This window comes from Salmo salar, chromosome 16 (assembly GCF_965601325.2).
Source record: "Salmo salar chromosome 16, fSalSal1, whole genome shotgun sequence".
NCBI classification, from domain to species: Eukaryota; Metazoa; Chordata; class Actinopteri; order Salmoniformes; family Salmonidae; genus Salmo; species Salmo salar.
This window is the reverse complement of record NC_138306.1, coordinates 38,544,506-38,616,594: the sequence shown is the minus strand read 5'-3', so window position 1 is coordinate 38,616,594 and position 72,089 is coordinate 38,544,506. Positions and strand designations below refer to the sequence as shown.

At 41.3% G+C, this 72,089-nt stretch overlaps 1 protein-coding gene across 3 annotated transcripts; it reads right to left on the bottom strand.

The window, feature by feature from the left end:
- Positions 1-24,578: 24,578 nt before the first annotated feature.
- Positions 24,579-70,311, bottom strand: LOC106573622 (synaptic vesicle glycoprotein 2B). 3 transcript variants are annotated; one of them, XM_014148838.3, is made up of 13 exons: positions 70,185-70,311; positions 45,938-46,686; positions 37,961-38,141; positions 37,007-37,158; positions 36,551-36,684; positions 34,606-34,695; positions 34,372-34,485; positions 34,174-34,262; positions 28,800-28,964; positions 28,392-28,525; positions 27,872-28,072; positions 27,415-27,574; positions 24,579-26,966 (listed from the first exon to the last, which is right to left on the bottom strand). In XM_014148838.3, the coding sequence occupies exons 2-13, from the start codon at positions 46,398-46,400 to the stop codon at positions 26,783-26,785; spliced, it is 2,067 nt and encodes a 688-aa protein (XP_014004313.1). In that variant the 5' UTR covers positions 46,401-46,686; positions 70,185-70,311; the 3' UTR covers positions 24,579-26,782. The 3 variants fall into 3 exon arrangements, with proteins under 3 accessions (XP_014004313.1, XP_014004312.1, XP_014004314.1); XM_014148837.3 differs by lacking the exon at positions 70,185-70,311 and adding an exon at positions 64,332-64,568; XM_014148839.3 differs by lacking the exons at positions 45,938-46,686; positions 70,185-70,311 and adding an exon at positions 64,332-64,568.
- Between the last annotated feature and the right edge of the window lie 1,778 nt (positions 70,312-72,089).

The following is a 72,089-nucleotide window of genomic DNA, read 5'->3' as shown; positions in this document are numbered from 1 at the left end:
CACAAGATAGAATGAATGCACGGGTCAGCCATCGAGAATTGAACCTCAGCAATTCTTGAGCTTGGACGCTGCCATCTGATGTGACGCAACGCGAGCAGTAGAGCAGTTTTCATTGATTTCAAAGGAAGCATTCACTAAATGGCGGATGGCTGATTGCAATGCCGCACACCAGATGGCTGTAGTGATGCAGGGGCTCGTTATTAGGCCTACCATGTTGTATGCAAGCACACTAAAACGTTTTGAGGGGAGTGATAAAATAAGATATCAATTTGAACTTTTCTATATATTTAGATTACAGTTGTTGATGTCATGTGATACTCTCTGCAACTCCACTTGCCGATTAAACTCAAATCAACAATTTACGTTGGATTTGAGCGGTGACTAGTGTGGACGGACTGGAGCTCTGAAGTATTTTTTTTTAAACTACTGATTTCAACACTACAAAAATTGCCCGCAATTACACACCACATTGTTCATTTTATGTGATGTCAGAGCTCCAATCCACCCACATTAGTCACCGCCCAACTCCATCGTAAATTGTGGAGTTGAGTTTAGTAGGTGTCAAGTGTCAGTGTGCAGCGGTTAGGACGGAGTTAGGCGCAGGACACAGAACTGAGTAAAAGACGTACTTTACTCGAAAAGAAACAACAATAATTACCACGCAGGGAAACACACCAGCTCACAGAAGTCTTGAACACTAAACAAAGAACAAACACGCACAAAACCATGTGGGAACCAGAGGGTTAAATAGGGAATAAATTATAACTTAATGGGAACCAGGTGTGTACAATCAAGACAAAACAAATGGAAAAAGAAACGTAGATCGGTGGCAGCTAGAAAGCCGGTGACGTCGACCGAACGCCGCCCGAACAAGGAGAGGCACCAACTTCGGCGGAAGTCGTGACAGTAGGCTACACCTCCACTTGTATTTCTAGCGGCACATCCACTTCCGACCCTCAATGCTGCCTGAGGAATAGCCTACCTGTTCGATCGAAACACACTACAGTATTATTATTACAGCAACCTGCTGTAATAATAATATGCTGATCTGCTCCAGTATACATTTTTGTAAATGTCTTTGTCAGTAGTTCACTGAAGTTTATCTGCATCATACTGGTTGTATTTTTGTATTTTTGTGGACCCATAGGCTAGGCCTATGCTACTATATAAAATGTCTACTCACAGTCAGTAGGCTTCAGCGTAGTTGGTGGTCATCTCTTCTCTGTTTTGCAGTGAAAATAATTTTATGCGGTCTAAATAATCCTATCTACTGACAAGTTTTGACGTTAGGTCACAAGTTTTGATGTTAGGTCACAAGTTTTGATGTTAGGCCTACTGCATGGCTACAGTAATAATTTGTCAAATCTGAAACAACTCTTGAGAATGTTTTTGTTTTTTGTGATTGGGCAGACCCGAGGTGAACTGGGCACTAATCTGTTTGCCGGCGATGGAGGATATCAACACTGACAGCAGTCAATAACAGCAGGAAAATGGTAAAGACGGCTACAATAGAGCTCGCCAGTTTATAGTCCTTAAAAACGGAACTGCGTTACCTCTGGTTCATTCAGCCATTCCTATGGGGAAAATGAATGGGGAAAGAATAGGGTTTGGGGATAAACTTAAAAAATAAGGCCTGAGGATAACACAGGTTTAGGAGATCTTATATGTTTTGTTCTGAGATAATATCAGTCAGTTAACATGACCTTTATGAGATATGAAGCCTTTATTTGCTTTTATGTTTTTTTTATTACATAAATTCTTCACAATTCACAAAAAGTAATGTTAACTGATTAATATTATCTCATAGAACAAAACGTATAAGATCTCCTAAGCCTGTCTTTACCCCAGAACTTATTTTTGGCATTTATCCAAAACCCCTACAAAACCTCCATTCATTTCCCCATAGGCTTTGTTCAATGAACCATGGCGGAGTTCAGTGCCTATAAAAAGACACATTACAGAATGTCACCTTTTATTTGAGGGCATTTTCATATCTGTTTTAATGTTTAGAAATGTAAAGCACTTTATGTATCTAGTCCCCCCATTTGAAGGTGTCATAAATATTTGGACAACTTCTCTTATAGTCTATTACATTTAGTCAAAAGTTTAGTATTTGGTCCGTGTTCCTAGCAGGCATTTACAGTTTGTTTTGGTTGTATTTTGTTTTTTTCTTTTGCCCAATAGAAATGAATGGTAGATTGTCACTTTTATTGTAAATAAAACACTTCTACATTAATCTGGATGGTAATACCATAATTACGGATAATCATGAATGAATTGTGAATAATGAAAAAAGTTAGAAAGTTAGAGGCATAAATATCATACTCCACAAAAATGCTACCTCCCCTGTTATTAGTAATGGTGAGAGGTTAGCGTGTTTTGGAGGAATGATCTTTGGCAATCTATAACTTTCTCACTCATCATTATTTACAATGCATTCATGATTCTCAGTAATCATTGTAGCATCAACATTAATATAGAAGTGTTCAGAAAGATATTCTATTGTTATTTACAATAAAAGTGACTCCAAAATGACACAATACATGATTTACCATTCATTTATTTTGGGCACTACATTATCCAAAAGAGTTACAGGCTTGATGTAGTCATTGGGTGCTAAGTATATGGGACCAAATACTAAACTTTTGACTAAATGTTATACACTATAAGTTAATTTGTCCAAATACTTATGACACCTTAACATTTTGGGACTAGATACTGTACATAAAATACATTCATTTCTAATATGTAAAACAGATATGTATGAAAGTATCCTCAAATAAAATGTGACATTCTGTACTGTCGCCTCATATTTAACATTTGATCTCAAATACAAAATGCTGGAGTATAGAGCCAAATAAATACATAGGCAAGTATATATTATCCTACTGTGTAATATGTGTGCAATTAATGTAGGATTATGTGAGATCGGTGGCCTAATGTGTGACATAGTTACAACATTGTCAAATGTTTATCCTCATCAGTTTCATAAAGGTTCAGTAGTTTACAAGTGGTAAAAAAATAACGCTTTCTGGGTTATGAATATATCCTTAGCTCGTCTGGCTAACACCTAACTTGAAGTCCTCCTGTCACAGCTCTCCCTGCAATATGAGTCACGTGAGCTGCGTCAGCCAGGCTAATCCTTAGTTATGATAAATGTAAAACAGTCAGTTGTAGGCTACTAATCTCATTAAGGTAGCCTATTTTAAGTCATACTCTACAAAATCAAAGGATATATTTCACAAATTACCAAAAACATGATAGGTAATTGATTAATTAAATTAATTAAATACACAAAGCAATATTACTCTCAATATTAGTTTTATTAAAAACATAATCCAAGACATAAATACAATTTAGGAAAAATATAATCTGATAAATAGCTACATACAAATCATCTCTCTTCGAAACAATCAGAATTGTGTCACAGTTTAGATATTTAGGGGATCTTTTGTCCAATGTCTCTGATTTGATCTTCTGGTGCATTCACCCAACAACCACTTAAATCAGCATTGGAAATAGGCAAAATAAACTAGCTTGTCACTGGAAAACTTGGTTGTGATATAAGGACATGTCCTGATAGGAGACATCTGGCATTAGGTAGTCTGTTTCCATGTGTGGCTCTGTGTTGTTGGTATATGATGTGGCCAGTGGCAGACAGTATTGATTATTGCTCTGGATGTTGCCCTGCAGTATCTCTTGACACCACTGTCCAGACATGGAGCTGCCCTGGGGGCACTGTGGCATATCTTGTGAGTACTGGCATGGTGTGAAATCCATTTTTCTTTTCAGACATGGGGTATCCTCACTGAGTCCCAGCTGGGCAGACAGGTGGGAGATGTAGCTGATGGTGAGGCGCAGCGTCTCGATCTTGGTCAGAGTCTGTTCAGGCGGAGCCACAGAGGGGGGCAGGTAGGTCCTGAGGTGGTGGAGGGCTTTGGTCAGGTCTCTCATCCTCAGCTTCTCCCTCTCGCTGGCGCTCTCCCGCTTCTTCCCAGGGAACTTTGACCTAGACCGTCTCTTCTCCTGAGCTGGGAGTTCTTCTATCCCCTGTCTTTTGGCAGCTTGGATGATGCAGCTTGAAGGGTTCGCAGCCTCCTTCTCCTGACCAACTCCCCACTGGAAACAAGGGGGAGAGAAGCAGCAGGAGTCAATGGAGGAGGCAGGCGATAGGCTACTACAGGCACTGTAGTAACCAGGGTCTAAGATGGGACAACCAGGCTCCAGCAAGGCATCACCGTCCAGCAGATGATCTCCAGCCTGAAGAAGCAAGAGTTTGGAGAAGGCAGCGGTGTCCATGACTGCAGTGTTTTTGAGCAGCAGGGATCTTCAGTTCAGTCAGTCCTTGAAGAAGTTGTGAGGAGTACTGGGGCACCTCAGAGCTGCTTCCCAATTTATCCTGCAGACAGAGGTGTGATGTGTCACCTTCAATGGTCCCTTCAGGATGCCTGGTCTTCAAAGTGCCCGAGGAGAGATCACACTAGAGGCAGGGGGACCCTGGGAAACACATCTTCCTAGAGCCAGGTGTGAGGTAGCTGGCAGATTAGAATTAAGTCTGTATCAAGTTCAATAATTCATAGTGGGAGCGATTGTTGTATTGAACAATTCACTAAGTTTGACAGTAATGGATAGGATTGTATTGATTTATTTTTGAATATGGGTAATATTTTGCAAATAAAATATTCATATTTTATATTGCAAATAGAATAAACTCAATAATTCTAAACACCCAAAGCCTATCCAATTCTATTTCTACATAACTCAATACAATGCCTGCCTTTAGCAGAATCTCATCATTCTCCATGACCAATAGTCCTAGGGTTCTCAGCAGCCCTCAGTAGTAAAAGAAGTGTGCCAGCTGTAATGTGTGAAGAGGTCACACCTCGCCTCTGTTTAGACAAGCTCCTACACTGCCTTGAGAAATAGACGTAGAGCTGTTTTGTCTATTATTTACTATTAATATTGAAAGAAAAAAATCTCCCTTCATGCATACTAGGCCTACATTTAATGTCATATCCCAAATTATGGTGAGACGTTGTTATTCTGACAAGATCAAGGCGATGACCTTCTATGCGAGTGAATTAGTCACCGGATGCAAAAAGAAGCCCAATTGTCTGGGATATATCAATGTGATATCACACGTGGATGAAAACTACTCTGTAGTAATTGTTTTGTATACAAAACTGAAACTAGGCTCTAGTAAAAACTTTAGATTTTGAAAGAGTAATTGTATTGTAAACCATCTCTAACACCTTTTTCATATTAATAAACCCTGTGAACAGAAATAACGTTGCGTTTTTGTGGTTTTAGCTGTTCTTCTGGCCCTGAGGTGTTATGTGACACCTCAACCATTCTCAGCCCTGGCCGTGTGGATTGCAGTGGTTGTGGAACTGGTCATAAGAGAATGTTCCCACAGAAAAGAGTGTCACATTTAACCACTTCCTTCATAGGTGTAGAGCTGTGATGATGAGACTCAGAACATGGCCAGAACACACACACACACTTTTAAAAGGTGTCTCACAGCAACACAACCAATGGTTATAATTAATTTCTATAGTGACTAAAAATACACTGAGTATATCAAACATTAGGAACACCTTCCTCATATTGAGTTGCACCAAGTAGCGGTGTGTGGGTAAAATCACTTGGGAAAGCAAGACAGGGGAAAAAAATGTGCATTGGTTGCTCTATAACCTGTTACTTCATACTGTATGCCTTGTCACTGGGATATTTAGTCCAATCAGTAAGCTAAATATGATGTGTCTGTCCATGGTACTGATTTCTCTGTGTGTGTGTGTGTGTGTGTGTGTGTGTGTGTGTGTGTGTGTGTGTGTGTGTGTGTGTGTGTGTGTGTGTGTGTGTGTGTGTGTGTGTGTGTGTGTGTGTGTGTGTGTGTGTGTGTGTGTGTGTGTGTGTGTGCGTGTGTGTGTGCGTGCGTGCATGCAAATAGAAAAAACATGTTGACTCACACTAATTGTAGAGAAATTAGTTGTGTGAGTCTTTCATGTTGCTAAATGGTCTATGACTCTGTAATACAGTTAGTGGCGAATGTAGCATGTAAATCTTGGTGGGGCAAAACTAAACAATACATTAATTGCACTATAACAGTGACAAACGGTGCCTACAAACATAAAGCTGTCCCAACAGCAGTCCCAATATCTTACCACTGCTACACCTGGCTATCAACGGAGCCTTGTCTGGCAGTGAAACAGTTAATTTAGCCTAATTTACTGCCTTTTTAAAAAACATAGCTGATATGGCTGACTTGTTTAAACAAATGTGGTTTCTAATGCCAATTGAGATAGTATACAAACTATGGCATAAGGGGTAGACAAGCGATAAGAGGCAATCCGTAATTTCGATTAAGATATTAATGAGCGAGCTTGGACGGACGTAGTCAATATAACTATTTGTTTAGCACTTTTGAAATATACAGTTAAAGAATTCAGAACATGGGCCGTTCTTACAGTGTTCTCCCTGCACACCAAGTCAGAACCGTATGATAAATAAAGGGGGCATTAAATCAGACAATGAAAGCTCTTACAATATTACATTTCTCTAAAACAGGTTATAAGCTACATGTGCACCACCAAGTCAGAACAGTAGGCAAAATTAAGAGGGGTAAATAGACCAAATTATTAGGGTGAGGCACATGGGCTACTAACATCTTACTACACAACATACACATAGTATTACTTTCTTAGCTACAGTATACATATCTCCCTGGCATATTAGATCATTTATGCAGCAGCATACAATGTATTTTTGAACTCACCTTGTTGTGCTGTGCTCACTTGAACAGGAAGGTGGCGCGGCGGTCCTTCGTGGGCAAATTTTGTCATCAAAGTCTGGCATTCTCTGGATTTATGGTGCTTTCAAAACAACTGGGAACTCTGAAAAAAACAAGATTGAATCATGATGAAGTCATTGATCTTCAGGTTGTAGCTCTAGAAAGAAGCTGGATTTACATATCCGAGTTGGATGACTGTTCAAAACCTATTTTCCCAGTCGGAGCTGGTTTATTCCCGACTTCCCAGTTGTCTTGAACTCAATGAAGTCAAGTTTTCGCAGTTTCGAGTTAACAGTTGTTTTGAGCACGGCACAAATCATACTTCATTGACAGCATGGCCAATGTTGAATGCTTATCATTTTGACTTGGAAAATAGCCCCTTAATCCCAGATTTGGGACCACACAGCCACTAAACTGAATAGCAGGCTAGTGATTGCTTATGGAGTTAGCCATTGTCACTAATTCCTTCCAAACCACTCATTGTTGAATTTGATGTGTTTAATCTAAAATTTCTCTTCATCATTTCTCTTCATATAACAAGGATTAAAAAGAATTTGCCAGTAGATTGTCAACTTGATTCATGATGATGACTGCTATTTGAGATTTTGAAAGTATGATGTTGACATGAACAGTCCAATCAAAGCTACTGTACATAAAACGTGATTTGATGTCATTTTATCTGTGGCCAATGACCTTGAGCCTTCTTGGATCGGCACTTCTAATGTAACTCTATGGCAGCACACAAGGGTATAGAATTTTCTAGCTTTCCCCTTAGACTTGGTGGTGACGTAGTGTTCCCATGAGTGACAGAACACTGAGCCAATCATGGCGCAACGCTTCGTATTTTCTGCTGGCTTGCCCTACCACCACAGAAAGCACTGAGCTAAGCTGAAACACCTGCATTTTTGAGCTGGCTTTATTAACTCAATGATATATATATTTGTTTTTACATTGTTTGTAAACTGACATATTGATGTCAAAATAACATGCAAAACAGGCAAGCCCCCCCCCCAAAAAAAACTAAAAGTGTGACGGGTTGCCACTGCACACATAACTCGCTTTTAGTTTTTGTTGTCCTAAGCTACCTGGCTAAAATGCTTGCTCGCTAGCCTAACTTCCTTTCATGGGCAACGATGCACCAGGCCAGCTAGTTAACATTAGCCTACTACATCTAGCTACATGTTGAACTTCCATCCTCTCAGTCCAGGGGCACAATGTATGAATTTATGATTGGATCAGAATCGCCATTATAATCATTGGCCAGTATGGAGAATTAAGTAAAACCACAAGTCCAAATCCCTATCTCCATCCATGGCTAATTTAGGAAAGGGATGATTTTTTGCTAGCTAGCCATCAGAGGACAACAACACAATGAGATGAAACAATTCTAGTTTTTATCTGTCAATGACATTTGGCTTCTGATGTGATTTGATTGGTGTGAAGCCAAATCCAAACTGGCTTCCCTTGACACTTTTTTTTTTGATGCGCCAGGACCATTCACAGCTGAGCTCACTCAGTTCAGATCAACGCTGACTGGCTCTTATTATTATTATTATTATTTTTATCAAGGGAGGCCAAAGGCTCTCTGGTTTCCCTTGCATTCAATGCTACAGGCGACAACAATGTCATACTCTTTTTGACCAGACAGCATCAGATAGATGCTTTCTCTGGTGAGATACAATGAAGGACATTAAACACAGAGAGACGAAAGACACACTATTTTGTGGAAGCCTGGCTTCCCTTGGTATCCGCTGGTTGCACCCCCCCCCCAACTTTTGCCCTCAAAACTGTCTGAATTCATCGGAGCATGGACTCTACAAGGTGTCAAAATCTTTCCACAGGGATGCTGGTCCATGTTGACTCCAATGCTTCCCAAGTTGTGTCAAATTGAATGGATGCCCTTTGGGTGGTCAACCATACTTGACACGCACAGAAAACTGTTGAGTATGGAAAAACCCAGCAGTGTTGCAGTTCTTGAGGCAAAGGCACTTAAATCTTTTGTCTTGCCCATTCACCCTCTGAATGGCACACATACACATTCCATGTCTCAATTGCCTCAAGGCTTAATAATTATTCTTTATCCTGTCTCCTCCCCTTCATCTACATTGATTGAAGTGCATTTAACAGGTGACGTCAATAAGGGATCATAGCTTTCACCTGGATTCACCTGGTCAGTCTATGTTATGGACAGAGCAGGTGTTCTTAATGTAGAGTCACATTTGTTGAAAGTAAGGAGTATGGGTAGAATTAATTAGTTGTGTCTACTAACTGATTTTTCTCTGGGTTTTCTTAAAGAGACGTGGTGTGTGTGGAGACATTGCTGTGGCACTGACAGAACTGACATATGCAGGGATGGACAGGTCAGAAGGTAACATTTCCATGTCTTCTCCTAAACTCAGCCTAACCTCTGAATCTGATCCCTCTGAATGTATTCAAAAATTATTATTATCTGTGTTTAGCTACTGGGTAGTTCATTGATGTTAATGAACACAAAATATGAGCCATAATCCTTTGTCATGACTTTGTATCATGTAGTATTTTGTTGGTTACTATGTCTAACTGTGTCATAACTATTGCTTTGTATATTCTACTCTTCTCAACTCTAAAGGAGATTTGTAACATATGTGATTAATGTCCCTTAAACCAGAATAAGGGATAAGGATAAGGAAATATTACAGTCTTTAGGATCAAAGGTTGATTAACAAATGAATATGAACTAGTTTCATTCCCAGCCTGCATGCTGGATTGTTTATTTACAACTTAAGTCTAAATCTTTGCTTTTGCCTGTGTGTATTGGTGTATTGAGCTGCCATTAACACATTAAATGCCCTTGGTAAGCTGATGAAACGGGCGCTTCTTTTTAATTCCCCAGATATCCAACACCTCACCTCCCCAGTGACACGCATATCCTAATTCATCCTCTCTCACATTAGGAGATAGTTAAGGTTGGGAAAAACCAGGGATCATACCTTCTCTCCAGACTGAGAGGTGCCAACACAGAGGATCAGTAATGACCTGGATCTGTTTATCTCTCTGGGGCTTGATACACAGTTGATACACAGTTGATACATAGTAGATACATAGCTGATAGATAGTTGATAGCTAGTTGATAGATAGTTGATACATAGCTTTTTATTTTTTATTTAACCTTTATTTAACTAGGCAAGTCAGTTAAGAACAAATTCTTATTCATAGCTGATATATAGTTGATACATAGCTGATATATAGTTGATACATAACTGATAGATAGTTGATACATAGCTGATAGTTTATACATAGCTGATAGATAGTTTATATATAGCTGATAGTTTATACATAGCTGATAGATAGTTTATACATAGCTGATAGATAGTTTATACATAGCTGATAGATAGTTGATACATAGCTGATAGATAGTTGATACATAGCTGATATATAGTTGATACATAACTGATAGATAGTTGATACATAGCTGATAGATAGTTGATACATAGCTGATAGATAGTTGATACATAGCTGATAGTTAGTTTATACATAGCTGATAGATAGTTGATACATAGCTGATATATAGTTGATACATAGTTGATACACAGTTGATACACATTTGATACATAGCTGATATATAGTTGATACATAGTTGATACACAGTTGATACACAGTTGATACATAGCTGATATATAGTTGATACATAGCTGATATATAGTTCATACACAGTTGATACACAGTTGATACACAGTTGATACATAGTTGATACATAGTAGATACATAGCTGATAGATAGTTGATAGATAATTGATAGATAGTTGATACATAGCTTTTAATTTTTTATTTAACATTTATTTAACTAGGCAAGTCAGTTAAGAACAAATTCTTAATCATAGCTGATAGATAGTTTATACATAGCTGATAGATAGTTGATACATTGCTGATAGATAGTTTATACATAGCTGATAGATAGTTTATACATAGCTGATAGATAGTTTATACATAGCTGATAGATAGTTTATACATAGCTGATAGATAGTTTATACATAGCTGATAGATAGTTGATACATAGCTGATAGATAGTTGATACATAGCTGATAGATAGTTGATACATAGTTGATAGATAGTTTATACATAGCTGATAGATAGTTTATACATAGCTGATAGATAGTTTATACATAGCTGATAGATAGTTGATACATAGCTGATAGATAGTTTATACATAGCTGATAGATAGTTGATACATAGCTGATAGATAGTTGATACATAGCTGATAGATAGTTGATACATAGCTGATAGATAGTTGATACAAAGCTGATAGATAGTTTATACATAGTTGATATATAGTTTATACATAGCTGATAGATAGTTGATACATAGCTGATAGATAGTTTATACATAGCTGATAGATAGTTGATACATAGCTGATAGATAGTTGATACATAGCTGATAGATAGTTTATACATAGCTGATAGATAGTTTATACATAGCTGATAGATAGTTGATACACAGTTGAGACACAGTTGATACATAGCTGATATATAGTTGATACATAGCTGATATATAGTTGATACACAGTTGATACACAGTTGATACATAGTTGATACATAGTAGATATATAGTTGATACATAGCTGATAGATAGTTGATAGATAATTGATTAACTAGGCAAGTCAGTTAAGAACAAATTCTTATTCATAGCTGATATATAGTTGATACATAACTGATAGATAGTTGATACATAGCTGATATATAGTTGATACATAACTGATAGATAGTTGATACATAGCTGATAGATAGTTTATACATAGCTGATAGATAGTTTATACATAGCTGATAGTTTATACATAGCTGATAGATAGTTTATACATAGCTGATAGATAGTTTATACATAGCTGATATATAGTTGATACATAACTGATAGATAGTTGATACATAGCTGATAGATAGTTTATACATTGCTGATAGATAGTTGATACATAGCTGATAGATAGTTTATACATAGCTGATAGTTTATACATAGCTGATAGATAGTTTATACATAGCTGATAGATAGTTTATACATAGCTGATATATAGTTGATACATAGCTGATAGATAGTTGATACATAGCTGATAGATAGTTTATACATTGCTGATAGATAGTTGATACATAGCTGATAGATAGTTTATACATAGCTGATAGATAGTTGATACATAGCTGATATATAGTTGATACATAGTTGATACACAGTTGATACACAGTTGATACATAGCTGATATATAGTTGATACATAGTTGATACACAGTTGATACACAGTTGATACATAGCTGATATATAGTTGATACATAGCTGATATATAGTTGATACACAGTTGATACACAGTTGATACATAGTTGATACATAGTAGATACATAGCTGATAGATAGTTGATAGATAGTTGATAGATAATTGATAGATAGTTGATACATAGCTTTTTATTTTTTATTTAACCTTTATTTAACTAGGCAAGTCAGTTAAGAACAAATTCTTATTCATAGCTGATAGATAGTTTATACATAGCTGATATATAGTTGATACATAGCTGATAGATAGTTGATACATAGTTGATAGATAGTTGATACATAGCTGATAGATAGTTGATACATAGTTGATAGATAGTTTATACATAGCTGATAGATAGTTTATACATAGCTGATAGATAGTTTATACATAGCTGATAGATAGTTGATACATAGCTGATAGATAGTTGATACATAGCTGATAGATAGTTGATACATAGCTGATAGATAGTTGATACATAGCTGATAGATAGTTTATACATAGTTGATAGATAGTTTATACATAGCTGATAGATAGTTGATACATAGCTGATAGATAGTTGATACATAGCTGATAGATAGTTGATACATAGCTGATAGATAGTTGATACATAGCTGATAGATAGTTTATACATAGCTGATAGATAGTTTATACATAGCTGATATATAGTTGATACACAGTTGAGACACAGTTGATACATAGCTGATATATAGTTGATACATAGCTGATATATAGTTGATACACAGTTAATACACAGTTGATACATAGTTGATACATAGTAGATATATAGTTGATACATAGCTGATAGATAGTTGATAGATAATTGATACATAGTTGATACATAGCTGATAGATAGTTTATACATAGCTGATCGATAGTTGATACATAGCTGATAGATAGTTGATACATAGCTGATAGATAGTTTATACATAGTTGATAGATAGTTTATACATAGCTGATAGATAGTTGATACATAGCTGATAGATAGTTTATACATAGCTGATAGATAGTTGATACATAGCTGATAGATAGTTGATACATAGCTGATAGATAGTTTATACATAGCTGATAGATAGTTTATACATAGCTGATATATAGTTGATACACAGTTGAGACACAGTTGATACATAGCTGATATATAGTTGATACATAGCTGATATATAGTTGATACACAGTTGATACACAGTTGATACATAGTTGATACATAGTAGATATATAGTTGATACATAGCTGATAGATAGTTGATAGATAATTGATGATACATAGTTGATACATAGTAGATATATAGTTGATACATAGCTGATAGATAGTTGATAGATAATTGATACATAGTTGATACATAGCTGATAGATAGTTTATACATAGCTGATTGATAGTTGATAGATAGTTGATAGATAATTGATACATAGTTGATACATAGCTGATAGATAGTTTATACATAGCTGATAGATAGTTGATACATAGCTGATAGATAGTTGATACATAGCTGATAGATAGTTTATACATAGCTGATAGATAGTTGATACATAGCTGATAGATAGTTGATACATAGCTGATAGATAGTTGATACATAGCTGATAGATAGTTGATACATATCTGATATATAGTTGATACATAGCTGATAGATAGTTGATACATAGGCTGACACTGCAGTGTGTGTGTTTAGTTTAGTTTATTAAGATCCCCATTAGCTACTAATCTTCCTGGGGTCCACATAACAAATACAAATACATGATAAAGTACAGAACAGACAAGAACAACATAAGATATTACATTCAATTTAATATAAATGTGTGTGTGTGTCTTTGAGTCTCTGTGTGTCTGTGTGTGGATCTGAAGGGCAGCCACTGCCAGCCTCTGCCACACCGTGGCATACTGATCACGATAGAGGACTATATCTAACTTTCTCTTTAGTTCTCCAATATTATAATCAGTTATTTTAACAGGTTGCCAGCAGCTATGGTTTCAGTCAAAGTTAAGGTTTCACCTTGAACTCATTATTCTCCATGAGTGTGATTTATGTTCCATGTAAAATAAAAGCTTGTTTTTTCTGTCCCTCACCAGGGCTCTAATCAGGGTTGTCTCATTCTCATATTAGCATGGGAGTGCTAAACTCTTTATCAGGACTAGGATAAGAGGGGTCATTAGAATGTTAATGTCAGAGAGGAGTGTGGAGTCTGGCGTATTGCTTCTCTGTGAAAACGTAACTGGGCTCTAAAGTTAAGAAGATTTCGTGGTTATGTACAATAGACATGTTTGTGCTCTGGTTCATGCCCTGTGTTTCATAGTCATGCTAAGTTGTGTGTGAATCTTTTTTCTATGTGTTTACTGATACGGCTGACCGTAGGCTTCCTGTATTTCATATAATACTCGTTTTAATATTGTCCAACAGAGGGTTCTCTTTTATTGAATTGATCTTGCTTTGGAAATGTTGGCTGGCAGCCTGACTGTGTTCGCGTTTATTCTTATAATGGACTTATAATACTGCCATGCTCAAGAATGACTGTGTTTCATAATCACAAAAAGCATATGGGCGGTGTGAACTGACTTACATGATAGATGTAAAATTGTCTAGACAGAATAGTACAGTATATATCATTAACATTTCAATACTGTTACTTAGTACTTTACTTGCAAACAATACTACTTTACTTTAAAAAAAAACTTTACTTTCAAATACAGGTCAGGAACAACCAAAGACACAGTTAAGTAGTTAGTTAATATTTTATTATAAATATTAGAATATGTTTTGTATTTACAATGATCGTTGTATGAAATATAGACTTTGAAAGTAAAATAAATGAGTTATATTAACATATAATGACTCTGTAAATCGAAGTAAAAGTTAATTGACAGGACAGTAGATTCTCTTGATGAGGACATCTGTTAAATCCAGAAGTCTTGAGCAATGTTTTGATAATGGTCATCTTTGTGGAAGACCTATAGAAAAAAATGTGTAATTAGTTGACTGGTACAAATAGGATGTCTAATTCCACTGAATATGGGACATCATCAAACTGGAACACTGCAGTGAATAATCACTTGTAGCACAGAGACAAAATCCACTGTATCACTCACCATATAAATTCACGATTATGTAAACACCTAGTTGTAACTTACAAGTACATTGAATCTGTGCTTTATTGAAATGTGTAGTGGATGGATAATCAGTGTACATACCTGACTTGACTGTGCAGTCTCTGCATACACCGGCGATTCCAACAGAGAATCCATACTTGAGTTGATAACGTCGCCGTAAGCACACATCTCACTGCTGGTCGGGTGTCTCTCCATCCCAGTCGTATTGTGGAGTGGGTACGTGGACGTGGCTGTGTGGTGGAGGGTCTGGTGCTGCCCTGCACATCTCCCTATCTCTGCCTCCTCTCCCCAACAGTTCCCTGAGGAGGAGGGGTTGAACTGGCACACCTCTTGTTGAGGTGATATGTGGTGTCCTGATGCGTTGAGGTTTAGCTCCTTCCTCTGGCACAGAGCCTCCTCGCTGAGTCCCAGCTGGGCAGACAGGTGGGAGATGTAGCTGATGGTGAGGCGCAGCGTCTCGATCTTGGTCAGAGTCTGTTCAGGCGGGGCCACAGAGGGGGGCAGGTAGGTCCTGAGGTGGTGGAGGGCTTTGGTCAGGTCTCGCATCCTCAGCTTCTCTTTCTCGCTGGCACTCTGTCTCTGCTTGCTGGGGTTCTTGGAGCAGTTCTTTCTAATCCTCCCTCCAGAGAGTCTTCCTTCGTCACTGGAGGATGGGGAAGCGGATGCCTTGGCTCCCCCAGAGTATGTTGACCTGTGAGGTCCTGTGGCGGTCCCCCGAGGTAGCCAGGAGAGAGAGAAGTCCATGCAGGAGGTCGGGGAGATGATACAAGTCTCTGGAGAAGAGAGGTTATAGAACTCAGAGTCTGAACTGGGATAACTCCAGTGGTACTGCACACCAACACTATAGTTGCTGAGTAGAGGAGCAGAGATATCCATGCTGTGTCCTGTATGTTGAGCAGTAGGACTGAACTGAAGAGCTTGGCCTGTGGGCTGGTCATTCGGAGAGCCTTGGTTTTATGCAGAAGTCTGAGGTGTGAAGTGACACCTCTACAGACCCTCTCAGACCATCATCATGGCCTCCCAGAGCTCCTGGACAGAGAGAGTAGCCACCAAGCAGTCCTCTGCTGGGAAAAAATACAACTACTGCTGCTCAGAGAGTGACGTGTCAAATTTGACCCCTCACCAAAACAATAAAGAATTTCTCTCTTATAATGTTTTTACCTTTGTGGCCTCCATAGTCATCTGTCTTTGTCCCTCATGAGTTACATCAGCTAATGATTTGAATAAGGCCACTGTTAATATTCTTTCATTCAGACCGTAGTGGTTCAAAGGCTGAATATTCTGATTGACTACTTTAATTTTTCATGACGTGGGAGATATTGCCTTCAAACACATTTTATACCTCCAAATACATTTTGAAAATGATATCCATTTGTGTGTGTAAAGACAAATTATTAAATAGACTACAATTAAATAAAATATTATTTAAAATGTGTTGTTTAATATAGGTACAGTGCCTTCAGAAAGTATTCACACCCCTTGACTTTTCCAAAATGTTGTTGTGTTACAAAACTTTTACTAATTAAGTACAAATTTAAAGCTGAAATGTCTTGAGTCAATAAGTATTCAACCCCTTTGTTGTGGCAAGCCTAAATAAGTTCAGGAGTAGAATGTGCTTAACAACACACAATAACTTGCATGGACTCACTCTATGTGCAATAATAGTGATTAACATTATTTTGTAATGACTACTACTCTGTACCCCACACATACATTTACAGTATGTGCAGATTCAACTACAAAGACCAGGGAGGTTTTCCAATGCCTCAAAAAGAAGGGTAGCTATTGGTAGATGGATAAAAAAAGACATTAAATATCTCTTTGAGCATGGTGAAGTTATTAATTACACTTTAGATGGTGTATCAATACACCCAGTCACTACAAAGACACAGGTGTCCTTCCTAACTCAGTTGCCGGAGAGGAAGGAAACCGCTCAGGGATTTCACTATGAGGCCAATAGTGACTTTAAAACTGTTACAGAGTTTAATGGCTGTGATAGGACAAAAATGAGGATGTATCAACAACATTGTCGTTACACCACAACACTAACCTAATTGACAGAGTGAAAAGAAGGAAGCCTGTACAGAATTTAAATATTCCAAAACATGCATCCTGTTTGCAACAAGGCACTAAAATAAAACTGCAGAAAATGTGGCAAAGCAATTCACTTTTTGTCCTGTATACAAAGTGTTATGTTTGGGCCAAATCCAATACAACACATTATTGAGTACCACTCTCCATATTTTCAAGCATAGTGATGGCTGCATCATGTTATGAGTAGGCTTGTAATCATTAAGGACTGGGGAGTTTTTCAGGATAAAAAAATTAATGGAATGGAGCTAAGCACAGGAAAAATCCTAGAGGAAAACCTTGTCCAGTCTGCTTTCCACCAGACACTGGGATATGAATTCACCTTTAAGCAGGACAATAACCTAATTACATTTTTGTTGACAGACTCAATGTAATACATCAAGAGAATGGGTTCAGAAGATAGGGATCAATGAAAGAAAGCCATCTATGCATATTTGTCTCCATTTCAGCACCAACTGGTAGATTTAAAAATAATATGATGTTGTAGATTATTTAGACACATTTTAGGGTTAGGAAAGTATGCGTAAATATACAGTTGAAGTCGGAAGTTTACATCCACTGAGTTTGGAGTCATTAACTCGTTTTTCAACCACTGCACAAATTTCCTGTTTAACAAACTATAGTTTTGGCAAGTCGGTTAGGACATCTACTTTGTGCATGACACAAGTCATTTTTCCAACAATTGTTTACAGACAGATTATGTAACTTATAATTCACTGTATCACAATTCCAGTGGGTCAGAAGTTTACATACACTAAGTTGACTGTGCCTTTAAACAGCTTGGAAAATTCCAGAAAATTATGTCATGGCTTTAGAAGCTTCTGATAGGCTAATTGACATCATTTGAGTCAATTGGAGGTGTACCTGTGCATGTATTCTAGGCCTACCTTCAAACTCAAACTTTACTTGACATCAAGGAGAAAAAAAAGAAAAGAAATAAGCCAAGACCTAAAAAAAACAATGGTTGACCTCCACAAGTCTGGTTCATCATTGGGAGCAATTTCCAAACGCCTGAAGGTACCACATTCATCTGTACAAACAATAGTATGCAAGTATAAACACCATGGGACCATGCAGCTGTCATACTGCTCAGGAAGGAAACGCGTTCTGTCTCCTAGAGATGAACGTACTTTGGTGCGAAAAGTGCAAATCAATCCCAGAACAACAGCAAAGGACCTTGTGAAGATGCTGGAGGAAACAGGTACAAAAATATCTATATCCACAGTAAAACGAGTCCTATATCGACATAACCTGAAATGTCGCTCAGCAAGGAAGAAGCCACTGCTCCAAAACCGTCATAAAAAAGCCAGACTACGGTTTGCAACTGGACATGGGGACAAAGATTGTACTTTTTGGAGAAATGTTCTCTGGTCTGATGAAACAAAAATTGAACTGTTTGGCCATAATGACCATCATTATGTTTGGAGGAAAAAGGGGGAAGCTTGCAAGCCGAAGAACACCATCCCAACAGTGAAGCACGGGGGTGGTAGCATCATGTTTGTGGGGGTGGTTTGCTGCAGGAGGGACTGGTGCACTTCACAAAATAGATGGCATCATGGGGTAGGAAAATTATGTGGATATATTGAAGCAACATCTCAAGACATCAGGAAGTTAAAGCTTGGGTCGCAAATGGGTCTTCCAAATGGATAATGAACAGAGCCCAAGCATGACCCCAAGCATACTTCCAAAGTTGTGGCAAAATGGCTTAAGGACAATAAAGTAAATGTATTGGAGTGGCCATCACAAAGCCCTCACCTCAGTCCTATAGAAAATTTGTGGGCAGAACTGAAAAAGCGTGTGTGAGCAAGGAGACCTGCAAACCTGACTCAGTTACACCAGCTGTCAGGTTAAGTTAAACATTTTAAAGGCAATGGTACAAAATACTAATTGAGTGTATGTACAATTCTGACCCACTGGGAATGTGATGAAAGAAATAAAAGCTGTAATAAATACTTCTCTCTACTATTATTCTGAAATGTCACATTCTTAATATAAAGTGGTTATCCTTACTGACCTAAGACAGGGAATCTTTACTAGGATTAAATGTCAGGAATTATGAAAAAGTGAGTTTAAATTTATTTGGCTAAGGTGTATGTAAACCTCTGACTTCAACTGTATATATATTTTTTAAAGGTTTGGAGAGCCTTTACCCATGAAATACTGTATATTGATGAATAAAAAAATACAGTGGTTTTATTAATTCTGAAAGTTGTCATATTGAAGTCCATGAAATGTTGAAAGGTGGGGAAAAAAGTGTACAATAGGGGTTAAACAATAATCCTATAATTCTACCCTAATTCTCACTAATCATGGAACTGTATGACAACGATCCAGTCGTCGTGAACTGTGCGCCAGGCTCCAGGTTTAACCTGCTACGTGTGGTCTGAGTTCCATAATTATTCAAATAGGCTACATGTCCCAAAGTATTGCTCAATGTTGACTAATATGATCCACTAATGCTAACGACCCTCGGGGACAATTTACAAGGACGTGACAGAGGAAAGTAAGTTAAACGGAATGGAATAATGCAAAAATACATGAATGTGGCTATTACTCACGGTGGCTCCCGATAGTGGCTAATATTTAAAATATTTAATGATACAAAACATATTTAATGATACAAATCGTAAATAAACTGGAGAAAAGCCCGGGCATATAATCAAAACGTTCTTAATCGCATACATCAACTCGACAGGTTCAGTCTTTATGCCTATAGCTTGGTCTGCAAATTTCATCCACACAAATTATGAGGGCACACAATTAGAAATCTAAATACCATAACAAGTATATTTATAGACTATTTCACTGTGGAAAAGGGACCGCAATACATGTCATGTTGATATGATTTTCAGTTTGCTTCCATATGGCTGGTTTCACAGAGATCATAAGGAAAATGTGTATTGTGTGTATAAAATGTGTATTTACAATCACCTTCTCCAAATGGATTACTCATTCTCTATAAATCTTATGAAGTCATAAATTACAGTTCCATTCACGCGTGCTTAACTCTGGTCGGAATCTGGGCCTTTGTCATTATAGGGTTTTGTATGTAGATGGGTGAAAAAATCTAGATTTAATCCATTTTGAATTCAAGCGGTATGAATAATTTCTGAAGGCACTACACATATCGCCTACAGCATGGCAGTTTAAGACCACAACATGAAGAGCCACCAGATCGTAGTGTGTACACTGGTGGTCAGTTTAGAGCAGGGGTAACTCTCTCACAGCCAAGGTGTCACTTGGCACCTGTAATGAGCTCAGCTAAAGACACAGCCACTGTTCTCTGGACTGTGTGAACCAGTAATGGAAAGTCACACCCCACATGTAACTGGGACTAAAGAGATGATCAAACATAATTAAGGCCTTTCATAGTTTGCTGTGATTGAGAAACATGCTACAGTATGCTGACACTATGAGATAGTATAACAGACTTATTGAATAGTATGCAACAGTCGTTATATTTTATTAATGTTATATTTATTTAATATGTGGATATTTTCACTTTGAAGGACCAGTTCTGAATCCCCTAATAACGAAAATATATATATATAAAACATTTACAATATGAGGAATTTCAAAATAGACAGTGATTTTATATGATCAGTTAAAGAACCAATGAGTTGCCCACCTCATGCACTGGGACTGGGGAGGTTTGTGGGGGTTTTCCTCACACAATCATGTTTATACTGATGCCTGGTCGTGTTAACTCATACACAATCCATCTTGACCCTTGGTGAACATGTCAATATCACTCAATTCCCTCTCTTATATCAAGTAAATGTAAAGTTTCAGTGTGTGGATGGAATATCTAGATAAATAATGTTTAATGCACGCTGTAAGCAACCATTTTCAGTTATATGTGACCATATATCTCAATATAACTAACTACAATTTATGATGCACTTTTGAGAGATGAGATACCAAAGACTTGAAAATGCTTGTCACATTTCAAGTATCACAGTTTTACACAATTGCTAAGTGCCCCAAGTAGTGGCTCTCTATAACAGTATGTCGTTATTGTGTACATTGTATAATGAAAACCCTGTTTGGTGTCTATCCCCTGCTGCCCTAGCCCTGTGTGACCCTAGACTCACACTGGTGGGGGTTAGAGGGGCCTTTGGGGGAGAGCATTGCCGTGGGAAGTAGGGGTGCAGAGGGTGCTGCAGCACACCCTGAAAAATATTTGAGCTGTTCTTGCCATAATATGGACTTGGTATTTTATGAAATAGGGCTATGTTCTGTATACCCCCCTACCTGCTCTACAACAAAGCTTTCTTAGTGTCCAACAAGTTTTCTCTACCCTTAACCTTGTTCTGAACACCTCCAAAACAAAGGTCATGTGGTTTGGTAAGAAGAATGCCCCTCTCCCCACAGGTTTGATAACTACCTCTGAGGGTTTAGAGCTTGAGGTAGTCACTTCATACAAGTACTTGGGAGTATGGCTAGATGGTACACTGTCCTTCTCTCAGAACATATCAAATCTGCAGGCTAAAGTTAAATCTAGACTTGGTTTCCTCTATCGTAATCGCTCCTCTTTCACCCCAGCTGCTAAACTAACCCTGATTCAGATGACCATCCTACCCATGCTAGATTACGGAGACATAATTTATAGATCTGCAGGTAAGGGTGCTCTCGAGCGGCTAGATGTCCTTTACCATTCGGGCATCAGATTTTCCACCAATGCTCCTTACAGGACACATCACTGTACTCTATACCCCTCTGTAAACTAGTCATCTCTGTTTACCCGTCGCAAGATCCACTGGTTGATGCTTATTTACAAAACCCTCTTTGGCCTCACTCCCCCCTATCTGAGATACCTACTGCTCAAAACTGTTCGCTGCTCTGGCACCCCAATGGTGGAACAAGCTCCCTCACGACGCCAGGACAGCGGAGTCAATCACCACCTTCCGGAGACACCTGAAACCCCACCTCTTTAAGGAATACCTAGGATAGGATAAAGTAATCCTTCTAACCCCCCCCCCCCCCTTAAAAGATTTAGATGCACTATTGTAAAGTGGTTGTTCCACTGGATATCATAAGGTGAATGCACCAATTTGTAAGTCGCTCTGGATAAGAGCGTCTGCTAAATGACTTAAATGTAATGTAAATGTACTGCAGCCCTCATCCTCCACATACAACACCCGTTCTGCCAGTCATATTCTGTTAAAGGTCCCCAAAGCACACACATCCCTGGGTCGCTCCTCTTTTCAGTTCACTGCAGCTTGTGACTGGAACGAGCTTTAACAAACACTTAAACGGGACAGTTTTGTCTCAATCTCTTCATTCAAAGACTCAGTCATGGACACTCTTACTGACAGTTGTGGCTGCTTTGCGTGATGTATTGTTGTCTCTACCTTCTTGCCCTTTGTGCTGTTGTCTGTGCCCAATAATGCTTGTACCATGTTTTGTGCTGCTACCATGTTGTGTTGCTACCATGTTGTTGTCATGTTGTGTTGCTACCATGCTGTGCTGTCATGTGTTGCTGCCTTGCTTTGTTGTTGTCTTAGGTCTCTCTTGTGATGTGTGTTTTGTTCTATATTTATATTTTTTTATTTTTAATCCCAGCATCCGTCCCCGCAGGAGGCCTTTTGCCTTTTGGCAGGCCGTCATTGTAAATAAGAATTTGTCCTTAACTAACTTGCCTAGTTAAATAAAGGTTAAATAAAATAAAATACCTTGTCACAACACAACTGATTGTCTCAAACTTTTAACAAGGCACACCTGTTAATTGAAATTCATTCCAGGTGACTACCTCATGAAGCTGGTTGAGAGAATAGCAAGTGTGCAAAGCTGTCATCAAGGCGAAGGGTGGCTACTTTAAAGAATCAAAAATATGACATATTTTTTTATTGTTTAACACTTCTTTGGTTACTACATGATTCCATATGTGTTATTTCATAGATTTGATGTCTTCACTTATTATTCTACAATTTCGAAAATAGAAAAAATAAAGAAAAACCCTTAAATGAGCAGGTGTGTCCAAACTTTTGACAGGTACTGCATATATACATATATATAGAATAAAAAATAAAAAAATAGTCACAAAAGTAGTGAAAGTAGTGAAAGCACTGGGCCTTTAATAGTTCTGTATTAGCAGACTGATATAGCCATCTGCAGCGTGGGCCCAAACTATTTCCCACAGCTATGTGGGAGAGGCCAGTGCCTGTGGGGTAGAGGCAGTGGCCATTAGCACCTCATAGTGAAAGCTAGAGCCCGAGCTAGCACCTGTCCTGTCCCCTCCCCATGCCCCCAAAACCTTCAGCCAGCTTACATGGCATGAGCCTTCCCAGGGGTGCACAATCAGCACTCACTACATCCAGAGTTGTCTAAAGCCGTGAGTCTAGTTTTCACCATTAAAGCCCTGTTTGGGGTTTTAGAGAACAGTTGTGATGGATGTTCTCTAGATTCATATTTGTAGCACTTGACCTCTATTATGTCAGTCAATCAAATGTATTTTATGAAACCGTTTTTACATCAGCAGTTGTCACAAAGTGCTATACAGATACCCAGCCTAAAACCCCAAAGAGCAAGCAATGCAAATACAGAAGCAAGTGGCTAGGAAAAACTCCCTAGAAAGGCAGGAACCTAGGAATAAACCTAGAGAGGAACCAAGATAGTACGTCCAGTGCAGCAGGTCAGAGTTCCATAGCCACAGGCAGAACAGCAGAACTGGATCACAAGATTTAAAAAACAAATCTAAACCTTTATTTAACTAGGCAAGTCAGTTAAGAACAAATTCTAATTTACAATGACAGCCTATGAACAGTGGGTAAACTGCCTTGTTTAGGGGCAGAACAACAGATTTTTACCTTGTCAGCTCTGGGATTCAATCCACCAACCTTTCAATTACTGGCCCAACGCTCTAACCACTAGGCTACCTGCTGCTATATAGATGTCCTATATAATTGTGAACAATTCTTCATACAATATGCAAACAAAGAAATATGATTTATTCATTCTTAGCATTCTGTCCCACTCTACCTATAAATATCTACAGCTCCCATTTTTACTATGCTTTTGGACCCCCCCCCCCCCCCCCCCAATGCTCTGTGTTGAGAAGTACCCCCCCCCCCCCTCCCCCCACACACACACACACACACACGCAAAATAGGTGAAATGATCGGACCCCTGAATGGGTTCTATGTCTGACTCAAAACAACTCAACCAAGCGTAAGAGAGCATGTTTCTTATTCAGAATGAATGACTGGTGTGCAGTTCCTCATGTTCCTATTTTACATATATCGTATCACTGTAGAAACCTGAATCAACCAGGTCTGTCTACCACTCTGTGGCCTATTACAGACTTAATGCCAAGAAGAACAAACCAACCATCGCTCACAGCACACTGATAGATTTATTTGATTTGTTTAATCTTTTCACAGTCACAAAACCCCAAAACAAAAAATGTATGCAAAATATTTTTTTCCACGACAGACAATATTTTCAGATAAAAATATAAAAACAAAGAACAAAGTATGGCTTTTGGTTTTACAAAGATGCAGACACAAACATGAATGCACCCAAGAAGTGTATTCATAAGCCAATCCCTTGATAACAGTGATGCTGCAGCTCAAAAAGATGCTTGAGAAAGAAACAAGGTTTTACTGAAAAACACCACTTACGGCTCGACAGAATCCTTGCATTCAGTTAAGGCTGATCACTTCCTGCAGCTCAATTGATAACAGGTATTACACAATGTATTGGCAATAATTGTGTATACCTCCATATAATGGTACAGATGTTCTATAGACTAAAGGAAACCAAACCTACACTTTGAAAAAGGATAATTCAACATCACCTTTATTCTTGTTTTGTAGCTTTCTCTATTTTGAAATATGTTATTGTGTGAATATAGTATAGATACAATAAGGATAGTCAAATGCAAAATAGTGTTTCAACAGCAAAGCCTCAGTTTGTGTAACTGTTCGATTGTTAGTATGACAGAAATAATTGGCAAAAAGTCTTGTTTTGTATTGGAAAGAAATGCAATTGGCTCCACAATACTTGACAAGAAACAGCTAAGAAATGCTTAAACTAACTAAAGTGATTGTTAATTACAGGCTACAATCCAGTCAGTTATTTACAGTGACACACACAGACAGTAATCATCATTCAGACTACTTGCTTTTTGAACAACACATGAAAAAGACACAGAAACATTACTAACACACACATGCAACTCAGTCAACAGTTAGCAGTAACAGCACTGTGTGCTTCAGTGAATCTCCTATCACCAATAACAGCATTTCCCCCACATATTTTAAAACTATTTTTTTCTTCGTATTCCTATGTGGTACCACTTCAACAGAAAAACTAAAGATGTCGTTACAGAGACAACACAAATAAACCACAGCCCAAGTGAGAAACTGAGAACATTTACATCAAGCACACAAACACACTGTAGGACCAAACAGTTTGCTGAATGAAGTTGCAAGTTAGATTCAATTGGAAAATTGGAATGCAAAAATCTAAGAAGAAATTGATTTATTGTGGTTTGATTGCAGATGCATATTGAGCAGGATTACATTTTCAGAGCATGTCAGAAAATAAGATTAGAATGGAACGGCCAAATACGTTATCTCCTCAGTTTGATGGAGAATACTGCAGTAAATTGCAGTTGTATGCTGTTCCCTAAGTGGCGACCTACTGAATGTACCCCTGGTTGATGGACTATAACCTCAAACACTCAACTAAAGGTAATGATTCAAAAATGCATTATAGTCCCGTGTGGCTCAGTTGGTAGAGCATGGTGTTTGCAACACCAGGGTTGTGGGTTTGATTCCCACGGGGGACCAGTACGGGGGGAAAAAAATAATAATTATGAAATGTATGCATTCACTACTGTAAGTCGCTCTGGATAAGAGCGTCTGCTAAAATGTATAGATGTGGTGAAGGATATTTGCTGTCTTCCCACTACATACTGTGGGTTGATTGAAACACAAGACGAGAATACATGGAGGGAATGCTACACTACAGTCAATATAGTTTACATTTTGGAGAGAAGGTAGAGTGTTTGAGTTGAGAACTATTCATTAAGGCAGGGCCAAGATTAAAACATATTTTTAGCAAAACAAAACAGTACCTGAATTCAAAATGGTACTGAAGAAAGATTCCCTTGACCAGATATCTGTTTCTGGTTACCAGTCCCCATCAAGAGATTTACATATTTTCCAATTCTTATCTTGTGTCTGAGGTCGACAATATCGTACATTAACGTGGCAAACTATGATTTGTAGACCAATAGATAAGGAATTAGAGAAAAATTCCCATTTAGTCCCAATAATAATTTAGATTTTTGGAGTTGATTTTAAAGCATTTCACTCCAAACACATCATAACTAGTGAGACAGAACAGACAATGAAGAACACCGTTAGTTAGCATGTAATTAAAGGATCTCTATGTTGGTGGGATAAACTCTTGTCAGCTCCAGGTGATTACAACCAATTTTGCATAATGCCTGTGTGTCTCTCAGATGAACTTCGCCTGTAAAGGTAGCTCCTTGCTCCTGTGACCTTTGACCTTTAGCCAGTATGACCTCCTTACTGGAGGATCTTCTCCCGGGTCTCGGGCAGCTTGAGGGCCACCAGACCTCCACACACCAGAGCAGTGCAGGAGAGGAGGATGGGGACGACTTTGGTGACCCCCACAAAGGAGGCAAAGATGGAGGTGCCCAGGATGGCCGCCAGCTTACAGAGAGCATTCAACACCCCAAACGCTGTGGCTCTGTGGGAGGAGGTTAGGGACATAGGTTAAATACACCACAGGGGACACAGTGGTGCAGCTGTCTAAGGCACTGCATCTCAGTGCAAGAGGCCTCACTACAGTCCCTGGTTCGATTCCAGGCTGTATCACATCTGACTGTGATTGGGAGTCCCATAGGGCGGCGCACAATTGGCGCAGCGTCATCCGGCTGTTGCCAGGGTAGGCCATCATTGTTAATAAGAATTTGTTCTTAACTGTCTTGCCTAGTTAAATAAAGATTGAATTTAAATGTAGAATTTTACATCCATTTTATTCAGTAACTGATGATAATGGGTTGACATACTTTTAACAGTATAAAGCAAATCATACAATATCGTATCAACAATCTATTTCCAATAGGCACAATATAATAAATTAGATGGGCCTAGCTAATACATTCATGTCTGATTTCCAGATTGCTGTACTGTACCTTTTGGAGGCTGGGTAAAGTTCCACTGTGATGACCTCAATGCCGTTCCACGCTGCCACGCTGACCCCACAGAACAGACACTGCCAGGCTATGATGGCCGCCTGACTGAAGCTCAGGAACAGGAAGAAGGTGCAGCCAGCTGAGATCAGCATGGAGAGGCCTGCAAAGGGAGGAGCAGATTGAGGGAGAGCAGAGGGAGATGGAGCCGTGAGGTGTGCGGTAAGATTCAATCACACTTTGATGTTCCTTGATCATATTTCAAGGCTCACACCCATATAAAACTCAATGCTCATACTTTTCTCATCTGCCAGTTGAAGAGCAGAATGTCAGAACAATAGCTGAGCTGCTGCTATACACTTAATCTACACTTGTCCTACCTGTCCATTGTAAGAACCAACACAGTTAAAATCATAGAAACCTATTACCGTTGTACTTTGTCCAATACAGACCAACTCACCTATGATTTTAACCCTGCCTATCTTCTCCATGAACAGAGCTGATATGATGTTGCCGGGTAGAACAGCCAGGGACCCCAGAAAGCTGACCAGGTAGATGAGCACATCGTTCTCCTCGTCGATGTCCAGGTGACAACCCTTCTTATTATGGAGGAATGTGGTGTTCTCCAGCCTACAGTCTATGAACCTTTCCTCATACAGATCTGGAGGAAACGTGACAATGCCAACGATATAACATAAATAGTGTACGTGGAGAAACATTAATGGCTTTGCAATTCTCAGTCCACTGGTCAATATGTACTGTCTGTTTTCAGTGAAATATAGCAACGGTAATGGATGATTTTGAAATGCATTACATACTGCATTGTCATTATACTTCATTCATATTATGCAGGACTTGATTTTTGCAAAAGTTCAATCTCTGTTTAACCTTTTTTCATTTTGGAAACTTTCCAAAGGGTTAAACTTATTAACAATGTGATGCATTGGTTGGCCTACTGTAACACCCCCAGCGGCTCCCACCTGTGTTATAGAAGACGGTGGATCTGATGGTGCAGTTCACAAACATTGTTTCAGTGGACTCGATGTCCTCAAAGTAACAATCTTCAAACAGTGAATCCTCAAACTTAACAGACTTCATCTGTATGTTGATAAACCTAAAGGGATGGAACACAAAAGCATGATTCCTGACTTTTTGATGACGTGGCACATTACATGCTAGAATGACAGACAGCGCTATCCTTCTTCAATATTGTCTGTATCATTTTGAAATAAATAATACGTGCCATACTCACATAGAATGATATGTTACATTGTGATATTATCGAGAGACATGACAATGATAAATGACTGTTGTAATACAGTATTACTAGGTGTTGCTGTGGTGTAGTACTTAGAAGGGCCAGAAGGTGGAGCATGGAGATTACATACTTGTCATTGATGTATTCTCCCTCTCTGTGGATCTGATTCTCCAGGGAGAAGTTGAAGTGGAAGCGTTCTACTCTCTCTCTGTGGAACACCTTGACTTTGGACTCATACTCCTCTTGCTGCAGGTATTTGATCATGTCAGGGAACCACACACCCAGTCCATAGTAACTGAAATACGATGGTATCAGCGTTATTGGACCACAGTAGAGAACATTAAAATACAGTATTTTGGCATCCCAAATGGTACTCTTTTCCCAATATAGTGCACTGCTTTTGACCAGGACCCATGGGAGGAATATGGTGCCATGTGGGACACAGCCTGTATCTACAGGTATTTACAATCAGCTGCACACAGTATACAATCTTTCCTGTTTAGCATCACATATATTGTAAATATACAGTGCCTTCGGAAAGCATTCAGACCCCTTGAATATTTTCACGTTTTGTTACGTTACAGCCTTATTCAAAATGGACCTTAAAAAAATAACATTGTCAGCAATCTACACACAATACCCCATAATGACAAAGTGAAAACAGGTTTTAGAAATTAACAAATTTATTAAAAATAAAAAACAGAAATTCCTTATTACATAAGTATTCAAACTCTTTGCTCAGAGCAAAAAGGTTGAAGGAATTGTCCATAGAGCTCCGAGAGAGGATTGTGTCAAGTCACAGATCTGGGGAAGGGTACCAAAACAGCATTGAATGTCCCCAAGAACACAGTGGCCTCCATCATTCTTAAATGGAAGAAGTTTGGAACCCCCAAGATTCTTCCTAGAGCTGGCCGCCCAGCCAAACGGAGGAGAAGGGCCTTGGTCAGGGAGGTAACCAAGAACCCAATGGTCACTCTGACAGAGCTCTAGAGTTCCTCTGTGGAGATGGGAGAACCTTCCAGGAGGACAAGCATCTCTGCAGCACTCCACCAATCAGGCCTTTATGATAGAGTGGCGAGATGGACCCCAGTCCTCAGTAAAAAGGCACATGACAGCCCGCTTGGAGTTTGCCAAAAGGCACCTAAAGACTCTCAGACCATGAGAAACAAGATTCTCTGGTCTGATAAAACCAAGATTTAACTCTTTGGTCTGAATGACAACCGTCACGTCTGGAGTAAACCTGGCACTATCCCTATGGTGAAGCATGGTGGTGGCAGCATCATGCTGCGGGGATGTTTTTCAATGGCAGGGACTGGGAGACTAGTCAGGATCGAGGCAAAGATGAACATAGCAAAGGACAGAGAGATCCTTGATGAAAACCTGCTCAGGAAAGGTTCACCTTTCCAACAGGACAACGACCCTAAGCACACAGCCAAGACAAGGTAGGAGTGGCTTCGGGACAAGTCTCTGAATGTCCTTGAGTGGCCCAGCCAGAGCCCGGACATGAACCCGATCGAACAGCTCTAGAGAGACCTGAAAATAGCTGTGCAGCAACGCTCCCCATTCAACCTGACAGAGCTTGAGAGGATCTGCAGAGAAGAATGGAAAAAACTCCCCAAATACAGGTGTACCAGAGGGGATGGCTGCCGTTTTACAGGCTCCTAACCAACTGTGCTATTTTGTTTAGTTTTTTCACATTGTTTGTAACTCATTTCGTACATAATGTTGCTGCTACCGTCTCTAATGACTGAAAGAGCTTCTGGACATCAAAACAGCGATTACTCACCTGGAACTGACAAAGATTTTTTCTTTAATGAGTGCGACGCGAAGGATATACTGCTCTGTCAAGACAAGGCCCAAACCCCAGTCATAAGTGTGAAGAAAGACAGAAAAAAGGGGGAGGAGGACAGGGTGCCTTGTAAGAATTAGACAAGGAGTAGGTTAACCACCACTACCCTCTGTATTATTGGCCAACATGCAATCATTTAAAACAAACTGGACGATGTACGATTAAGATTATCCTACCAACGGGACATTAAAAACTGTAATATCTTGTGTGTCCCAGAGACACGGCTAAATGACGACATGGATAATATAGAGCTGGCTGGCTTCTCCATGCATCGGCAGGACAGAGCAGATACATCTGGTAAGACGAGGGGCGTGTCTATTTGTCAATAACTGCTGGTGAGCAATGTCTAATATTAAAGAAGTCTCGAGGTATTGCTCGCCTGAGGTAGAATTCCTCATGATAAGCTGTAGACCACAATATCTACCAAGAGAGTTGTCATCTATATTATTCATAGCCGTCTATTTACCACCACAAACCGATGCTGGCACTAAGACCGCACTCAATGAGCTGTATAAGGACATAAGCGAACAAGAAAATGCTCACCCAGAAGCCGTGCTCCTAGTGGCCGGGGACTTAATGCAGGCAAACTTAAATCCATTTTACCTAATTTCTACCAGCACGTCACATGTGCACCCAGAGGGGGAAAAAAAAACTCTGGACCATCTTTACCCCACACACGGAGACACATACAAAGCTCTCCCTCACCCTCCATTTGGCAAATCTGACCATAATTCTATCGTCCTGATTCCTGCTTACAAGCAAAAACGAAAACAAGAAGTACCAGTGACTCGCTCAATACAGAAGAGGTCAGATGACGCAGATGCTTCGCTACAGGACTGTTTTTCTAACAAAGACTGGAGTATGTTCTGAGATATATCCAATGGCATTGAGGAGTATACCACCTCAGTCACCAGCTTCATCAATAAGTGCATCGAGTGACCGTATGTACATTTCCCAACCAGAAGCCATGGATTACAGGCAACATCCGCACCGAGCTAAAGGCTAGAGCTGCCGCTTTCAAGGAGCGGGACACTAATCTGGATGCTTATAAGAAATCCCGCTATGCAGTCAGATTAATCATCAAACAGGCAAAGCATCAATACAGGACTAAGATTGAATCCTACTACACCGACTGACGCTCGTCGGATGTGGCATGGCTTGAAAAATATTACGGACTACAAAGGGAAACCCAGCCACAAGCTGCCTAGTTACGCAAGCCTACCAGACGAGCTAAATGCCATTTATGCTCCCTTCGAGGCAAGCTACACTGAAGCATGCATGAGAGCACCAGCTGTTCCGGATAACTGTGTGATCACGCTCTCCGTAGCCGATGCGAGCAAGACCTTTAAACAGGTCAACATTCACAAAGCTGCAGGGCCAGACGAATTACCAGGATATGTACTCAAAGCATGCACAGACCAACTGACAAGTGTCTTCACTGATATTTTCAAACTCTCAGTGACCGAGTCTGTAATACCTACATATTTCAAACAGACCACCATAGTCCCTGTGCCCAACAAGCGAAGGTAACCTGCCTAAATGATTACCACCCCGTCGCGCTCACGTCTTTAGCCATGAAGTGCTTTGAAAGGCTTTGAAAGGCTCACATCAACAGCCCCATGCCGGAAACCCTAGACCAACTCCAATTCGCATACCACCTCAAAAGATCCACAGATGACGCAATCGCAATCGCACTCCACACTGCACTTTCCCACCTGGACAAAAGGAACACCTATGCGAGAATGCTGTTCATTGACTACAGCTCAGCGTTCAAAGCATAGTGCCCACAAAGCTCTTCACTGAGCTTAGGACCCTGGGACTAAACACCTCCCTCTGCAACTGGATCCTGGACTTCCAGACGGGCCGCCCCGAGGTTGTAAGGGTAGGCAACAACACATCTGAAGCTAAGCAGGGTTGGTCCTGGTCAGTCCCTGGATGGGCGACCAGATGCTGCTGGAAGTGGTGTTGGAGGGCCAGTAGGAGGCACTCTTTCCTCTGGTCTAAAAAATTATCCCAATGCCCCAGGACACTGCCCTGTTTAGGGTGCCGTCTTTCGGATGGGACGTTAAACGGGTGTCCTGACTCTCTGAGGTCATTAAAGATCCCATGGCACTTATCGTAAGAGTAGGGGTGTTAACCCTGGTGTCCTGGCGAAATTCCCAATCTGGCCCTCAAACCATCATGGTCACCTAATAATCCCCAGTTTACAATTGGCTCATTCATCCCCCTCCTCTCCCCTGTAACTATTCCCCAGGTCGTTGCTGTAAATGAGAACGTGTTCTTAGTCAACTTACCTGGTAAAATAACGGATAAATAAAATAAATAAATACAAATCTGCCACGCTGATCCTCAACACTGGGGCCCCTCAGGGGTGAGTGCTTAGTCCCGTCCTGTTCTCCCTGTTCAGCCATGACTGCATGGCCAAGCATGACTCCAACACCATCCTTAGGTTTGCTGACGACACAACAGTGGTAGGTCTGATCACTGACAATGATGAGACAGCCTATAGGGAGGATGTCAGAGACCTGGCAGTGTGGTGCCAGGACAACAACCTCTCCCTCAATGTGAGCAAGACAAAGGAGCTGATTGTGGACTATAGGAAAATGAGGGCCAAATAGGCCCCCATTAACATCGATGGGGCTGTAGTGGAGCAGGTCGAGAGTTTCAAGTTCCTTGGTGGCCACATCACCAACTAAAGATCATGGTCCAAACACAACAAGACAGTTGTGAAGAGGGCATGACAACAACTTTTGCCCCTCAGGAGACTGAAAAGATTTGGCATGGGTCCCCAGATCCTCAAAAAGTTATACAGCTGCACCATCGAGAGCATCCTGACCGGTTGCATCACCGTCTGGTATGGCAACTGCTCGGCATCTGATCATAAGCTGGTACAGAGGGTAGTGTGTACGGCTCACTAAATCACTGGGGCCAAGATTCCTGACATCCAGGACCTATATACTAGGCGGTGTCAGTGGAAGGCCCAAAAAAAGTCATAGAGTGTTCTCTCTACTACCGCACGGCAAGCGATTCCGGAGCGCCAAGTATAGGACCAAAAGGCTCCTTAACAGCTTCTACCCCCAAGCCATCAGACGGCTGAACAATTAATCAAATGGCCACCCGGACTATTTACATTGACAGCTGCTACTCGCTGTTTATTACCTATGCATAGTCACTTTACAAATTACCTCGACTAACCTGTACCCCCGCACATTGACTTGGTACCGGTACCCCCTGTATATAGCCTCGTTATTGTTATGCCATTTTCTTGTGTTACTTTTTGATTTGATTCAATATTTTTACTTTAGTTTATTTAGTAAATCTTTTCTTATCTACATTTCTTGAACTGCATTGTTGGTTAAGGGCTTGTAAGTAAGCATTTCACGGTAAGGTCTACACTTGATGTATTTGGCGCATGTGACAGACTCAATGCTGTAATCGCTGCCAAAGGTGCTTCAACAAATTACTGAGTAAACGGTCTGAATACTTACGTAAATGTGATATTTCCTTTTTTTTTTTATTAGCAACATTTTCAGAAAAACTGTTTTAGCTTTGTCATTATGGGGTATTGTGTGTCGATTGATGAGGAATAAAAACAATGTAATACATTTTTGAATAAGGCTGTAATGTAACAAAATGTGGAAGGCACTGTATTTACCTGAAGGCCATGGTGAACCAGATGATGGCCATGAACAGTGTACTCAGTCTCAGCTCAGGTCCCAAGAGAGAAGCAACGTTCTTCAGCACCTGCAATGAAAACACAGCATAGTGACACATCACATATACAAATAGCCTGTTGGTGTTAATGTTGGTCTCATTAGTAATGTGTGTGATTTCAGAACATTTTTGGTCCTACCAGTTTGCACAGAGTGAGAGTCCGGACGGCCCAACGCTGTATAGCCGTCCCTGTGGCACTCTGGATCTCAATGAACTCATCCTCCTGGGTCTTAGGAGCCTTGATGTGTGTCACCTGAGGGGAATGAAATTATGTTCACTTTGTTTCATTATATTCTGTGAAGCTGAAAATGCCAAACACAGCCCTTCAAGGACGTGTTATTTAGTGGTAATCTGTGATGTTGTCTCTACACACCTGGAATACCTTCTCAGGCTGGCCCTTTGCCCTCCAGTTGGTGTCATGGACATTCTTCAGGATCATCCAGGCCTCGTCATGTTTGGCATTCTGAAAAAGACAGCCACGTACTGTATGTCACGTGTGCTCCCTCTCTGGCCTCTAGGTCACCACGCTGCTCATTATGGCGCACACCTGTCACCATCGTTACGTCCACCTTCGCGTCATCAGACTGACCTGGACTCCATCACTTCCCTGATTACTTTCCCTATATCTGTCACTCCCTTTGGTTCCTTCCCCATGCGTTATTGTTTTTGTTTCAGTTTCATGTCTGTGTGTTGTTCGTGTTTCATATTATGTTGCGTTTATTTATTAAAAACACTGACTCTCTGAGCGCACATCTTTACACTGTAAGTCAAAACCTCCCTATAGTCCACACATTTCAGTTGTGTGTGTTTTTAACCTGTTGTGACCCCTTCCCGTTCTCATCCCGTTAACGGGATTGATTTTGACAACAGCCAGTGGAAAATCAGAGCGGCAAATTTAAAACAGCTAAAATCTCATAATTCCATTTTCTCAAAAAATCAACAATTTTACACCATTTTAAAGATACACTTCTCGTTAATCTAACCACATTGTCCAATTTCAGAAAGGCTTTACGGCGAAACCATAAAATTAGATTATGTTAGGACATAAACTTCACACCACACAGCCATTTTCCAAGCAACTAGATGCATCACAAAAACCCAAAACACAGCTAAATGAAGCACTAACCTTTGACGATCTTCATCAGATGACACTCCTAGGACATTATGTTACACAATACATGTATGTTTTGCTCGATAAAGTTCATATTTATATCCAAAAACAGCATTTTACATTGGCGCATAATGTTGAGAAATGTTTTCCCTCCAAACCTTCCGGTGAATGAGCACAATGAGCACACATACTACGTAAATTCTCATCGTAAACATTGATCAATATAGAAGTGTTATGCACAGAATTATTGATACACTTCTCCTAAATGTAATCGCTTTGTCAGATTTCAAAAAAGGTTCACGGCGAAAGCACAATTTGCAATAATCTGAGTACAGCCCAGATGACACTAACAACTAGCAAACAGAAACCCGCCATCTTGGAGTCAATAAAACTAAGAAATTACATTATAAATATTCACTTACCTCTGATTATCTTCATCAGAAGGCACTCCCAGGAATCCCAGCTCCACAATAAATGTTCGATAAAGTTCATATTTATGTCCAAATAATCGTCAAAAAAGTTATACTACAGTTTGTAGAAACATGTCAAACGATGTATAGAATCAATCTTTAGGTTGTTTTTCTCATATACCTTCCAAATTCCAACCAGACCTATCCGTTCTCTTTAGGAGTGAATATGAACTCAGCTCGCCCCCAAGTCATTGCGCGTGACTTGAGCCCATGCCTTATAATGGGACACCAGTTTACCACAGCTGGTATTCCCTTCAAATTCACCATATAATCTTCAAACACCGTTCTAAAGACTGCTGACATCTAGTGGAAGCTTTAGGAAGTGCAAAATTAACCCTAAGTCACTGTATACAGTCAAGGCAATAACTTGAAAGGACTACAAGCACCAGACTTCCCACTTCCTGCTTGACTTTTTCTCAGGTTTTTGCCTGCCATATGAGTTCTGTTATACTCACAGACACCATTCAAACAGTTTTAGAAACTTCAGAGTGTTTTCTATCCAAATATACTGATAATATGCATATTCTAGTTTCTGGGACAGAGTAGTAACCTGTTTAAATTGGGTATGTTTTTCATCCGGCCGTGAAAATACTGCCCCCTAGCCCTAAAACAAATACATCTGCAAACTTGGTTTGGGGTTTTGTATGAAAATATTATTTGATCAACACAATATGTTAAAGGTCCCGAGTATTACGTTCCTGTACTGTTCATCTTAATCTTAAGAAAACAGATCTTACCTCCAGGAGGAACCTGGGGCTCTCAGGCATGAACATGAGCCCCACCAGGGAGGTGATGGCAGGCAGGGCACAGACCAGCACAAACACCCTCCAGCTGTGGAACTGGAACTCTGTCCCCATGCTGAAGCCCCAGCCTGGAACACAACACACAACATACAACCTCAGTCATTATCTCGGTCTAGAGCCCCAGCCTGGAACACAACACAACACAATACAATACAGCCACCACACAATCATCATCCGTTATCTGTGTCTAGACTCTAGAACCTGGAACACAAGCCAAATCACTCCCTGGGTCTATAGGTGTGTTTACAGACTAATATTAGGATTACAAATCAATCAGCCAGTTAATTAACCCAACACATATGCTTAGTCCAGGATGATATTAATCCCAGGTCATGGCCGCTATAGTAAGGGTTGTCTGTTGAGTGTTTAGTATGCAGTATTATACTGTACCATAGTGAGGGATGATTCCCCAGGCTGTGAAGGAGGCATAGATGCCTCCCACCATCCAGAACATACACAGCCAGCTCAGGTGTTCCCCCCTCTTATCCATCTGAAGGAACTCTGAGAAGTAGGAGTAGACGATGGGGACAGAACCTCCGATACTGAAGGGAGATACAGAGGATTAGTATAGGAACTCACTGACAGATTTAGATTGTAGATTAAACAAGAGATTTGCTTTTTTATTTCACCATTATGAATCCAGGAAGTCCCTAGATGAATCATCTATTTTTCGAGGAACAACAGACTTCTGTTCTTCCTGATTCCACAAGTATTATCCTAACATTATGTTTTTGTTTTTTCAAGAGTCCAACACTGAGATTTTTCCAAACACAGATCACGGAGCAAGTTACTGGTCTGGTACTGATCTCCTAGCTTCATATAGTCTTTGAATAGTATGTTTGTAATCAGGTAAGTTTCCGAAAGGTCAGTAGTTTAAGGTCAGTAGTTTGAGCTTCCACTAATATCCAACCATACATAGATACACAATAGTCTAATACACCATGCTCCTCCAGCTGAGGTAATCTTTATACACAATGTTTTTGCATACGCTTTGACCTGATTCTGGAGTCAGTATGCAAAGCTTGCTTACATCCCTGTGGAACAACGCTATTCTCAGACAGCACAATGCTGCATTGTTGTAGGTGGAGGAGGAGAGTAGCTCTGAATGTGCTGAACATGGGAGGAAGTGTAATCTAGCACAAGTCCTACAGTAACTACTGCCTCTTCCATGTAGCTTCTTCAGAGGCTGTGGCTTTGTAACCGTTACGTTGTTCAAAGTATATTTTATCAGGTAGAAAGGATCATGTTCACTTGTCCTATAGCATCCCAGTCACAACCCTAATTCCTTCAAATAGAAAATCATCCCTTGTTTCCCCTCTCTCTATAGGCGGGGGTCTTTCTTACCCGATGCCGGAGATGAGCCTAAAGAAGAGAAAGAAGCCATATCCCTGGGCGAAGGAGGAGAGGAAGGTGAAGACACAGTTGATGGTGAGTGCCCAGATCAGACACTTCCGGCGGCCCAGTTTGTCTGCCATGCCTCCCCAGATGAACGCCCCAACCATCATGCCCAGGAACACTATCAAACCTGCAGGAGAGAGAGAAAGGCAAGACACAGTCAGTAGCCAGCACAGGTACAGTTCACTAGCAGACATGTATCTAGTGATATGAACTCAGTGAATAAAGGGGAAGGTAGATTTCCCTCAACACACTTGAGGTGACCATACATTCTGGTGATGTGGTGTGCTTTTATGGATCACAGAACTGTATTTTAGGGAAACACCTTTGATGACATACAGTATACAGATTTGTTTTTGAATGCTCAACAACTACCACAGCCTCGGCAGCAATGCTGAAACTGGATATCTGGACATTGGTGCCACTTTTGATGTTGTCCACCAGGGGACAGGCTTGTACATCCCTCCTGACAGACAGGCAGTGGAGGGCAATGTCCTATGGGCAGTATTGAGAAATCTGTCGGTGTAATACAATATATTTGAACTGAAAATACCCAAAAAACGAATAAAAACATTTTTGGAATAGTTGTGCATTTGTAAATATATTTTTGTACTCTGCATTCTGACTCATTCTCAAGGCTAGGTCAGAGAGGTAAAATCGTGTTTCTAAGGTAACGACAGAAAAATGTATTTTGGTCAAATTGAATAGCCTTGAATGGTATTTTGTGAAGCCTTAACAGGTATCATATTTCTATGTCATACCACTTTTAGGGCTTTAACCTGTCAGCAGGGTGTCTGAAAAGAAACTTAACAGTATTTAATGTGTGCATTTGTCCATCTCTCAAAACTTGACTGGAACACCAATTCTTAGCATGTAATGAATGCTTGCATCAAGCATTTTTGTTTAAGTACGCTAAATGCTGACATTTGATATAATCATGAAGGTGTATGTGTTTCTGCCTCAGAAATTACAGTATTTTCTAACCTTGGGTAATAAAGCCTATTAATTTACGCTCCAGATAAGTACAGTTGAAGTCGGAAGTTTACATACACCTTAGCAAAATACATTTAAAGTCAGTTTTTCACAATTCCTGACATTTAATCCTAGTAAAAATTCCCTGTTTTAGGCCAGTTAGGATCACCACTTTATTTTAAGAATGTGAAATGTCAGAATAATAGTAGAGAGAATTATTTATTTCAGCTTTAATTTCTTTCATCACATTCCCAGTGGGTCAGAAGATGACATACACTCAATTAGTATTGGTAGCATTGCCTTTAAATTCTTTAACTTGGGTCAAACGTTGTGGGTAGCCTTCCACAAGCTTCCCACAATAAGTTGGGTGAATTTTGGCCCATTCCTCCTGACAGAGCTGGTGTAACTGAGTCAGGTTTATAGGCCTCCTTGCTCGCACACACTTTTTCAGTTCTGCCCACCAATGTTCTATGGGATTGAGGTCAGGGCTTTGTGATGGCCACTTCATTACCTTGACTTTGTTGCCCTTAAGCCATTTTCCCACACTTTGGAAGTATGCTTGGGGTCATTGTCCATTTGGAAGACCCAGTTGCATACCAAGCTTTAACTTCCTGACTGATGTCTTGAGATGTTGCTTCAATATATCCACATAATTTCCTGCCTCATGATGCCATCTATTTTGTGAAGTGCACCAGTCCCTCCTGCAGCAAACCACCCCCACAACATGATGCTGCCACCCCCGTGCTTCATGGTTGGGATGGTGTTCTTCGGCTTGCAAGCCTCCCCCTTTTTCCTCCAAACATAACAATGGTCATTATGGCCAAACAGTTCTATTTTTGTTTCATCAGACCAGAGGACATTTCTCCAAAAAGTACAATATTTGTCCCCATGTGCAGTTGCAATCCGTAGTCTGGCTTTTTTATGGCGGTTTTGGAGCAGCGGCTTCTTCCTTGCTGAGCGGCCTTTCAGGTTATGTTGATATAGGACTCGTTTTACTGTGGATATAGATACTATGTACCTGTTTCCTCCAGCATCTTCACAAGGTCCTTTGCTGTTGTTCTGGGATTGATTTGCACTTTTCACACCAAAGTACATTCATCTCTAGGAGACAGAACGTGTCTCCTTCCTGAGCGGTATGACGACTGCATAGTCCCATGGTGTTTATACTTGCGTGCTATTGTTTGTACAGATGAACGTGGTACGTTCAGGCATTTGGAAATTGCTCCCAAGGATGAATCAGACTTGTGGAGGTCTACAATGTATTTCTGAGGTCTTGGCTGATTTCTTTTGATTTTCCCATGATGTCAAGGAAAGAGGCACTGAGTTTGAAGGTAGGCCTTGAAATACATCCACAGGTACACCTCCAATTGACTGAAATTATGTCAATTAGCCTATCAGAAGCTTCTAAAGCCATGACATCATTTTCTGTAATTTTCCTAGCTGTTTAAAGGCACAGTCAACTTAGTGTATGTACATTTCTGACCCACTGGAATTGTGATACAGTGAAATATAAGTGAAATAACTTACCTGTAGGCTATCAACCCAACCCTATCACTGGGGATGAATCTCCCAAAAATAACACATTTTACCACCAGCATCCTGTGCCAAGTGCCAGCGCCTGGCATGGTGGCATGATGTCACTGCAGATGGCAATGCCATGGGGGGTGTGGGTGATGACTGGTGTGAGAGCGAAGACTCGGGCCTGCTGTCAACGGATAAACATATGGAGATGAGGATCAATCCCCCAACCTCCTCTCCCTGTAGAACAGTGACAGTGCTGCCACTCTGCCTTCTGATTGGACAGTTTACAGCCATTGAGTCAGAATGTATGCAGTGATCACAGTGAAAGTGTGAATTAGAGGCATTTTTGTAGACCCATTGAGGCTGATTGATTATGGTTAGGAAGTCAAAATCTAAACCATTGAAATAAACTGGAGTGTATTCTGTACATTTGGACTGAAACATTTTGAGGGGCATTGGATAAAATGTAAATTAAATTACTGTAAAGAGCAACATTTAGGGCAAGATGAGATAGTGAATAACTAATAGGATACCTGACTGAATTTGTAATCATGCCACACTTAAACAGAAAAGCTGCTAACTTGTTCCTTTTAAATCTAGATGTTAAACAAGATAATTACACCGAAAAAATATATAAACGTAACATGCAACAGTCCATATAAGTTACAGTCCATATAAGGAAATCAGTCAATTGAAATAAATAAATTAGGCCCTATTCAATGGATTTTACATGACTGGGAATACAGATATGCATCTGTTGGCACCTTAATAAACACCTTAATAAAAAGGTAGGGGCGTGGATCAGAAAGCCAGTCAGTATCTGGTGTTGCCACCATTTGCGCGATTCATCTCCTTCGAGTTGATCAGGCTGTTGATTGTGGCCTATGGAATGTTGTCTCAATCCTCTTCAATGGCTGTATGCAGGCCATGGAAGAACTAGGTCATTTTCAGCTCCCAGGAATTGTGTACAGATCCTTGCAAGATGGGGCCGTGCATTATCATGCTGAAACATGAGGTGATGGCGGCGGATGAATGGCACGACAAAGGGCCTCAGGATCTCATAATGGTATCTCTGCATTCAAACTGCCATCAATAAAGTGCAATTGTGTTCATTGTCCGTAGCTTATGCCTGCCCATATCATAACCCCACCGCCACAATGGGGCACTCTATTCACAACGTTGACATCAGCAAACCGCTTACCCACACGACTCCATACACATGGTCTGCGGTTGTGAGGCCAGATGTGAGGCCCGCCCTCCTTTTGGCAAATCTGACTATGACTCCATCTTGTTGCTCCCCTCCTATAGGCAGAAACTAAAACAGGAAGCTCCCGTGCTTAGGTCTATCCAACGCTGGTCTGACCAAAGGAATTCCACTCTTCAAGATTGCTTCGATCACGTGGACTGGGATATGTTCCGGGTAGCCTCAGACAATAACATTGACGTATACGCTGACTCGGTGAGCGAGTTTATAAGGAAGTGTATAGGAGATGTTGTACCCACGGTGACTATTAAAATATTCCCTAACCGGAAACTGTGGATTGATGGTAGCATTCCCACAAAACTGAAAGCACGTACCACCGCATTTAATCATGGCAAGGCGACTGGAAACATGGCCGAATACAAACAGTGTAGTTATTCCCTCCGTAATGCAATCAAACAAGCAAAGCATCAGTATAGAGACAAAGTGGAGTCGAAATTAAACGGTTCAAACACGAGACGTATGTGGCAGGGTCTACAGACAATCACGTATTACAAAAAGAAAACCAGCCCCGTCGCCGACATCGACGTCTTGCTTCCAGACAAATTAAACAACATCTTTGCATGCTTTGAGGACAATACAGTGCCACCGACGCGGCCCACAACCAAAGACTGAGGGCTCTCCTTCTCCGTTGCAGACATGAGTAAAACATTTAAATATGTTAATCCTCGCAAGGCTGCCGGCCCAGACGGCAGCCCTAGCCGCGTCATCAGAGCATGCGCAAACCAGCTGACTGGTGTGTCAGTCAATCAATCCCTATCCCAGTCTGCTGTCCCCACATGCTTCAAGATGGCAACCATTGTTCCTGTTCCCAAGAAAGCTAAGGTAACTGAGCTAAATGACTATCGCCCCTTGCACTCACTTCTGTCATCATGAAGTGCTTTGAGAGACTAGTCAAGGATCATATCACCTCCACCCTACCTGTCACACTAGAACCACTCCAATTTGCTTACCGCCCCAGTAGGTCCACGGACGATGCAATCGCCATCACACTGCATACTGCCCTATCCCATCTGGACAAGAGGAATACCTATGTAAGAATGCTGTTTATTGACTACAGCTCAGGATTCAATACCATAGTACCCCCCAAACTCATCATTAAGCTTGAGACCCTGGGTCTCGACCCCGCCCTGTGCAACAGGGTCCTGGACTTCCTGACGGGCCGCCCCCCAGGTGGTGAAGGTACGAAACAACATCTCCACTCCACTGATCCTCAACACTGGGGCACCACAAGGGTGCGTTCTCAGCCCCCTCCTGTACTCCCTGTTCACTCACTACTGCGTGGCCATGCACGTTTCCAACTCAATCATCAAGTTTGCAGACGACACTACAGAGGTAGGCTTGATTGACATCAACAAGACAGCCTACAGGGAGGAGGTGAGGGCCCTCGGAGTGTCATGTCAGGAAAATAACCTCTCACTCAATGTCAGCAAAACAAAAGAGATGATCGTGGACTTCAGGAAAGGGAGCACCCCCCTATCCACATTGACGGGACAGCAGTGGAGAGGTGGAAAGTTTTAAGTTCCTCGGTGTACATATCACCGACAAACTGAAATGGACAGTGTGCGCAACAGCACCTCTTCAACCTCAGGAGGCTGAAAAAATGTGGCTTGTCACCGAAAACTCTCACTAAACTTTTACACGTGCACAATCGAGAGCATCCTGTTGAGCTGTATCACCGTCTGGTACGGCAGCTGCACCAGCCACAACTGCAGGGCTCTCCAGAGGGTGGTGCGGTCTGCACAACGCATCACCGGGGGCAAACTACCTGCCCTCCAGGACACCTACAACACCCGATGTCACAGGAAGGCAAAAAAGATCATCAAGGACAAATAACCACACGAGCCACTGTCTGTTCACCCCGCTTCCATCCAGAAGGCGAGGTCAGTCCAGGTGCATCAAAGCTGGGACAGAGAGATTGAATAACAGCTTCTATTTCAAGGCCATCAGATTGTTAAACAGCCACCACTAGCACAGAGAGGTGGCTGCCTACCTACGGCCTTGATATCATTGGCCACTTTAATAAATGGAACACTAGTCACTTTAATAATGCCACTTTAATAACGTTTACATATCTTGCATTACTCATCTCATCTGTATATACTGTATACTGTATCCTTCACTATCTATTCTTTACTATCTATTGCATCTTAGCCGCTCTGTCACTGCTCATCCATATATTTTATATTTATATGTTCTTATCCCATTCCTTTACTAGATTGTGTGTATTAGGTTTTGTTGTGGAATTTGTTAAATATTAGGTTTTGTTGTGGAAGTGTTATATATTACCTGTTAGATACTGTTGCACTGTCGGATCTAGAAGCATAAGCATTTCGCTACACTCGCAATAACATCTGCTAACCATGTGTATGTGACCAATAAAATTAGATTTGATTTGGACATACTGCCAAATTCTCTCTAGCGACTTTGGAGGAGGCTTATGGTAGAGGATTTTGCATTACATTTTCTGGCAACAGCTCTTGTGGACATTCCTGCAGTCAGCATACCAATTGCACACTCCCTCAAAACTTGAGACATCTGTAGCGTTGTGTTGTGTGACAAACTGCACATTTTAGAGTGGTATATTATTGTCCCCAGCACAAGGTGCACCTGTGTAATGATCATGCTGTTTAATCATCTTATTGATATGCCACACCTGACAGTTGGATGGATTATCTTGGCAAAGGAGAAATTCTCACTAACATGGATGTAAACAAATTTGTGCACAAAATTTGATAGAAATAACCATTTGTGCATATGGTACATTTCTGGGATCTTTTTTTCAGCTCATGAAACATGGGACCAACACTTTACATGTTGCTTTTATATTATTGTTCAGTGTATGATCCAGCATATCCTGTATCCTCTGAGTACCTAAAAGTTGCATGACTCCACCCTATTTATTCAATTCAATTTCATTCAATAAAAATACAAAAATTATCCCAGAAGGGCAATTACTTTGTCTATGTGAGTCAGTCTGAGATCTGAGGGCTACAGAATATACAGTGCAGTGAACTAAAGTTGCTCGTGATTGTGATTGCTAGAGTGTAGTTAGCCAAAGGGAAGTGAAGTAGCAGGCGAACAGTATGTATCCTAGACACAAGGTCAGTAGAGTGGCTATTGATCTCCTCTCCTCAGCCACCTGCTGACTCAGTACTACCAACCAGTACAGCCTGCTGGGCCGCTGAGGCTGGGAAGGCTGGGGAGAGGGAGAAAAAACTGCCCTCTCATCCCAGATACTTGTCTCCTTGGACAGCTTCCACCCACAGGTTTCAAAGTGGTGTCTGACGCTGAATTTCAAATCCACCACTGCACTAGAACAATGTGTCTCTTCAAAGAAGTCCTATTCTCAACCCCATTTTCTCAAGTCTAGTTTGATATATCTCTGTCAGTTCTTATAGATAGGTGAACTTTCATCTTGCCTTTGAGTAGAAAACTTTCTACATTTGGATGCTGCTTTTTGTGTTGCAATATTCTACGGCAGTCTCTGAGAGCAACTTTTGCATATAGCTAGCTGCTTTTGTTAGGGTGGAACGGAGAGAGAACCACATTTCCCTCAAACAAAATACTGCATAGTCTCAATCAGTGTGATTGGTGGCATGCCGCAGATCGCTCCGGATGCCAAAATTTGTGTTATTTGCTGTGGAGAAATAGATAATACATTTTCCCCCTGCTTCACTAAGCAGGAATATATTGAAGTAAAGTAGAGCATAAAAAGCATCCAGATTCATCTTGAAACCAACTGTGCCATTAGCTTATTTGAGAACTTTTCTAATTTACGGAGCACCTAAGTACCTGCCGGCTAGTATTGACTGCAAGGCGGGTACTGGCTGGAACCGTCCCCAATACAATCCACAACTTAGCTTTGATTTTACACAGTTTGCACTGATATCCACAGAATGTCGTGCAGGGACTGAATTGTGTCCTCAGATAAATTATTTAATTTGGTATCAGTACTTTAAGTAAGACTTTTTGAAGATATAACATTATTATTTTCCCATTACAATTCAGTAATGGGTCAATTGGTCAATTCACATTCTTAATTCAGCATCTTATTAATTCAGCCTCTTATTCCTTTTCCCCAGAATGAATTGACCAAGACATTATAGAAGACAAGTGTTAATATGGGTTGTATGTCTTCGAACAAGTATTGGCATTTAGCCATGACTCACCTAGCATGCCTTTCTCTCCATTGGATAAGCACATGTCCTTCTCCGCGCTGGGCAGCACGAACCCCACCACAAAGCACTCCACCCCATCAGCCATGAGGGCCAGGCCCAGCACTATAAACAGGGTCCACTGGAACCGTCCATGCCCACAATCCTCCATGATGTCCTCATACTGCTCAGCCAGTTCATCCAGCTCTGTGGCCCCTGCCTGAGCCTGCCTGACCTTGGCCCTCGCTGCCCTCTGGGCCGCCTTCACCTCGTCAGGGTGGGGGATCCCCTGGTACTCCCCCTCGTACATCTGGTCCTCGTCATCATGGCCCTCCGTGGCATCGCTGGCTGCATCCTCCTCCTGAGGGTAGGACTCGCCCTGGTAACCGTAGCCCTCCTGGTCTCCTCCCTCTCCGTAGGTGCCATAGGGGTCACCTCCTCCCTGCTGGTACACATTGTTCTGGTAAGGGTCAGCCATGCTATCGCTGAGACGTTACAGCCAAGTCAGCAATGTTGCAGTATGATCCTTCAGGTGATTCTGACTAGATTGGCATAATTCTGGGCACCTTGGTCCGGTGTTCTGCTCCGTATGTGTTCTGATATTCCAGGTGCTACGCTGTAGCTGTTTCTTGTTCCTGTTCTGCTAATCTGAGGAGGGTGTTGTTCATGTAATCTTTTGAACAATACCTGGACTGGAACAATAATGATTGTTTTCGAATAACTACCTTTGACTGTTCAGTTCTTCACAAGGCCTCATGCTGAACCTGAAAGAGGAAGTTTATTCAGTTATGCCATCCATATTTCTTATGATTGATAACAACATCAATACTCTGTTGATTTACTCAGAACACATGGGAATGTTTCTTCATTTTGAATAGATTTGACTGGGAGCTGACACTAGAACTCAGACATACTGTATATTATTGGGATCTACTGCATATGGCCTATCTACTGTATTTATCTATTCGGTCTGTGTGACAGCCCTGATATCTGCCTGCTCTTCTCTCTTAGAACAGAAGAAATAAAACTGTTATCCTGCACTTTAGTTTTCAATCTAATTTGTTACCACACCAAAGGCTTATAATGAGACCATTTTTGCTGTTCTAATGTACTCAATACTGAAACAATTTAAGTGTTTCAAGTTGAATGAATATACCTCAGGGGGTTCATTTGTTCACTGGCATGATAAAATAATTTCTTAACATGATCAATTTCAATATGTTCCTTAGAGAATTCCTATTGCTACTTATATATGTACTTACTAACAATAAGCTACCTCAGGTCATAGACTAGATGTATAATGTAATAACCTCCCAGACCATTCAGCTAACACTAAAACACAACAATGACAACAATAATAAGGCACCCCATACCTGATGAGCCTTATAATTGTGTAATTATATATATCACTTTCACAATTTCTCTGTACAGTTTATAAACTAACTGGCTGGGTTGTGGGACAGTGGATGCGCATTGATAATTCTAATGGAACTGTTAACATGCTTTACCCGGAGAATGCGAGGATTGTGGTGCTATTACTCCCTGCTATCAACCAATCAGCATCCAGGATCCAAACAACCCGTTTTATAATTGTAAATTATTCTAAAGTTTCATATGGTGCAGATTGGAATCTAGATTCTTGTTAAACCTCTGAAAATTCATTCTGATATTGAGATCAGCGGAACGGTAACGAATCTCCCCCACTAATCCACCCCATAGCAGTGCTCTTTACATCTCTATAGCCATTGAGCAGTGAGGGAGGGAAGCCACACTGTCACAGTCACAAGCAGGCCTTTTCTTCAGCCCTCTCACACACCAAAGAGCCTGGTAATGCTACAAATGAGATTTGTCTCGCCCTGGGCGACGCTGGCTGGCTGTCACTAGTCTCTACTGGCTCTCTGGATAGGATGCCTCCACTCCACCTTCCCCCTCCTCTCTATCACTTGTTCCCACCATGTCACGACACTGAGATGACACTATTTGCTGCTGTCGAGGAAGTGTTGCCACATGGGCATCAGAGTCTAATCATTCATCTGTTAGGAATGAGGCAAAAGTAACTCACTGAGAATTATCTCTACTTTTTGAATCTTTTAGAAGTTTTGTGAATCTACCCCACTAAATATTCTATATCAGCCAACCTTTGAGTATTTAATAGCCTATTTTTTAGTGGTAGTCAATGAGAATAGGATTCATTTGTTTCTGCATTTTAATCATGGTGTAATGAGGGACCCTGGAAGGTACATGGGCATCTTCTTTGGTTCATTAAACGGATAAGGAGACCCAGGGGGCCAAGCCAGGAACTGCGTGTGTGTGTGTGTGTGTGTGTGTGTGTGTGTGTGTGTGTGTGTGTGTGTGTGTGTGTGTGTGTGTGTGTGTGTGTGTGTGTGTGTGTGTGTGTGTGTGTGTGTGTGTGTGTGTGTGTGTGTGTGTGTGTGTGGATGATGATTCCCTGGATCTACACTACATGACCAAATGTATGTGGACACCTGCTCGTCGAACATCTCATTCCAGAATCATGGGAATTAATATGGAGTTGGTCCCCCCTTTGCTGCTATTACAGCCTATACTCTTCTGGGAAGGCTTTCCACTAGATGTTGGAACATTGCTGCGGGGACTTGCATCCATTCAACCACAAGAGCATTAGTCGGGCACTGATGTTGGGCGATTAGGCCTGGCTCACAGTCGGCGTTCCAATTCATCCCAAATGTGTTTGATGGGGTTGAGGTAAGGGCTCTGTGCAGGCCAGTCAAGTTCTTCCACACCGATCTCGACAAACCATTTCTGAATGGACCTCGCTTTGTGCGTGAGGGCATTGTTATGCTGAAACAGGAAAGGGCCTTCCCCAAACTTTTGCCTCAACGTTTGAAGCACAGAATCATCTAGAATGTCATTGTATGCTGTAGTGTTAATATTTCCATTCACTGGAACTAAGGGGACTAGCCCAAGCCATGAAAAACAGCACCAGACCATTATTCCTCTCCACCAAACTTTACAGATGGCACTATGCATTGGGTCAGGTAGCGTTCTCCTGTCACCCACCAAACCCAGATTCGTCTGTCGGACTGCCAGATGGTGAAGCATGATTCGTCACTCCAGAGAATGCGTTTCAACTGAGTTCAATGGCGCCGAGCTTTACACCACTCCAACAGACGCTACGCATTGTGCATTATGATCTTAGGCTTGTCGGTATCTGCTCGGCCATGGAAACCCATGTTATGAAGCTCCCGGCGAACAGTTCTTGTGCTGACGTTGCTTCCAGAGGCAGTTTGGAACTCGGTAGTAAGTGTTGCAACCAAGGACAGATGATTTTTACGCGCTACAGCACTCGGCGGTCCCATTCTGTGAACTTGTGTGGCGTACCACTTCACGGCTGAGCCGTTTTTGCTCTTAGACGTTTCCACTTCACAATAACAGCTCTTCAGTAAGGCCATTCTACTGCCAAGGTTTGTCTATGGAGATTGCATAGCTGTGTGCTGGATTTTATACACCTGTCAGCAACGGGTGTGGCTGAAATAGCCAAATCCACACATTTTAAGGGGTCATACATTTGTATAAATAGTGTATGTCTTCCTCTCTGACATCTAATCAACACTTCCCATCCTCATTCACACACACCCACCCACCCAGCCTGCCTGCCTTCAGCCATACAGCAGCCTTCTCTCGCCTCTCCATGCAAGCACTCTAGTTCACACAGCACTCATGCACCAAGGCCCTTCTCTCTACAAAGAGGAAATTAATGGCAAATCGGATGAGAACAGGGAGCAAAGAGGAGCAAAGCAATACCTGTGACAGATTGGAGGGTTGTCTTGTATGATACAATCATACTGCATGAATAGAATAGGGGTTCAGGAAAAGAAGACTGCTTAAGACTGCCATGAGGTATAGTATCATTAGTAACGCATGGGACGAGAGCTCCCTAAGGCATTGTTCCCACTAGTTTGAAAAGGGTTGTCTGAGTAAAATCAATTTATAATACATTTTGCAGCAGCTGTTCCCCCTGCCTAATTCCATAGCTGTCGGAATGATATTGTTTGTCCATCTGTGTTTAGTTTAAAGCTGGAATCCTTAGTTGCTACATACATTTTTGGACTCATAAATTAATTATATATACCCATTTATTCTTAAAGAATATAACTTATAAATGCCTCATGAGTTTAGTTTAACTGTTGTACCCAAAATAAGATTGTTTTACTCCAAGGTTTGTAAACAATGTACATGTAAACAAACACTGTATAGCCTGAAAGCATAGTTAAAACGATCATGTTGAGCTCATGGATGGTCAGTCCTTACATCCAAACTTCTGTCTATGAATTAGAGAGGGGTTACATTTTTCCAGGCCCATCCCTCAGCTTTTTCCACATACTTTTGGTCATGTAGTGTATTTTGTTTAATATTGCGGTGGCAAGACCATGAAGAACATGGGATATGGGCCTTGAAGTTCTGCAGCATTGCTAGTTTTCCTCCTGCCCCTCTAGGCTCTTAATAATGGACTGTTTCAGAACCCAGGTGAGTGGGCTCTCTAACCAATCGATTATACTGTGGAGTACAAAACTGAATATCTATCAATTATCTGTGATGTAGAAAAGAAAACCAGCAGCAGCTTGAGACCTGGATTTGAATAACACTGATGTAGGATATATATTTTCCTTCTTCTATTTCTCTTCATGTAGTGTGTACTGAAATGCATACTGAAAGCCTTGGCCCTGCCTCTATACTGCTGAACCTACTCTAGTGCCACTTCCTTGTTTGTTGACTAAGACAAGTGAAGGTCACGATGCCCATATGGACTTGGCTCAGGGAGGGAATCACTTTCAGCATGGTTGCCAACTCCACCTGATATCCTGTATTCTGAGATCCCAGAGTGATGAGCGGCTCCTTTCTGAGACAGAACAGGTATTGGACAGAGAGGGAAAGAGATCAGTAGCTAACCCATGCTCTGTTCTACAAGTACTGGTAGCAGAGTACAACACAATGAGGTGTAAATGGTTGAATTCACTGTCGGATAAAGACTGCAAGACAGTACAGTAAAACATTTGATCAAACACAAATGTATGGCATGTGAGAACCGTGTAGGACAGGGTTACTCAACTCTTACCCTATGAGGTTCGGAGCCTGCTGTACTACCTGATTATTAATTGCACACACCTGCTGTCTCAGGTCTAAATCAGTCCCTGAAAACATTTAATGGAACTGGCTTCGATGTCCAGGGTTGAGTTTGAGGTGTGTACGAGTCCAGCACTGTAGGTCAGCGTTTCCCAACTCCGGGCCTCCAGTAACCTCAACAGCACACATTTCTGTTGTAGCCGCGGACAAAACACCTGATTCAAGTCATTGAAGACTGGATGATTAGTTGACAAGTTGAATCAGGTGTGCTTGTCTGGGGCTACAACAAAAATGTGTGCTGTTGGGGGAAACACTGCTGTAGATAATGGCCCTTTCTTGTTTTGGTTTAAATGTGGTTTAAAAAAATATGTTTTAGTCTATTTCATTTATATTATGCAGGGAGCACCAGGTAAAGACAGCTTAAATATCAGGCTTGCAGGAATCTTACTACATAGCTACATTACGTTTGAATGAATCCTTCTCTGTTCTATTGTGATGACATGATGAACGGAAGGCACTCTCAAACACCAGGAGAGGGCACAGACCTCTGGAGGGAACCAGCAGCAGGGAATCAAAGATTTGAACAACTCATTGAATAAGCAATAGACTGTCAATAACAGTAGTGTCATAATGTGACACAGGAAGCTTGACACAGGAGGCTGTCTATGGGAATCGAATCATCCTTGAGCAAGGTAGAACACTTTGCAGGTAGCCTAGAGATGTGCTTTTCAAACAGCGATTCCTTCTCACCAATGTCTGAACAATATTTGACTTTACGTGGGAAGCAGCAACATTAGAAATATCAACAAAATGCAAAATAGTAGGTGATTATCAAAGCACAGAGTGGCATATTATACTGTGTTACTTGCGCCAGTCCAATATAATATGTCCTTTCAACTGCCCAGGAATTGACCCCTGAATGGAGATTGCTTTGAGGCATATAGACACTATAACAAAATCTTCTACACTATTATGGAGCTGAGGTTACTAGAGTGTGTCTAAGAACATTTGCGTTTATAGTTTGCTAAATATTTCAGTTTTATATGATAGTTAGCAGTTTTTCCTGCCAAATCACCAGCAGGTATCAGGATGGGTAGGCTTTACCCACAGTGTGAAGTGACAGCCTAACATTGTGTTGTTCTTGCCGACTGAAATTAATCCTACTCAACCTGTCTTCTTTCATTCTCATGGAGTGGATGATTTAGAATCTATAGCCTTTTGAATGTGTTGGTAGGGAAATCATATTTTGTGGTGCGATCAAGTGCTCTTTCATAGTGTTACTCAGACCATGCAATAAATTGCAAATAAAGGTTATGTGATAATCAGCTGAGCCCATCCAGTGCTGTGGTATTTAGTTTAAAGGATATATATCAAACTGATCTCTCTACCATTTGCTTTGAAAACATCTAAAGCACATTATTTTGAGTGGAGCATGACATGAGAAACAACAGTTCCTTTTACACAGACACCATTTCATGCACACTAAGCCTCCTTCCAGAAACTGAGTGAAAAGGCCATTCTGTGGTGAAGGATATCATGGTGGATGTCTGAAGTGAGCTTGGTAAATGAAGGGCCATTACTTGATGATTACTGTGTATTGTGGTATTGGCTGCCTGTTCCTGCTTCAGTAATGACAACAATTCAGAAAAGGTGCTTGTGTATTTTATAGACAATGGAAAGGGCAATAAGGAGCTCCCTTAAATCATATTGGAATATCCAGCTACATGTATATTTTTGTTTATGCTCATCTATATGAATCAACATTTTCCAGAGGCAGAATGCCAGAGTGAATATGGGGTTTATATATTGATATTGTTTCTTCTGATTGATTTAAGTGATTGAGGCAGACACTCCCTAGGCTACATACAGACTGCTCATACGCTGAGTGTACAAAACATTGGGAACACTTTCAATGACAGACTGACCAGGTGAAAGCTATGATCCTTATTGAAGTCACTTGTAAAGCCTTGAGACAATTGAGACATGGATTGGGCATGTGTGCCATTCAGAGGGTGAATGGGCAAGACAAAATGTTTAAGTGGTTGTATAGGTGTTAGGCGTACCGGTTTGAGTGTGTCAAGAACTTTAACGCTGTTGGGTTTCTCACACTCAACAGTTTCTGTGTGTATCAAAAATGGTCCACTACCCAAAGGACATCCAGCCAACTTGACACAACTGTGGGAAGCATTGGAGTCATCATGGGCCAGCATCCCTGTGGAATACTTTTAGAGTCCATGCCCTAACGAATTGAGGCTGTTCTCAGGGCAAAAGGAGGTGCAACTCAATATTAGTAAGGTGTTCCTAATGTTTTGTACACTCAGTGTATATTTTCCTCTTCAGAAGAAATGTAATATTTAACACATAAACATTGGATGAATCTGACACAAACAAAAACAGATCAAGTAATCTCCAGTATTTCTACACCAGACAGTGGTGTGTAGGTAGTTTACTAGAACTGACCTGGAGCTGATTACCACTACAATACAGTGATGCTTTCCTTGCACCACCATTTTATTGTCTGTGAGCTGAGTGTGTGCCAGCCCCTCTCCCAGTGTAGTGTCACCAGAGAGGACAGTCTCTGTTTCCTGACACTGAGCACCACCACGACTACACCAGGTAGAGACATCCTGAGCGAGGCATTCTGGCACAGGATAGGCACGAGTCACAACTTCCACTCCAGATGCCAGAGAATTATACCATTATAAACTGGGTGGTTCAAGCCCTGAATGCTGATTGGCTGACAGCCGTGCTACTCCGTGTTGCATCGTGCCTAAGCACAGCCCTTAGCTGTGGTATGTTGGCCATATTCCACACCCGTATTGCATAAATAGACTCTGCGGCAAGAGCTACATTTTGTTTGGGGTCTATAACATTACAACACTATAATGCTATCATAGCTGACTCACCAGGTTATGCCCTGCCCACTGGGCACAGACGTCAATTCAACGTCTAATTCCACGTTCATTTAATGTCATTTCCTTGAAATGACGTGGAAACAATGTTGATTCAACCAGGGTGTGTCCAGTGGGTGAGCAGTGATTCTGATATGCTGGTGTCTTCATAATAAACAATTTGTTCTGCCCTCTCATTATTAAATCACGTTATGAGACGATGTGATGATTTCAGCCTGTATCATATACATTTGCATCCATGACCTTTCTCTGCATGTCTAAGGGGAGGACTCCTCCAAACATATAACAAATGTATTTCAATCAAAAGTATTTATAAAGCCCTTTTTACATCAGCAGATGTCACAAAGTGCTTATACAGAAACCGAGCCTAAAAGCCCAGAGAGCAAGCAATGCAGACGTAGAAGCATGGTGGCTAGGAAAAACTCTCTATCTAGGCTACGGATGGTCACTCCCTTGGTACCTGCTGCCTACGTAGGCTACATCTGAGGGAAACTGCAGGTGGTTTGCAGGCATGAATCTGTGTCAACCTGATACATACAAATGGTCTCTGTTTCCATGGTCAGGATTCTACTGGTTTCTCCTGACTTTATGTAAGGAGCAGCATATCTATCAAGTGTCTGAGTAGGAATGTGATCTAGGATCAGTTTTTCCTTTTAGATGACACCATGAATAAGATTACATGGACAGGGGTGACCTGATCCTCGATCAGCGCCTTGTGCCTTGTTTTATATTTTATGTTCCTGGTGTTGTTCTTTAAGGGAAAGTTCACCAAAATTACAAAGTGACACATTGGTCTCCTTACCCTGTAAGCTGTCTATGTACAAGGTATTACAGCAATCCATGCTTTGGTTTAGTTTCCCTGGCAGTGGTTGGCACTGTTTCCAAATGCTAATGTTTTAGCATTTGTGGCACAAATCCAATTCAAATCATGGGACCGATATTAGAATTTTTTGCGCATAATGTTCAAATAATCTATAAGTGTGATGATGAGGTTTTTTCTTAGGCAGTAGTACATCATTACTGCCTCAGGGATCAAAGGACCAGAAACTGGCATAATGCAGATTATCAAGTAGAAAGGCACATGAGAACCAGTGTGGAGCTACAGCGACAGCACAGCAGAGAGCACTTGGGTGCTGCATCAGGTCTGCACACATGATTGTGGCAACCTTAATAATACAGTAGCAACCTTCTCTAACAACCTCTGTGTCTGCCCCCTGACTAATCAGGCCACATCAATGTTTGAGGAAAAGGTTAGTCAGCCAACATGAACCATGGGAAGCCAAATGTCATACATGACATATTGATGACATCTGAACAGGTATAGATATAATTCTCAGTTTGTATGTATAACAACTTGCACTAATTGGCAGGCATGCAACGCACACCCAAAATCTCCATATTTAACAAAGTAAGAAGTCTTTAGAGGGTGTGTGTCATGGTGATTATTGGCATGGCTGGATGGAATATACATGTTGACCAATGAGACTGGTGGTTGGCTGGAACTAACACAGTACACAGTCTGTAATCCCTCGCATTGAGATTAAACCTCAGCCAGCCCACTTATTCTCAGTGACTGGACAGACCCCCCCCCCCCCCCCCCCCCCCGATCTGTGTTCAGACTGGACAATAGTACCTCTCCATCTCTTTCTCTCTCTAACCACAAGGAAGGGCCCACTCTTACACTAATGCAGAGAGAGAGAGCAAGAGTGTGTGAAAGGGACAGAGAGAAATCAGCCATTGAGATCGACTGCCCCACAATTTAATCTTGCTGAAGACTGCAGAAATGTAATTATGTCCAGCGCTGCTCCGAAAGCTTTAGATTATTGTTCCAACAGCAGAAAAACAGGGCCAAACATAAAAGATGCAGCACTCCATGCTTCGATGTCAACACTGAACTGATAAAGTCAGGAGTGAAGGATGGCTTTTATTGCTGCGTATGAGAAGGAAATGAATGTCTGACTGAATGAAAAAACCCTCCCTCCCTTTCATTGGTGTCTTTCTACACACGAGTAGGCTGGTTTTATTAGAGCACGTTGACATCCCTATTCCTTGACTGGATCTAATCTCGACATTAGTTGTTGTAGCATTGGAAATGTGAAAGCTTACCCTGAAAAGTGGCATAGGAGGCCATTCGTAACTCATCTCAAACCAGGTTGTCAATTTTTACCCGTTTTCATTGTCCCGCTCTGAAAACAAACAAAATAAACTCTGTCTCATGTGAGCATCCTCGCTCTCGCTCTCTCTCTCTAGTCAGAGGACAACACTTCTCCCATGATCCAGAGTATTTCAGGTTACTGCCCCGTCCTGCCCATCCTGCCGTGGTTCTCTCTCTGCTGACACCATGCCCAGCTGGGAGTTACGTAACACTAGCTTGTGCCTTTCAGTTGGGTAGGTACTCTATCCAGAACCATATAAATCTATCTATGGCGTCTGTGACTCCGTCTATATGGTTTCGACTCCATCTATTGGGCTTTGAGTCTGTCTACCTGGCTTTGACTCCATCTATCTGGCTTTGACTCCACCTGGCTTTGACTCCATCTATGCCTTTCTCTATCATGCATCAATGTATATCTCCAAGGCCATTAGAAGAATATAGAGGACACTATAGGACTATGAGGTTTGTTTGGTTGGAAGAATACAGTACTTTATAGAACGCTTCGGAAGTTGATTGAAAACATCTCACTAAACTGTTACTAGGCAGGTTTCCATTGACCCAGGTTTATTCGACAAACGCAATGTCGCAAAAAAAATCATTGCGACATGTGTAATGACAACAGCAGATATAGGATACATTTTCTAAAGATCGACCACATTTTTATCTGTTCGACATGGGTGGATTTTTCTTCTGTAGAACTTTCTTTATTAAGACAAATGATGATGGAAACTGTTTTTCGAATAAATTATGATTGGCAAATAATTATGACGGTAGACTACGGGGCACGTGATAACACCGCATAACTATAAAGCTCCACCCCACAATTAATTGTAAATGCCTACGTCTTGCAAAATCAATTTTCTTTGACGAAAATGGATTGTCCTTACTTTAAAGAATACCTGAAATTCTTCATCTTACTTTTCTGGTTGGTTGGCAAGTTTCACCATCTAATTACTTCAGATCTACAAGAGTGCACGTTTCACCATGTCATCAACCGAGGCGATACGTTGGCACATGAGAATTATTACAATATGCAAATATTAGTCAATTATTACGTTCTATCCATGTTGGCTTTCACGGGCTACCTGAGACATGAAACAGATAGGTGGGAGAGCATACAAGCTGTCGCCAATATATTAATGCGCAATTTGCCTAAATGAGTAATGGAAACCCTTCAACCACAATATTTTCATTCGACACTGTAGGTGTTTGAGATATATACACTGCTCAAAAAAATAACACATCCTAGATCTGAATGACTGAAATAATCTTATTAAATACTTTTTTCTTTACATAGTTGAATGTGCTGACAACAAAATCACACAAAAATAATCAATGGAAATCCAATTTATCAACCCATGGAGGTCTGGATTTGGAGTCCCACTCAAAATTAAAGTGGAAAACCACACTACAGGCTGATCCAACTTTGATGTAATGTCCTTAAAACAAGTCAAAATGAGGCTCAGTAGTGTGTGTGGCCTCCACGTGCCTGTATGACCTCCCTACAACGCCTGGGCATGCTCCTGATGAGGTGGCGGATGGTCTCCTGAGGGATCTCCTCCCAGACCTGGACTAAAGCATCCGCCAACTCCTGGACAGTCTGTGGTGCAACGTGGCATTGGTGGACGGAGCGAGACATGATGTCCCAGATGTGCTCAATTGGATTCAGGTCTGGGGAACGGGCGGGCCAGTCCATAGCATCAATGCCTTCCTCTTGCAGGAACTGCTGACACACTCCAGCCACATGATGTCTAGCATTGTCTTGCATTAGGAGGAACCCAGGGCCAACCGCACCAGCATATGGTCTCACAAGGGGTCTGAGGATCTCATCTCGGTACCTAATGGCAGTCAGGCTACCTCTGGCGAGCACATGGAGGGCTGTGCGGCCCCCCCAAAGAAATGCCACCCCACACCATGACTGACCCACCGCCAAACCGGTCATGCTGGAGGATGTTGCAGGCAGCAGAACGTTCTCCACGGCGTCTCCAGACTCTGTCACGTCTGTCACATGTGCTCAGTGTGAACCTGCTTTCATCTGTGAAGAGCACAGGGCGCCAGTGGTGAATTTGCCAATCTTGGTGTTCTCTGGCAAATGCCAAATGTCCTGCACAGTGTAGAGCTGTAAGCACAACCCCCACCTGAGGACGTCGGACCCTCATACCACCCTCATGGAGTCTGTTTCTGACCGTTTGAGCAGACACATGCACATTTGTGGCCTGCTGGAGGTCATTTTGCAGGGCTCTGGCAGTGCTCCTCCTTGCACAAAGGCGGAGGTAGCGGTCCTGCTGCTGGGTTGTTGCCCTCCTACGGCCTCCTCCACGTCTCCTGATGTACTGGCCTGTCTCCTGGTAGCGCCTCCATGCTCTGGACACTACGCTGACAGACACAGCAAACCTTCTTGCCACAGCTCGCATTGATGTGCCATCCTGGATGAGCTGCACTACCTGAGCCACTTGTGTGGGTTGTAGATTCCGTCTCATACTACCACTAGAGTGAAAGCACCGCCAGCATTCAAAAGTGACCAAAACATCAGCCAGGAAGAATAGGAACTGAGAAGTGGTCTGTGGTCCCCACTTGCAGAACCACTCCTTTATTGGGGGTGTCTTGCTAATTGCCTATAATTTCCACCTGTTGTCTATTCCATTTGCACAACAGCATGTGAAATGTATTGTCAATCAGTGTTGCTTCCTAAGTGGACAGTTTGATTTCACCGAAGTGTAATTGACTTGGAGTTACATTGTGTTGTTTAAGTGTTCCCTTAATTTTTTTGAGCAGTGTAGTTTTTAGGTGTGGAAACATAGCTAATGATGCTGGCTTGTTCTATTGCATACGTGTTCATTTAAAAGAGTTCTCTTCACGTCAGTGTTTGTAACTGGCCTCCCGAGTGGCGCAGCGGTCTAAGGCACTGCATTGCAGTACTAGAGGCATCACTACAGATCTGGGTTCGAGCCTGGGCAGTGCTGTAGCTGGCTGCAACCGGGAGACCCATGAGGCGGTGCAAAATTGGCCCAGCGTCGTCCGGGTTAGGGGAGGGTTTGGCTGGCTGGGATGTCCTTGTCCCATCTCGCTCTAGCAATGCCATGTGGTGGACGGGCACATGCATGCTGACTTATGTTGCCAGCTGTACGGTGTTTCCTCCGAAGCTGTCTTCTGGGTTAAGCGAGCAGTGTGTCAAGAAGCAGTGCGGCTTGGTGGGGTCGTGTTTCGGAGTAAGCATGGCTCTCGACCTTTGCCTCTCCTGAGTCCGTACGGGAGTTGCAGTGATGGGACAAGACTGGAACTACCATCTGGATATCACGAAAAGGGATAAAAGATTTAAAAAAATGTGCTGTCCTATCATTCCATCTCATCTCCTCTTCCCACTAATTGATGTGATGTGAGGATACCATTGTGTATATTTGTATATCTCTGTTAGAGCTACATATGTCTGTATTCTGATCTTAATTAGTGCTAAAACAAAAGAGATTTGTTTTAAGCATCTGGTGTATCAGATTCAGATCTGATGCTTGAGTGAATCTTGTTATAAAGGGAAGAATACTGTACCAAGTGTTCGGTGTTGTTACGTCATTAAAGTTTGCTGGAGCTTTTTGCGCATAAAGGCAATGACTCATAGTTTAGTCCAAAACAGAACTGAAGCCAAAACCTACTCATTTAACATCTGCTCAAGAAACCGAGCAAGACATTGTAGTCTCAGCAAATGAAAATGCTCACACGTAGGCTAATTTCATGGTTCTGCTCTGGCAGTATTATTTTTTATCTTCATCACTATCACTACCTCTCAATTGCGATGTATTTCATAAACATCTCACATACAAATAAGATAGATATGTTCTGATACATCCCAATTTCGGGTGTATGGTAAATATCAGAGATATAAACCAAGCCATCCCTGGGTGAGGTAACAAAATATATGTTATAAGGCCTGTTGTGCCAGTCAGGGGCCAGGCTGAAGGGTGGCAGTGTGCTGGTCTCATGCTATCATCCACCCCGCAAATAAAGAGGGAGAAATAAAAGTGAGAGGTCCATTAAACGGAGAGGGGGAGGCCGACGTCTATTACTCGGCCCTCCAGTGTGTACCGCTATGCTTCAAGGCACATAGAGCAGAGCACACATTAGTTTCAATAATTTGTTATTGATTCACTTTCTGGCCCTCAGTTCTTTAAGAACACTACCAATGGACCGAGAGATTCCAGTTTGCTATGGGGCACGTTCTACGGATAAAATTGAATTTACTGGATCATTCTCATAGCCTCTTGTTAATTGAACCCACCGTTCAGTTCCGGCCAGTCTCATCAGTGTCATTCAACAAGTGTCCTAATGACATTGCTGTGTGACCAATGATTCAGCACAGGAGATTGTATATATTGTTAGAGTAAACCATTGGTCATAAATGATCGTCATTCCCAGGTAACAATTGAAGATTGCTAATGACATAGTACCGCCGATGGTACCTCCTTTGCTGGCAGTGTGTCATCATGAGGTAGCCATACCATCTATTGTAGCTTTACTGATCACCAAAGACAGAGCTGAGATAATAACCTCGGACTAGAACTCATCATGATGTTATTGACGAGCTCCCAATGACTGTCACTGTGTTTTCTCACTACAGTGGCTGTGGGGAGAGACTAATCACTGTGTGCACCAACAGGGTCCAATGTTCAGGCACACAGAGGACATGTCTCCTATGACCAATATCCCTGGGCAGCTATCACTCACTTCAAAAGGAATGGTCACAATGGCAAAGTCAGGGAATCAGTTGGGAAGCCCTAAGCTGCTTGACATGTGTTAAATGAAATATGATGGCATGGGTCTGAACAGCCTTTGTGACCTGAGGGGAGAGCAAAGGGTCCACTGGAAGAGGTTCAGTGATGATAGCTGAGCCGTGGGTTTAAGATGAAGTGCAGGATCTTCTGTGTCGTTAGGAGAAGTGCCGCTATGCTGCTGTAACTCATGGTTAAATATTAAAGAACCCACTGGCGTCTGACTGCACATTCTATTTACTGCCTCCTACAACCGTCCATCCTAGAGCCAGAGAGAGACGCTTTCTCTGAGATGGGTCTCAGGAAGGACATTGCTATGCTATTTTCATTACTGGTATTGTTCTGGAAGACCATTTTGTTGTAATTATGTAATGTCCAGGGACGTACTGTAGCGGTAAAATTCAACATTATGAATGGCATCAGCAGATAAAATAAAAGAACAAAGCTTCAAAACACACCTTAAGGTGTTCAAAGAGGCCACAGAGAGAAGGAGGGTCATGAAAAGGAAGAGAGAACAAGGGAAAGAGAGAAAATGGGGGAGAGAAAGAGAGAGAACGGGGAGAGAAAGAGAGAGAGATGCTTTAAAGTGCAGTATATTAAAGATTCATATTCAGGGACAGTCTGTACCACAGTATTTTCAGCCCCCAAAGCCCTCAGCTGTACAGCTAAATAGCATCAATAGACTCTTAAGCAATTAGCGTTAGAAGGAATACTTTCAACCATTTTTGAAGAGTTTTGATGATTCACCGGATAGAGCTTCTAATGTATAGTATCATGAATGTAACATTACTGAAGTTGTCCTTTTTATTTAAAATTAATATTTTCTTGCCACAAATGCAATCTGCGTAGATTGCAGGCAATGATTTTGTATGTGTACAAGCATTAGCATATTCTATGGCTTCTTCTCGTTTGGGCAAAAGTCCATCCTCCTTCCTCTCTGCTCTGTGACCCAGAAACCGATAAGTGGCCGAGTGGTCGAGGAGTGCCAATTCGTTAGCAGGCAAACGGAAGACGGTCCTCCCCTCTATAGCCTCCTTTTGGCGAAGAAGCACAAGTGTACCTTACCGCGGAAGAGTTTTGATATCTGCCAAACACCCTTTGAATCAGCTGTTGTATAGTCGCAGGAGAAAAGCATGCAGACATTTAAAAACAATGTGGTACTAATCATTTTAATTATAACTTACTTAATTCATTTTATCACTTTACAAGTTTCTTTTGAAATCCACTCTTGTAAACATAATTTTCCTGATGATGAGCGAGTGGAAACGGAGCTTATTTCAAACAAGAGCATTTTCATCTCCATTCACATTCCTTGTCACCTCTCCTCGATTACCTTTGACCTTTTTTAAAAGGAGGCTAGAGAGGTTGGAGGAGTGAGGATGCAGGAGTTGAGCAAATCTAATTGAGAAAAGGCCTGTCAGTCGATTTCCTCACTCTATAGTGGAGGGCCCACTATAAAAACAAACCACTGGTCCTGGCTCTCAACCCACAGTAAATTGAACTAACCACACAATGTCCCTGGTACATACAAAGAGCATTGAGTAAGTATTTGGCATTTGATTAATGTATTTGTTTTATAACAATCAGCATTTCTCCAAATAGATTGACCATCAAATTCAAACAGATTAAATTACCTTTAAATATTTAGAATGAATCTATTTAGTTATATATGTTTTGGGGTTTAACTTTTTGCATGAAGTATTGCTACCTGGTATTAACATAGTCCTGGTGTTTTCACTTTTTAGAATCTACATATTGTCCCTGTATAGATCATCAGACGTACAGGATTGAAAACAACATTCTCTCGACCGTTCAACAGGGACAAACTGTCAGATTGTCAAGGTGAAAGTAAACCTTCGATTGTGTTATTTTCCCTTGGGCATCTAAGTTAACTACAGAACCTGTTGCAGCAAAGCATTGATGTTTCGTCCCATTGCTTAATATCGAGTCTCCCCTCAACCTGTCTTTTTTGATTAAACACACATTGTACCAGCAACACTTTATTGGTACACACCATATCAGCCCTATCTCAAAGCACACCAGCCATCTCAGAGATCTAATCGTCTAAGATATCCTGTCAACTTCTAAATGTTGGATATTTTGCTCTGGAGCATTTGATTTAGCTCTTACACACATACGATCTTCTTCCTGATCGTGGTCAAGATGAATGTGGAATACAGATAAAACGTGACTGAAATACCCAGGGACCTCTCTGGGCCCACTGGCCTCCTCCTTGTCCTGGTATGGAGGGTGCTTATGGGAGTCCCTTTCCACCCTCCCATCTGTCCACACTTTGCTTGTGACAGCAGGATAAGAGAGAGTGTAAGTGGGCTTTTTCTGGCTGTTGTCTTCTTAGGAGGATAACGTGCTAACAGGCCAGCTCTGGTTATGTGATCTAAAGACAGTAATGCACCGCCGTGCTTTGCTTCTGCCTTGCATAGGCAAGATTATTATTAATAAATAATGCATATGTTCCTTTCCACTGCAGGAAGCAGCCTGTCCCCTCACACACACTCCCTCAGTAAAGCCCAGCTAAGTAGAGCAATAGAACCTACACTAATTTAGCTGCAGCATCACATCAATTCTGTGATCTATGCAGTATGCTGTTCCTGTCCATTAGTGTTCTGTAATTTGTCATATTCTATGTTTTGTGTGGACCCCAGGAAGAATAGCTGCTGCTTCTTCAACAGAGGATCCAAATAAAAATCGGAGAACACAGCAACAAACTCTTGGTACATCCTTTGATTTAAACAACATTCTCTCATCCGTAGCAACTTTTACTTGCCACTACAGTAAAAATGAATCATACTGGAATCTGTGGCAATCGCTTTCATGAGTATCTTCGCAATATTACAGTATATTGGAAACAAACATAAAATGTCAAAATATGCATTTCACTGTTAGTCTACACCTGTTGTTTACAAAGCTTGTGACAAATCAAATTTTATATGATTTAAACTTTTTTTTTGCATTTGTTTTCACATCCTTGCTATTCTGGTCATGATTTCTTACCCTAACAGTGGTTTTCCTGGTTAAATAAATGAATAATAATACAAAAATTAAAGTATCAAATACATTTTCATTGGCAATGCTACATTAATGACTCAAAACATTTAAGGGAAAAGTGTATTTGAAATATATTATATTGATTGTGCAATATCACCCGTAATCTATCTTGCTGAAATTGGAGTTCCTTCCTCAGTGTCCTCCTCATTTATTTGAAGACAGTGTTTACTGCATTTGCTTATCTGTAAGGTTTTCCCAAACCTACGCTGGAATGATTTCTGTTTTAAGATATGAAAAAAGTGCTGAAAAGTGCAGGGCTCTTTGAGATCGCATCCTCAGCCTTTGCCTCCAGCCTTTTTTCTAGGATAAAAACACCAGCAAATATTCTATCAGAATCTAATCTAAAATCAAGAGAAAATATTGCATTTGAAATGAAAAAGCACCAACAAACATATAAAAATGTGTCATCTTACCAGTCTTGGCATCAAAACAGTAATTCCTCCTTTAGATAAAGACCAAATCATCCTATAAAAGAGGTTCAAATCCAGGACTGGGGCCTATGGTAGTAAAGTAACAGAGGATACCCTCCTCTAGCTTCAGTGTACAGCTCAGGAACAGATTAGGGTCCGCGCCTGCTATCCGCCCCACTCATCAGAGGAGCTCCCTATCCCTGATCACGCCCACCCCATCACACTCACAATGGTAGAGTCCAACAACCTCTCTGCAACAACAAGCTCACACCTCTTCCCCGGCAGGAAGGAGAGACACACTACTGCGCTGAATTGTATGTGTGTGTGTGTGTGTGTGTGCGTGCATGCGTGCGTGCGTGTGTGCGTGCGTGCGTGCGTGTGTGTGTGATGGAGGGAGAGTGAAAATGAGAGGAGAGCAGAGATGTGGAGGAGGGATTGAGGCTGGCAGATGGGTGGCTGGTGATACCTAGTCAGTTGCACTACTGACTGCATTCAACCAAAATGTGTCTTCCGCACTTAACGCAGGGGGCTGCCTTAATCAATGTCCATGTCATTGGCACCTGGGGAGCAGGTGTTGTTGGGTGTTAATTCTGCCGTGTTAATTCTTTCCACCAGGTATACGAACCAGCAACCTTTCGGTTACTGGCCCAATGCTCCTAACAGCTAGGTTATCTGCTGCCTCTGTGACATATGTTGGCTTAGGTTAAAGTGGAAATGTATGATCTTGCTGTACTCCTACAATAGACAGTGGGAGGAGAGACAGCTCAGCTCAGAGCTGCTGTTTGTCTTGTGACACTTTCAGATGGGTTTTCAGGAGCAGGAGTTCAGTAGTGTCACACAGGACAGGTGAATTACTGCAGGCCGTCTACAGTATGCTGCTCTGGCTCCTCTCTAAGATGGAGGGATGTTACACACAGGAGGATGCGCCTGGCAGCATACTGTCAAATACAACTGTAGGCTTCCACACTCAACTGAACCTTGAATGTTTTACAATAGTGCTTTAAAAAAAACACATCTTTTAGCGGTTTTTATGCTGAAGCGTGGCAGGTAATTGAAGCTACCCTGTAATATTTCTCGTTCATCTTAATTGATAATAGTTCCTTGGGTAGAATTGTACAGTGATAAATAACCAGCTATTATAATGGAATAAAAGCTCGCTGTCAGGATTAGATTAAACAGCCACGCTGGCCCACAGATTTCTGTCCAGAACTGTTTACCTGATCCAGATCAGCAGGCCCTCTATTCTCACCTTTCTGTCTGCCTAACTGTGGATGAGTCTGTGTGTGGGTGGTGGTGGGGGGGGAATAAAGCACCGAGGGCAGTCCATATGGAGCAGCACCCACTGTGCTCATTAAAAGGCTTGGCACAGGGGGACCTGGGTCCCTGACTTTCACAGACAGATGCTGTGGCTGCTGTTTACTCTGCCAGAAGACCTATACTGTACTGAATAAAGGTAGTTGTCTTCTAAGATTCAGAAATTTGTCCATAAGATGGTCATTCAGGATGTCAAGTTGTCCAACTACATAATGTACATAACGTTCAATAAAAATAGTTTGACTGGAAATGGCATCTGTGAGATGAAATAGCCAGTCTGTCTAAAACACAGTTAATTTCTCCTATTACAAGTGACATTCAACTGAACATTTGCAGGAATTACCAAATAGAAAGAATTACATTCTCTGTCTCTGATGAGCCATAAAAAGCACAGAACGAGAATAAAACTTTTGGTACTTCCTATCCTCAGACTATCCTCAGATTGGTGATCAATAATTTAAATATCAGCATTCCGCATCCATCCTTTGTATAATAACTGTCTACGATGATGTATGTACTGTACATGCTTTTCAAATGGTGTAGTGGGACTTCCGCTATCGTCCTAAAATGGAGTTCTGTCCTAACTGCACAGCTGTGATGCGGGTGATTCCCCCTAAGCCCCTCCCTGTAGCCAGGCAGCCAGGCATAAAGGCAGGCAGGAGGGCCCACCCCTGGAGAGGGCCAGTTGGTTTGTCCTGCTGCTGCCTACTAGGACACCATTATGGAGAGTAGATGGCCAACACAGCATAGGGGAAAAGATCCCTAATCCCCATGCCATATAATTCTACTCAAAAGAGGATTAATTCCAACAGATAGTCAGTCAGGCGGAAGAACCATCCACAAAATATATTTAATAGACTATCTGTCTTCATTATTGACAATTACTTTACTATAGTATAGTACATTTTTTTACAAAAATATTTAACATTTATCCATTCACCAACCTCATTTACCAACCTCATTCACCAACCTCATTCTTACCGGTCTGACTTAAAATAACTACGCCATCCAGTCCAATTTACTCTCCACCCTGAGAGCAAACCGACAATTCCAGTTGTTGTAGTCGTCAACACAGGATCGATAAGCTTTGATTCCAACTGACCCCGTGTATCTGTTTGCTTTTCAGGCAGGAGGCTCTCTGAGGTAGATATAGGGATTATGCTGGGTACACACTAGGGGTATAAATCAGCATTTTATTATTGTCAGCGGTTTCAATGCGTTGGGTTCAATTCATGATTCCTGGCTGGTTTATATTTCTCCAGTGGTCATCCATCATCCTTTGTATGCATAACCACTTTGATTATATCAGTGCGGCTGTATTTCATTAAACCTCATAGGGATCACTATGCCCGCCGCCTCAAGATATTCTGCCATAGAATGTGTTTATATGCAGATGACAAAATGCTACATTGCTTGAGAGATGGTATCAGTGACTGGTTAACTGGTGTGTGTGTGTGTGTGAGGAGAGAGAGAGAGAGAGAGAGAGAGAGAGAGAGAGAGAGAGAGAGAGAGAGGGGAGAGAGAGAGAGAGATCAGCCTGTAGGGGGAGGGTCCTGGAGGAATGGGGCGGGTGTTTAAACCCACACCAGCATCATCAAATCCCTCTGAACAGATTGGTGCAGCAGGGCCTCAACATTAATCATTGAGCTGTCTCCCTCCATACTATGCTGCCTGCCACTCTGTAGGCCCTGACACAAATCATCATTACAATCCAGTGGGGCAGAGTCCTCCCTCTGGCTCTCCCTTTCCCTCACTCCATCTCTCCCTCCCTTTCTCTCTCATAAATCAGCGTGGACCCAGATGAGCATCTCTCTCTATTCTTCTGCGGAGCCTATCATCTCTCCTGGATCAACCGCCGTTAAACAGGGATAATGCATGCTTTACTACCGTCAGCTGTACTACCACTTTACCTCCCTCCCAACAGATAATTATCTACAAACAGATGGTAGTGATGGTAGTGACCAGACCACACAGGCCCATTTGGCATCAACCCCTCAAAACAGGGTAATTAACACCCAATGAGCATTTACCAGTAAATAAAGTTCATTCATAATTATTATCCAGAAATAAACAATGACCCCCCTGATCAGACCAGCTGTAGATATCCTAGATACACAATTACCTTACCTAACTTTGTATTTTTTTATTTCCCTGGTTTATAACCCCCTCTGGATGCCACATAAATAATGACCAGGCTTTGTAATGTCTGCCTCCCCTTGATCTAGCCCATGGAAAAGAGGGCGATGCTTAAAAGACCTAAAAGGGAACCGAGAGCGCTACCTACCTGACAACCATGCCCATGAGAGAGGCCAGGTGCCGAGGTGTGGGGGCAGAGTGTCTATTCTCCTGTTTTTTACACAGCTGAAAGGCACTAGGGCAGGTGAATGAATGACGACATGCACTGCACTAGCGCTGCGCTGGCTACACAGTATGTTAGTAGGGACACCAAGGGCCACCTGTGGTCATTTCCCTTCAATAACTATATTATGTGGCTCAGTTGGTAGAGCATGGTGTTTGCAATGCCGGCATGGTGTGTGCAACGCCAGGGTTGTGGGTTCGATTCCCATTGGGGGCCAGTACAAAAAAAAATGCATGAAATGAAATGTATGCATTCACTACTGTAAGTCGCTCTGTATAAGAGCTTCTCCTAAAATGTAAATGTAAAAATGTAATCTTTGATATAGTACAATGACAGCTCTTTCTAATACTGTATTATGTCATGCTTGTCAAATACTACTAGTACGATATAAACGTGTACTGCTGGAACATGTTAGGATAAACAGGAAACGCTCCAATCCATACCATATCAAAACCACTTAAAATATATATTTTGAATGGTGCCCATATCACTATGATCTTGTTAAAGCATTACTCTGATATATGAACTGTTATATATGTGATGTATTGAAATATCCTGAGAGCATAACCCTTCATCACAGATGGGATGTAGGGATGTAGGGATGTAACACCAGCTCTAGCAGCTCTTGACCTGTTGATTGGTAATCCCTATAATTATGTTATGGGGTGTGTGAGCTGAATGAAAACTATGATACTGATGGACTGCATATTTTTGAGTCGCGTTAGCTCCCCTGTAGTGTCAATGGCCTCTGTGTCCCCGTCTTAGCCCTTTCTATGATTAATTACCTGGTACTGAGGCTGCGTTTACACAGGCAGCCCAATTCCTATATTTTGCCCAATAATTGGCTAAATATCTGGGCCGGTTTCCCAAAAGCATTTTAAGGCTAAGTTCATCGTTAGAACCTTTGTAGGTGCATCGTTAAATCTGTTTCCTAAAACCATTGTTACTAAAATTGCACTTGAAACCGCTCGTTATTTACCAACTGCCTCAGACCACTTGTAGAAAAGCTAAGTGGGTCGTTAGATGCTTTAATGCCCTTCCGCTTCACTTTATGCCCAGAAGGGTCGTGTGTTCCCCTGCTCAGATATTACGTGCATCAACCAATGTTTGTTTTTCATGAATCGTTTGGGATACGTGGATAACTCACCTCCCAATTAACTCCAGCAAAACAAATGGCTTGAGAATCAATAGATTTTCTATTTGTATTAGTTTTGTACATCCAAGTGATACCCATCAATCCACAGCCTTTGTTAGGATAGTGCACTGTGGATGGAATAATGTGTTCTCATAGTTCCATCTGAAAAATGGATGTGCTTCATACATTTTCCTTTGAATAACTGGGACTGGATGCACTGAGGAAATGAAGGCTTGAATCAGAAACATCAGCACCTGTCTCAAGGTTATATCAGTTCTCTCAATACTCTTTATCCTTTCAGGCAGCCCATCTCATTATGTTTCGAGAAACATAAAGACATTTCACTCCATTTTAATCTAACCATTTTCACAATCATGGGATGTTAATGTTACGAAGGGAATTCAAATAAACAATGTGATCAAGATTCATGAAATGCAGTGATACTGCAACCCCAACCCTACTGCATCAGAGCACAACCAACACCACAACTAAACCCAGAGTTCTTCAAGACTGAAAGATAAAAATCTGAATATTCACAAATAGAATTAGAATAAAAATAGAGAATATTAGCAAATCAAAGTTGCAATAAGCTACAGGTGAATCCCAACCTTGGGACTGTGCAAGCAAATCTCCTGACCAACTGCAACAGCGCTGTCTTTATGCAACATTATCAAGTCTGCCTTACAGCAAAAACCAACAATAAATTTAAATTGTATATGAAAACCTGTTCATGTATCAATTTATCGATTGATCGTTCTACGGAGTCAGAATTGTCATCAATAGTGATAATAGAGTAATGAGTCAAGAGGGAATGCTTCAAAGACATCGGATTATGCTGCAGTATGTTTTCCATAAGTACACTGATATTCCCACAGCAGTTATGTAATGAGGAACCTCTGTAAAATCATCATGCAGAACTTACTGTACATCCAGTGAGTCCAACAGGTATTGATTTGCTTTTAAAAAACCCTACAATAATCTCTGAGTTCAGCCAAGTTGAGTGCTGTTTATTTTTTGTAAAAGCAAGAGAATATGGAATTTTGTTTACCTTCATCCCTGAGATTGGAAGACCCCTGCACGGCATTCACTTTGTATTGGAGGGTCCTCCCGGTCCAGCAGAATGATGCAGAGAGAGCGAGAGAGGTGAAAGGGAGGGAGGAAGGAGTGTGGAGTATTAGAGCAGCGGAGTTTCTTGATGCAGTCTGGGCACTAGCTGAATGCTAATCAGATAGTGGAGGCCTTTCCCCATGAGTGGAGGCGTGCAGAGCAGACCCCCTCCATATATCTCCCTGTAACACCCACTCACAACCAGAATCCTGCCCAGTCAGCACTATCCACTGGCTGGATCAGACCATAGACCCACTGCCAGCCTGCATCTAACCCTTGACTGACTGCTCATACTGTAACAAGGGCTGTATGTACCTGTATGGCAGGTAGAGCCAGGTATCCTACAGGCAAAGTACACTCTCTATGGGAACAAACAGGATCAAACTAAGAACGGCACACTTATATTTTCAACAAAAAAATGCATTTATATTATATACTGTATTTGTTGTATCACCAACTCCAGAAACCCAGGGTCTCTGACTGCATGCAGTTCACAGCTAAATAATGTATCAATATCAACGTGACATTACACACTGGCTGCTGCAGGGCCAGGCTGGTGTCTGTCATACATTATTGCAGAGTACAGCTTGCAGCAGTCATCTTTCATATTGTATGCGGTGTGGACGGGCATTCCACATCACATACCACCACCACCACCACCACCACCACCACCATGCTAAAGAATTTATATATCAAATCAAAATCAGATTTTATTGGTCACATACAGATGTTTAGCAGGTATTATTGCGGGTTTTGCTAAATGCTTGTACCAGAACATGGTACAAGCATTTCTGGAGATGTTTATGGCACACCCCTTATCTCTGAATGTGTAAGTTTGATTCCTGTTTTGTGTAATCAGAGATGGAGGTGCTGAAATAGGGGTAATTTAAACTGGTTTTCATTTTATTGCCATGTTATTAACCCTCTTTTTTGTAATGTAAGGTGTTATCAAAAAAATGCTGTTTTATAGTGTAGTCTTTGAGAGAAAGACTATGTTGTTTAAGAACAGATTCACTCCATAACTTCAGGTGTAATAATGCTGCCTTAAACACAAAATATGAAATGTGTGCAGTCTTGTGTTCTACAGTCTTCCAGCAACAGACTATATTAGATTCATTGTTCACAGGTAGATCACTTGAATACAAGGAATATAAAATGTCATGTGGCAAGCAAATAGATGTAAATTGGGTTTTTTAAATTGTCAACCATTGAAACCAAAGACTAAATGCAGGCCCAGATCCAGGATAAAGTGACTAAGGGAGCAGCTGTAAATGTCGATGGGGGCACAATTTTTGGGGTTCTTGCATTGAAATGATATTGAATTCTGTTTATATCACACTATACCACAATAAACATAAAGTTCAAATGCCAAGATTCCGAGACCAATTGAGTGCTTTTGAAGTGACAGATTGCCACGAAATCTGTAGCCTTTCTCCGCTGCGCTGTATCAGCACAATGGACAGCGCCCTACACACTAAAGCAAGGCCATTTTGGTAATGAATATAGGCTACAAGATAGGGTAATTCACCTATTACAAACAGACTATGTGAATGCAGCCATACACACCGCTGTCTTACCAAAATAATACAATTTAAATGTTGAAGGTAGTAGCCTATTTATTCATGCATGCAAACAAAACACTGAATAGCAGTTTGGCTGAGAATACCGACAACTGCGAATGCGAACGAATGAATGCAAACAGAACAAAACAGAGGTACCAAGTAGGCCTAGAAAACAAAATATCAGATCGATAAAGGCATGACACAATCTATATTTTACATTAATAGTAAACAAACTGTTATGTCCTGACCAGTAAAGGGGTTATTTGTTATATTAGTTTGGTCAG

Bases quoted from the DNA above. Each gene is read 5' to 3' on its own strand.
- LOC106573622 (XM_014148838.3), bottom strand. From the start codon at position 46,400: ATGGCTGACCCTTACCAGAACAATGTGTACCAGCAGGGAGGAGGTGAC. The intron at 28,526-28,799 runs GTATGTAATCTC...CCATCCCTTTAG, and splicing joins GGAGAATACATCAATGACAA to GTTTATCAACATACAGATGA. The intron at 28,073-28,391 runs GTGGGAGCCGCT...CGTTTCCTCCAG, and splicing joins CACCGTCTTCTATAACACAG to ATCTGTATGAGGAAAGGTTC.